Source organism: Nelumbo nucifera, chromosome 1 (assembly GCF_055504915.1).
Source record: "Nelumbo nucifera cultivar China Antique chromosome 1, China Antique-T2T, whole genome shotgun sequence".
Taxonomy (NCBI): domain Eukaryota; kingdom Viridiplantae; phylum Streptophyta; class Magnoliopsida; order Proteales; family Nelumbonaceae; genus Nelumbo; species Nelumbo nucifera.
Window position 1 is genome coordinate 55345116 of NC_142649.1, and position 72089 is coordinate 55417204.

The window sequence follows — 72089 nt, forward strand, 5'->3', positions numbered from 1 at the left end:
CCATAGTGGGCCGTGCTTGGGCGTTCGAAAACTAGTCGTTGGGCCCCCCAACATATTGTTTCATTTTTTTGGGGCGGTTTTACGTAAATACCCCCTAACAGCTATAAACATAAATGCCCTCAACAACTAGTTTAGGGGGGCTTTTTGGGTAAAGTTATAAATAAGTTTACAATAACCAAAATACCCCCACAACAACTAAAATTTAGATAGTTTTTAAGGTATTTTGGGTAATTGAATTATGTTCAATTCCTATAAATAGACCTATCCTCCACCAATCTCATCACATCAATTCAACAATTGTCTTAATCTCTTCTCTCTCTCTCGTATTCATACAATCTCAATTCTCTGCAATCTGAGTAATTCTGATTGATTGATTGTCTGATTCTCCAATTCTCAATTCTCATCTTTATTGAAGTTTCAACAAGAAGAAGGCTTGCTCAACAGGCTCAAGTATCTCAATTTGGGAGGCTTGGATGTTGAAAAGCTTTAACCGTTGAAATCAAGTTAGGATTTTGAACTGATAATCCGGGTAAGTCCAATTAAATTAATTTTTATCTTTTTAGAATTAAAAAAATGGTCGGTTTTTCCCAAAACCGATTCCTCAACATGTTCACTCTTGACGATATTCAATCGCATCATAATAGTGTTAGCACTGATGTTATTGATATTGATGGAAGTGGAATTTTCACCCCTGGTACTGATACTAGGGGAAAGAAAAAGAGGGTCTCTAAGTAGAGTAGCCAAGTTTGGAAAATTTTTAGTAGAGGATATTGAGGGGAAGGGAAAAATAGCAGTTTGCCAAAATAGTAGAAAAGACTTTAGCTATTGTAGCAAGGATGATAAGGGTCATTTGAGCAAACATTTGCTCACACATGAGAATGAAGAACAAGAAGAAGGGAGAGAAACAACACAAACAGAAATTGGGAGGGGGAGTTTTGGTACATTTAAATATTCACAAGAAAAAATGAGACAAGAATTAGCAAAGTATATTGTACATGCAGAATAACCATTTATATTAGCTGAAGATACTAAGCTTGCAAAGTGGTTAAGTAATTCTGTAAATCCACAATATAAAAAAGTTTGTAGGCTTGAGTGGCCACATACTGGCCCAATTATTGCTGCAAGTATTTTAAATACTTTACATGCTTATAGAATAGAAAAAAAAAATTATTTTCTATTAGTTTTGATAACGCCAGCAATAATGATTCTGCAATAAATATTTTAAAATCTCAATTAAAACCACGCTTAAATGATAAATTATTTTCTATTAATTTCTCGTTCTAGCAGTCGCCATGTTCATCTGGTGGCGGAATAACCAGAAGACCCAAACAGTATTGAACATAAACATTAGCAAATGAAATACCCATTAACAATCTCTCTTCAAAACCAAAAACCCACCAAAAATTTTCATTAATAACCAACTTTTGAGCTCATTGGTTTTTTGGCACAGACAAACAAGAGGCCAGTTTATAAGCCTTGGCAATGTGAGATAATTTGTTTGGGTTATGGTTGAGCTGGCCCCGGGTTCCACGTGTCACTTCCGTGGCTGTCTTATCACCTCGGCTATGTTGGCACCACGTCATATGAATAAGTGCGACCAAGACAAGAGAACGTCATACAGACGATGACAACTTCGCTAGGGATTAGGTCTTCTCTCGAAGACCTCGACAGACAACCTCATCCCAACAACCCTGATAGCCTCATCCAACCAGGGCATAGATCTTCGGCTATAAAAGGGTGCCTCCCGCTCAAGGTAGGGGACCCAAGTTTTGACTTCCATACTATTACTCTGCTCGGACCAGCACTGTTCTCTAATTGCTCGGTCCAACTGCCCACTATTCTTGAATGACTTGAGTGTCGAAGTACCTACCTAGGGATAACTCCTCGGGCCTCTGACTACTTTCTTGGTTTCAAATCTTGGAGCGCGGCTTTGTCCTTCCACTTCAGCTCTGCCTAGTTGGCAAGATTATTTGATTGCAACCTCAGTTAAAGAACTACCTCGGATCGAGCAGCATCAAATTGACGCCATCTGTGGGAATTGCACAAAAAGTTATTCCAAATCCTTTCTCCGCGTGACCAAGAAAGATGCTGAGAAACACATCTGAAACTCAGCGATCCCCATCTCGGGGATCCCGCTCTCATCGCAGCCCTCTGCATCGCAAAACTCAGCAACCTCAGCAGCAGACCATGGTCGCCCCCGCCCAATTCCAGGTGATGCAAGAAAAGGTTGACCAGATCTTGGCAATGATGCAAATGCTGGGCTCCACGGAGCAAACTCCTCAAACCGTCCTTCCTCCTGCCCCGATGCTTATTGTAGTCGATCCTCGCCCTAAGGATCTCAAAAAGCGCCAGTTGGACAAGGGGAAGGCACAGCCCGATCAAGAAAAGAAATAGACATCAAGAAGATCGGGCTCCTTGGCTCGGTCCCATGAACGTGACGACTGTAGCAACACCGATCTACGTAGATTCTGGCAAAAGAAAGTCTCGGTGGACCGGTGCAACAACAACCAGTCTCCATTGCCGAATCAAGTTTGATCAAAGATCGTGCAACACCGCCCAAGAAAGAAAGAACCAAGCTTGTGGTCCCAAACAATAGGGATGCAGAGATCAGAGAACTCCGACAATGCCTGACCGAGTTGGAGCACAGCCAAGCTGAAAGAAGTGCAACCCCCCTCTTGTGGTCTGACCAGTAGAGCCGAACAACAAGCCTGCCAAGGAATACAGACCCAGTCGGCTGGTGAGCCCCGTAGTTCGAAAGGTATGACTGGAACACGGACCCTAGTGACTATCTCAAAGCCTTTAAAACCTAGATGATGTTGCACGTTTACTTCGAAGGCATAATGTGCAAAGCCTTTGTAGCCAAGGTTTAAAATTTTGATATACGGGGCGTATCGTATCATATCTTTTAAGGTAAGATACGGGATACACTAGTAAATCGTGTGTTTTGTATCTTTTCTTCCATATCGGTACCATATTGACATGATACGGTACCGTATCGACCATTTTGGTGCCGTATCAGTCGATACACTACCGACACGAGGGCATATCGGCCGATATGACCCCAAAACGATACGGGCAGAAGTTAAATGTTTGAACTGGAGAAAGAAGGCTTCTTTCTCCCGAAAAAAGACTTCTCTCCCTAAAAAAGACTTCTCTCCCTCCTAAACCATGCCAAACCTCTCACATACTTGCCTAGATTGCTAGATCTACAAAAAAAAACAACAAAAGCACATCAAACTTGAAGATTTGGGAAGATTTTTGAAGTTTTGGAAAATATTGCGAAAATAGGTGAGTTTTTTTATTTTTTTCATTTAATCTCTTTGATTTGTTGTTTATTTCTTGTTTGAATGCTTGGAAATAGACCTATTCATGGGCCGGGCTCGGGCTTGACTTTTGCAAAAATTTGAATGGGGCCCGGCCCAAAGCCCGAGCCCAACATAGTGTAAGTCAGGCTTGAAACCCAACCCGTGAACAGGTCTACTTGGAAGTGCTCTAAACTTACCTAATCTACATTTCCCATGTCAAAAATGACATTTTTTGGAGTATATGTATAGATCTATGGATTTTTATGAATAAATATGGAAAAATAAAAATAAAGAAAAAATTTTAAAAAAATGTTTGCTTTTTATTTGAATGTAAGCACTTAATATGTCAGAAACCTATGGATGATCTACCATATTCATGTAATATTTGAAATTTTCTATTTAATATATGTTTTTTTTTTATTTTATTGTAATTTTTGGAAATAAAAATAAATATTAATTAATTATTTTTTATTATGATTTGTCCATAATGACTAAATGTATTGTAGATATATGGTTGATCTATCATATCCATTGATCATTTGGAGTTTTGGCATTTATTCTTTAAATATATGATTTTTTTATTTTTTTGTAATTTTCAGAATTAAAAATAAATATTTATTAATTATTTTTATTATGATTTGTCCATAAACACTGAATATATTCTTAATATATGGATTATATATCATATCCATAGCTTATTTGACATTTACCATTCAAATATGATTTTTGTAATTTTCAAAATTAAAAATAAATATTAATTAATTATTTTTTATTATGATTTGTCCATAAACACTGAATATATTCTTAATATATGGTTGATCTATCATATCCATAGATCATTTGACATTTATCATTCAAATATGGTTTTTAGAATTAAAATTAAATATTAATTAATTATTTTTTCTTATGATTTGTCCATAAACATTGAATATATTCATAATATATGGCTGATCTATCATATACATAGATCATTTGACATTTATTATTGAAATATTATTATTTTTTATTTTTTGTAATTTTCAGAATTAGTAATAAATAATATTTAATTACATTTTGTTATGATATAGCTCTAAGGACTGAATATATTCTTAATATATGGCCGATCTATCATATTCATAGATCATTTGACATTTATTATTCAAATATGATTTTTTTTTAATTTTTGTAATTTTCAGAATTAATAATAAATAATATTTAATTACATTTTGTTATGATAGAGCCCTAAGGACTGAATGTATTCTTAATATGTGGCTGATCTATCAATTTTAGAATTCAAAATGAATATTAATTATTTATCTTTTATTGTGATTTTTTCATAAACACTGAATATATTCTTAATATATGGCTAATCTATCATTTCCATAGATCATTTGGCTTTTTTTATTCAAATTTGAATAATGATTTTGAAATGTGGATCATGAATAAATATGACATTTATATTGAATAAATATGAATATGATTATGAAGTGCTTTCTAATTTACTTTTATGGTTTACGTGAATTATGAAGTGCTTTCTACCGAGTCTTTGATATGTCACCTAAAATGGAAGAAGACCCAGATATTGGATGGAGATATGGTATTAGAGTAAATAATAATAGACTTCATACCAAATGTAATTTTTGTGGGCAGATTATGAAAGGCAGTGGTGTAACCCGTCTTAAACATCACTTGGCTAGAGTATATCCAAACGTTTCTGATTGTCCAAAGTGCCCAATGGAAATTTCCAAGGCAATGAAAGAACATCTCAAAGAACATGAGATGTTGAAGAAACAAAACAAAGAGAAAAAATGTTAGGAAGAACATTGAGGCCCAGAAGGGATGATGAGAATGAGGAAGAAGAAGAAGAAGAAGAAGATGATGATGATGATGAAAGGTCTGAATATGTTAACATTGATGATGATGATGATGCAGAGCAAATGACATTCAATATGGGTAGACATGCATCACGAGCGTCTCAATGGAAAGAAGAACAATTACAAAGATTCCATAGCACTACGCCCCAATTTATAGAATCACAACATCAAGATGGGGGTTCTTCACAACCACAATTATCTAAAAGCAAAAGTGGTATCTTTCGAGCAAAGTGTTGGAAAGAAGCATTTAACATATTTAATCCCTCTAAGTCCAAAAAATCCTTAATAAGTGACACTCTTAATATAGGAGATATGGACAAATTTTAAGAAGTGTTATGACAATGGATCTAGAAATAACGCTAGAAGAGTTATTTCAAAGTTTTTTCTATACAATTATATCCCTGCAAATGCAATAACCTCTTCATATTATAAAATCATGATAAATGAAATTGCAAAAGTAGGAAAAGGTGTACAGGGACCTAAACCTTATGAAATTATGGGGAGGTTCTCAGATGAGGAAGTTGAAGAGTTGAAAAGCCATTTCAAAGCATTTTTCTAAATAGCCGAAAATATATGGGCTTACTATTATGTGTGATGGTTGGACATGACCAAGTAGAATGCCGATCATCAATTTTATGGTGTATTGTAATGGGCAAACAATATTTCATAAATCCATTAATGCATCTAGTGATCGACATAATGTGCAATATTTGTTTAAGTTGATGAATATAGTGGTTGATGAATTTGGTGCAGAAAATGTTGTACAAATTGTGACTGATAATGGAAGTGCTTATAAAGTAGCTCGCAAAATGCTAAAACAAAAAAGAAAGCACTTGTATTGGACACCGTGTGTAGCTCATTGCCTTGATTTAATGTTACAAGACATCGCTAAAGTTTTTATGTGGTGTCTAGAGTCATTGAAAAGGGAAAAACGATTACCAATTTCATTTATAATCACTCAATTGTTCTCAACTTGATGAGGAGTTTCACAAATAATAGAGAGTTAGTATGTCCAGGGCCAACTCGCTTTGCTACTCACTATATTGCTCTTGAAAGTCTGAATTCTCATAAGACAGATGAATGGAAATCACTGTCACAAGTAAGAACAAAAAAGGGAGAAGTTGAGAAAATTATCAATGACAACAACTTTTGGAAAATAGTTCAACAATATACTTTGATGACTAAGCCCCTTATAAAAATGCTTCGAATTGTTGATGGTGAAAAAAGAGCAACAATGGGAATTGTATACGAGACAATGCGTAGAGTGAAGAAGATGATTGAAGAGAAATTTCCAAATTCAAATAAATACATCCTGGACATTATAAACAATATATGGAATGCACAACTCGTTCACCATTTGCATAAAGCAGGTATTTTTTTACTTTATTTAATTATATTATTAATTTCCAATATTTTATATTTTTATGCTAATTGCTAAATGAGTATTTAAGATGTCAATTAACAATATTATTTTTTTCTTAAATTTTAGGATATTATTTAAATCCAGCTTTTCAATATAATCATGATCTTGTTGTGATTGATGATTTATTATCATCTTTGTAAAAAGTCATTACAAGAATGGAGTCAATTGAAACCAGAACTACCCTTACTTTATGAGAGGTAAAAGTGTAATTATGTAAGTTGATAAATTATATAATAATATATTTTGATAATATGATACTAATATCTGTTATTTTCAATTAAGGCAAAAATATTCCGTGAAGCATTAAGTGGCTTTGTAGATCCTATGGCCGTTAAAGCAAGAACAAGAACTGACCTAGGTAAATTAAAATTTTAATATATTCTTGATTTTTCTATTCTTTAATGTTAATTATGAAGTTGTTAACTAATTTATTTTATTTTTAATATTATACATTTTATATTTATATTAAAATGTATATATATATAGTCTTTTCAGCTGAATGGTGGTTGATTTATGGTCAAGATGCCCCGTATCTTCATAAAATAGCAATAAGGGTATTATCACAAACGGCTTCTACTAGTGGTTATGAATGAAATTAGAGTACATTTGGCCTTATTCATACAAAGTAGAGGAATCATCTATCCTATGACACTTCGGAGAATTTAGTATATGTCTACTATAACATGAGATTGAGAGTTAGACACCTTATTATAAATAAAAGACATCAAGAAGGTTATTTCAACCCAATTGATCTTAATGATATATATGATGAAGAAGATCTAGTGATATCTTGGTTAGAACACACTGACAAAGAAACAAGGGTCTTAGATGAACCAGGTAATCCTCTAAGACCCAATCCCTATATTTTAAATCAAATGGGGATAAATGTTGATGATTGGGTCTGAGAATAGACAAGCAATAGTGGGACTGGTAATTGTAATGAGTCTACTGCTGATGATGGTGGTGATGGCGATGTAAGATCTAATTCTAGTTATGAATATGAGAGAAGTGGCTATGATAGAATAGGTGGTCACAATGAAGGTGACGATACTAGTATTTTTGTCAAATATATACCACCTATGAATGATTCAATGCCACCTATCAAGACAAATACCGTCCAAGTCGCAGAGACATGAAATTAATGGATAGTTCCAATTATGGTTCTCATGGTTATGGAAGATCAAATGAATAGAATCACAATTATGGAAGATCCGTGGAAAGTAATAAGATGATGCCTCGATTAAGTAGCATGAGTTTGAGTTCAACTTCTAATTATGGCTACAACTCTTCTCAGTATGGATATGAGTCATATGACATGGGTCGTACAACTATAACCCCTGGAACTACAATGAGTTCTTAGATTTTTTGAGGTTTTGATGAAAGATACGAATCAAATTATCAAACTCAACCTTGTTATCAACAATGTTGCACTAAGGAGCAATTTGAGCATTTCAAACAATATATACAACGCCATATTCTCTAATAGAATGAGTTGGGGCGAATATTGTGCTTTGGTTAAAGATCACCACAATGTAGACATAAGCTATTATGAGCATGCAAGAAACTCCCTATAGTATTGAATTATTGGTTATCATCACATGATTTCAGGTATATAAGTAAATAACTTATCAAATAATTAATTTTTATTATGATTTTAATATTTATTTATTAATTATTTTTGAAATGTATGTTTATATAGGTTATTAACGGACATCATCATTCATGGAGGTATATTTTACACTTTTTTTACTAAATATTTTTTCTTTAATTTTAGACATTAATATTTTGTGTTGAATTATGTTGTATATGTTGAATTGAATTATTAAATATTGATGTGATTATAATTTTAATAAACATTGTTTAGATGTTCACATATGTTGAATTCTTGAGTATGATGTGGTTCCTCATAAATTCTATTAAGATATATTAATTTAGTGTATATATCTTATTAAAGCCTTATATTTAGTATTATTAATGTATTTAAAGGAGTTCGACATCAATTGAACAGGCAGTACCCGATACCACCTGAACACTTCGACAAGCCTCTCGTGCAAAGGGAACCTTAGCCCGACCATTAGGCTTTTGTTATACACATAGAGCTCGCTCAGCCGAGCATCTATAGGCCTCTCACCAACTTTCGAACACCTAACCTCATACTCGTCAGGAATACAATACAAAGATCTGATCTAGGCTATGTCCCCGGAAGTCAGAAAGCACGACGTGGTCCCGAACCAATGACCAGCATGCATAAGAAGGTCAACCTCCCTAGCCGCTGCCTCAGCCTTCTCGACCTCAGCAACCCTCTCAGGACTGATCTCCTTAAAGTCCTCGGCCTTGCCCCCTGGTTGCCAGCCTCACAAAAATCGAGTGCGGCTGCCTCAGTGAAAGACCCTGGCTCAGACCAAGAACGAGAAGAGGAAGTAGAAGAAGAGCGGGAAGACGAGGAAGACATCTTACCAATTTTTGAAGACTACTTCTCATCGAGCTTCTTAAGTGTTTACTTTGCAAATGACAAAGGAGAAATGCTCTCCCCCCCCCCCCCCCCTTTATAAAGCTCCCAACGATCCAAATCAACAATGTAGATCAAATGCCACCCTTTGACAGCTCAGGAAGACGAAACAACGCCACTGACCTTCGCACGCGTGTAACCTCGGGAAGGCGAAACGTTGCTTCCGTCACCATGATGCGAGCGTCAAACCGGCCAGTTCACCCAAAAATAAGTTCAATTCCGAGGCCCTTTGCTTAGATGGCATGCTCAACCAACTTCAAACTTAAGTTCCTTAGCCAAGAACTAAAGGGCTCTTCCACACCACACCGCGACCAAGCACTACACTCCTCGACTTCAGAACTAGGGTAGTGGTGTTTAAGTTATGGTTGATCTGGCCTAAGGTGCCATGTCTCACCTCCGCGGCCACCTTATCACATCAACCACGTCATATGGATAAGCACGACTAAGACAGGAGAACGTCATACAAACGAGGACAACTCCATTGGGGATTAGGTCTTATCCCGAAGACCTCGACGAGCAACCTCATCCCGACAACCCCAAAAGCCTCATCTAATAGGACACAAATCTATGGCTATAAAAAGATACCTCCCACTCAAGGTAGGGGATCCAACTTTTGACTTCCATACTATTACTCTACTCGAACCAGCACCGTTCTCTAACTGCTCGACCCAACCACCCACTATTCTCCACTGACTTGAGTATCGGAGTACCTACCAGGGGATAACTCCTTGGGCCTCTAACTACTTTATTGGTTTTAGATTTTCGAGCACGGCTTCGTCCTTCCACCTCAGCTCCGCCCAGTTTGTGGGATTATCTGACTACGATCTCGGTTCAAGAACTACCTCGGATTGAGTAGCATCACAATTCACGCTGATAGAGATCCAAACAGTTACATACCTCCGTTGTATTTGTCGGAACGGTTGTCCATCGGATTTCTCGGTAGTCTCAGGCAAGGGATGAAGTGGAGTTGTTTGAGTTTCAAAGGGCAGGTCGAGAGGAGTGAGCGACCGAGTATGAGCTGGAAAGAGGGGAATGACACCCGGTTTTAGGTGAAATAGGAGCTAACGGGATGAGCTAATAGCTGTCCTGTTAGCTCTGCACGAGAATGAGGTTTATGCGTGTGAGAGGACACGCGGCCACTTCTAACGCTGTGGGACATTTCTGGGGTGCAAGCTGGTGGGGGGTAGATTCAAACTCGGTTTTGGGTTTCAGAAAAGTACGAACAGGCCCAATGCAGAATTCTGATTTCCACTACAGACCTACAACATTTCAAATTTCAATTACCCCCCACCCTATGCACCAATGCTTGCTCGTGAATTGGCATCAATTCCGAGCCAACATCTACTAATGCTGGGCTGAACCGTCATTCTCCCTTTAAGTTTTGGGTTAATATAACATATATATATATATACATATATTTTTATTATATAAAATAAAATAGGGCTGACTTTTTTCATAAATCTTGAGCCCGAGCCGAATAAAAAGTAGGCTTAGTGTTTTGTGCTCGACTTCAAGCCCGCAGGCCTAAGAGTATGTCCAAGCCCAACCAGGAGAAGGTCAGTTTCTTGGGCTACCCAGCCCATGAACAAGTCTACTTCTACCCTCTCATTAATACTTATATTTAAGGTATTGATAATTCTCATTCTCTTATTGAATCATATATTTAAAGCATTTTTGTTTTTCACTATTGAATTCTAAATTCCAATAAAAAAATTCGCTAAGGCTCGGTTTGGAAGGAGTACAAACACAAATATGTACTATACAAATACATACAAAATACAAGGTTTTGCACTCTACATATTTATATTTGTACTCCTTCCAAATGGAGCATAAGGCTCATTGGAAGGAGTGCAAATGCAAATATGTACAGTACAAATACATACAAAATAATAGAAAATGTAAGGTTTGTGCTCTACAACTTTGTATTTGTACTCCTTCCAAACTGAGCCTAATTATATCTATAGCCCATAATTTTAATATTATAAGGGTCTATACTTTTAAAACTTATGTGAAAAAGAGCACATTTTTTAATATAAACTGTAGGATTAGCATTTCAACCATCATGTCAAATGGGTAAACCCATAATGTCATAATTAAATAAAATTAAAAATTAATAAAAGATATAATAATCTTATAGAAAAAATTATATAAATACAGTATTGACACATGATAGTTGATATGGCATATCAAAACGGGTCCTCTTGAATTTCCCCACATTTTTTTGAGAAAAGTTTCAAGACTCTGAAATGTGGAAATTTGCCCCAATTGGTGATATTCGAATTTTAATTTTTTAAAAAGAGACCCAAGCACGTGTACAAATGTATCCACTCCCCAACTAGAAAGAAAAATATATTTCTAATGGTGTTTAGAAAATAATTCATATTCCATACATGTTTATTGCTATTTTCTACTTGTTTCTAATTATCCTAAATGGGGCAGCTTAATTTTTATTATAGGCGCCTTGCCAACACATAAACCTAATTAAAACATTAGAGATGCAACGGGAAGCATAAAAGGAAGGAGAGCATCGTTCTTCAAAATAGAATAAGACTTGATTTTTTGGGGAAAATAAGAGAAAACAAAAAGATCATTGTATCAATTCACTTAATTTTATTTTTTCTTTTTTGGGCTCGTACAACGGTAATGCTCAACTTTCTTGAAATAATAAAACTACTAAAAATAGTAAAAATTTGTATTTGGACTCCTATCTCTAAAACAACACATTTTATTAAAAGAAGGCTTCCTAATCAAATTTAAGACTCAAAGTATACGATAAATAAATCAAATCAGCCCCCCACCAGATTGCCTCCCACAACGTCTCATAGTATATCTTTACCGTGTATTGGGAACATCTCCTGATGGTATATCAAAAATGATGATGTCATCATTGAGAGATGTTCCCAATACACGATGGGATTGTTCTGTGGGACGTTGTGGGAGGCTGATTTGAACTCTACGATAAAATGACAAAGATATAAAACTTACTATAAAAGGAACGTTTCTAGAAAAACTTATAGTTGGAGGTCAAAACAGTGTCTGCAAACAAATTTCATTTGGTTGAGTTGTTAACCAGTAGTGTTTGTCAAAATGATTGTTTTGAAATACTATATGTCAAAAAGGGAGACATGATCATTTAAAGTTTCAACACATGTTTTATTGGTCTCATTTTTTTTTTCTTTTAGGCTCAGTTCGAAAACAAATATGTACAGTACAAATGATATAAATTCAAGGTCTTGCAATTTGTATTTGTACTCCTTCCAAACTGAGCTTTCTTTGCAATCTTGGGCCAAAGGTTTAAAATATTGACACACCTAATATGGGGTATAACACATCTATCTACTTTAAAAAGCACGAATAGTCTCAAATTATATCTAAAATTTTCTGAGGACAAAATTTATCCCTTCATATTTAAATTTATTGATATAAATTGAGTTCAAATAAGGCACTCGATTATCACCCTCTATTGAACTTCTTTGTGAATGCTATCTGAGGGTAAAAAGGTAATTTATGATTGCTTTTAAATAATTGATTGATAAGTTGTTAGGATACGTGTTGTAACTGAGATTGGATCACTTGTTTCAAATTAATTTAATATATGTATTCTCTCCTCCACTGCTGTCTGTTTCGAATCAATTAAATATACATGTTGTAACTGAGATTGTTCTTTCTTTCTCTTCTCTTCTCATTCTATTCAAATTTGTTACTGGAGTAATCTCATGTCCTCTATCTGTTCGTGTTGTTCCACATTGGACTTAGCTTTTTCCTCCAACTGCGCATGTCTTTGCTACCTTCTAAGTGGAGTTCATCTCCTAGAATGTGGTGCACCTAATTAATAAACATATATTGTGTAATTAAAGGTTTTATGCATGAATTTTATAAATAGCATTTCATAGAGAGGGATTGTTATACAACTTAGAAAGCATTGGAGCAAGAAGAGGTGTGGAGTTTCATTGTTCTCTTCTAATTCTTTTTAATTTTCAATTTCAATGTAATGTGTTGTTAATGGATTTGGAAACTTACCCAATAATTGGTTCATTTGAGAAATGCATGTTTGATCGATTCCATCCACTCTTACATATTTCAAATCCTTCATTTTTCTATCTCTTCTTTCTATTTTCTATTAAGTAAGTAAGTATCCAAATTTAATTAATCAATAAATAAATACCAAAATTCAAATGAAAAACATTAAAATTATATATGAAAATTTGTTAATGAATTTATGTCTGTGTGGTCTGTGTTTGTTTATGAAATGCATTCCTAAACGAGACCATATAATGTGTTCTTATTATTTTAAATCCTTTATTTTCTGTTTCAATTCCATATAAATTGTGTCTAGGTCTGTTTTTGTCTTTATTATATCTAAAATGCCAAAAAAAAAAAATTCTGAAAGTTATATGCAAGAGATAATTTTAGCATATGCATATTTTTTTTTGTTTGATTTAATTTGTTTGTAGAAATAATGGCTGGATCATATGAAGTCAATATTTCATTCAAGAACATGTTGAATGAGTTGAGTACCCGATCGTAAATTCTACCTCCAAGAATAATTATTAAGGATGTAGTTAAAGACTTCGGAGCTACAATTATTATCAGACTTGAAGAAAACAATTGGAACTTTTATGGAAAATTAACACCTAACAAGAAAGAATCAGAACAAGATGCCTCCCTGAAAGCAGTTAAGAAAATAGTTGATTTCTTTAACACTAACATTTTTTATCAACTATGAACAGTTAGAAAGCTATCAATTAAAGTATATACAATTTGAAAATCATGTTGAATAACTAAGGGCTGAAATTTCAAACCTGAAAAGTAGGCTTCTTGAACTTGAAATGGAAATCATTGAGGTGAAAAGGCGATGCGAAGGAAGAAAACTATTTGGTTGGAGGCAATTAGACTTGGAATTTTTGGAGTGTTCACATAAGTTAAAAAGGCAGAGTGTGAATTCAATCAATGTCGTAATGTCTAGTGGTCTTGGTTTTAGTGTTCTAAGGAGTTTTGTATTTGTTTGTTTTTAATGGAGGTGTTTCTAAGACTGCTTTATCTAGTTTTGTAAATAATGGTTTTAGTGCTTCATGCGGTAACTTTATTTAGCTTAATGAAAGTTGAAATTTGGACTGCTTTCATGAATTAGAAGATTTGAAAGCCCTTTTTTTTCCTAAGTATTCTTATTTTTTCCTATAAGAAAAAACCTTCTTAAGGTCCTATTAATGAATATGGTAACAAATGGATCAAAGCTAGACATGAAGATAGCTACACCTTATTCGACCAAAAAGAGAAGCTATTTAACTGAAGAGCACTAAGTAGAATATTATGCATAGCTAAATAGAGAAAAGTGTTAGTATGTATTTCAATTCTTCAACTTGAGTTAGAATGCAAAGGTTCCATGCACTGTTACAACATTGGTTATGTAGCAATTCTTGAAGAAGTCTTGTTGTGAAAAGCAAAGCCATAATGGTAGTCTTGTGCCTGAATCCGTAAGTGTGGAGTTGTTGGACTCAATTAGTGCTTTCTAGACATAGTAGAAAACACCTTAAATTACTACATAGGAATGAAAGGGTCATGGCAGGCCAATGAGATATGTTAGAATGTTGTTGGCATCGATCACATTTCTAGACTAGCTGAGTTGCATCATTTTTCATAAAAGGCCAAAAGTATCCTTATCTAAGTGCATTTTGCGCAAGGGCCCTGCCCCCAGATGGTTGTTGTAGAGGCCTTCATGTATCTCCCTTAGGACATAGTCTTCCTCGTCCAGACGTAGGCATTTGAGGTAGGGCAATGTGAAAGATCTCATGTATAGCTTGTCCTCTAGTAAGGCATACCAAGCCGATTGGCATTTAACTTTTTGAGCTTCATTCTTGTCTTTGGGTAGCTACTCATACTGCAATTAGGTGAGGATTGGATCCATCCAACTGGGAAGCTTAGTCTAGATTGGGAATACCAGCTTCTCCTCAATGATCGGATGAGCTAAATCTTTTACATAAACAGTTTGGCCAAGGTCTAACCTTGAGGAGTTGGAAATCTTGGAAAGGGCATTGGCTCGTGCATTCTCTGAGCGAGGCACTTGGTGCAGAGTGAAGCACTAGAATTTCCCAATGAGTTCTCGAACTTTGCCCAAATACTTGGCCATTATAGGTTTTCTGGCCTCGTACTCCCCATCACCTGGTTAAGAATAGCTGTGAGTTGTTCGATCTATTCAATTCCATGATCTTTGGCCAAGTGGAGGCTAGGAAGTAAAGCTTCATACTCGACTTCATTGTTTGAAGCAAGGAAACCAAATTGAAGAGCATAGTCTATTTTATTGTGGTATGGAGTTAGTAGGATGAGGCCATCTATTCTTCCTCTAGTGTTAGAGGATCCATCTACATGCAAAGTCCAAGTAGGCTGGAATTCTTACTGAACTGGGATATTACTACTACTGAAAGCGCACTCGGCCAGGAAGTCTATTAGTGCATGTGCTTTGATTGTAGGTCTTGGCTGGTAGTTGATGTCAAACTCCGATATCTCTATTACTCACTTTGTCAACCGACCTGAGGTCTTTGGCTTTTATAACATTTGCTTCAGAAGACGGTTAGTCAGGACGATTATGGAGTGAGATTAAAAGTATGGTCTCAACTTTCTAGTCGAGGTTACCAGTGCAAAGGTTGTTTTCTCCACGTTGGGATATTTGGTTTCCGCATCATGGAGGACTTTATTGCCATAGTACATTGGTTTCTATAACCCCTCACCTTCTCAAACCAATATTGAACTGGCAACTTTGTCTCCTACTAACAAGCACAAGTAGAGCTTGTCTCTTGGGTTTGGCCAGCTTAGTAGTTGTGGTGTGGCCAAATATTAGGGGTGTCCACGGTTGGGTTAACCAAACCATGGACAATTATTGCAAACCGAACCGGTGGTACCGGTTTTTCCATTTCTTTAAACCGAAATCAAACTGGTACCACCGGTTTCGGTTTTTTATCAGTTCGGTTCTTCGGTTTTTTGATTTTTTATATTTATAATATATATTATATAAATATGTGTATAATATTATACTATAAATAATAAATGATGCATAATATATTATAAATATTTTAATAGTATATAATATATATAATATATTTATAAGTAGATTATTATAAATATAATATAAGTATATATTTATATATAATGAATATATATTTATATAATATATAGAAAATATGTGACATGTATTAAAAATATATATAAAATATACATATAAATATATATCGGTCGGTTTGGTTAACCGCTTGTTTTTTGTAGGTTAACCAAAAACCAAACTGATCCTTCGGTTTTTCAAAAATTCCAATCCGAAACCAAACCGATTGGTTTGGTTAAATTCATTTTGCAGTTTGGTTTTCTCGGTTCGGTTCGGTTTTTTGGTTTTTCGGTGTTTCATGGACACCCTTACCAAATATGTCTTCAGTTTGCCAAAGATTTTCTGATAGTCTTCTAACCACTAGAAGTCTTTCAATTTCTTGATGACTTGTAAGAAGGGTAAGCATCTATTGGCTGACCAAGACATGAAACGACTTAGGTCTACAATGCGGCCTATGAGTTTTTGGGTCTCCTTGATCGATTACAAGGGTTCCATGTTGAGGATAGCTTGAATTTTGTTAGGATTAGCTTCAATTCATCCCTGAGTGACTATGAAGCCAAGGAATTTGCCTGATGTCACCCTAAAGGCACACTTTGTGGGGTTTAATTTCATCTTGTATTTCCATAGTACTTCAAAGACCTCGTCGAGGTCAGCAATGTGCTAATTACCTTAAGGCTCTTCACCACCATATCATCAATATAAGCATCAAAATTGAAGCCAATCTATTCTTTGAACACCTTGTTTACTTGTCTCTGATAGGTAGCACCGGCATTTTTCAATCCAAATGGCATCACCTTGTAGTAATAGGTGTCATACTTGGTGATGAAAGACGTATTCTCTTCATCGTTGGGGTGCATCTTGATTTGATTCAAGCCGAAGAAGGCATCCATGAAGTTGAGGAGTTTATATCCTAAGGTGGCAACAACAAGGCGATCAGTTCTTGATAAGGGAAAGCTATCTTTCATGCAAGTCTTATTGAGATTTATGAAATCGATACATATGCGCCATTCCCCGTTAGCCTTTCTAACCATAACCATGTTAGATAGCCATTGAGGATATTGTACCTCTCTTATGAAGTCGGAATTTAGTAACTTGTCCACATCCCCTCCAATTGCTTTACAACTTGAGTCCATGCTCTGCTTGTGAGTAATGACCGAAGGCTCAATTCCTAGTATAACAGCGGCAGATCAAGCAAAAACATCAATTTGGCTTTGAGGAATCTTACCAGTTCGGAAAGGATGTCTTGAGGGGGGAGAGGCTAGATGTGTATAGTTTTCTGGGCTTAACCTCATCTAGGGAAATGATAATAAGATCTTCCAAAGGTTGATCTTGATTGGTAGGTTCATTCCTGAAGTCGAGCCCTTCTACTAGTAGGGTTTCTTTGTTTTTGTCTTTTATTGTTGCAACATAGCATTGTCTGGTAGTCTGATGGTTACATCAAACTACCCCGATGCCATGTTTCATGGGGAACTTCATAGCAAGGTGATACGAAGATACCACCGCCTTAAGGAATGGAGGGTCGGTTGGCTGAGGATGGCGTTGTACGACAAGCCTATTTTGACAACCAAGAACTCGGCCATCCGGGCGACGTGTCGATGCTCTCTCCCTACTATAAGTGGAAGGGTGCATGATCTTCCTTTCTGGTTTTAAGGTTGACCCAAAGAAACCAACCAAAGGGACATCGGTGGAATGGAGTCTGATGGAGGGTGATTTGACCCGACCTCCTAACCAGGTGACACGTGGACATGACTCAGTGTAAGTGACAGCTCAGCATGACAGCTTAGCCAAAACTCGGCGTAATGAGCTCGCTGAAACCTCAGCAGAATAGTTCGCTATAAGACAGCTTGCTACAGCTCAAGGCAGCGCGCTACAAAGGAGTTCGCTACAAGGGAGCTCGCTACAAAGGAGCTCGCTATTGAGTAACTCAGAGTCTTCGGGAAACTTCCTACCTGACAAGACCGTGCTTGTCAGACTGCTCCCACGTCTCTTGTCTAACGACGTAGCACCTGCCAGTCCAGAGGACTACACCCACGTCTTATGTCAGGCGGCGTGGTACACACCGGCTTTGCATAACGTCTCTCAACCGACAAGACCGTACTCTGCAATGGATACCTGCCCCAATTGAATCAGCTTGGCGAATAACGGCTGTAGCAGAGGATCAAAGGCGGTTACACCCGATTTCACAGAACATCAGTATATAAAGGTCCCGATTTCCAAGGGACAGGGGACTTCCACAAAATTGATTTCGCGCTATCTACACTCTTAGCTCTCATTGTATTCTCTGCAGTTCTCTCTCAAAGTTCAAACTTAAGCATTGGAGTGTTCCCGCCGGGTGAACTCCCCGGGAATTCTTCATTGTCTTCTCCATCTCAGGTATTGTCCGTTGCCAAATAGGAGTCAAGTCACCGCCAGCTAGGAGTGACAAGGTCGCGCTACATCATTTGAAGTCGTCTGTGGGAACGCTTCAAAAAGCCTTCCACCAAAACTTTGCAAACTTCAGTTCTCATGGCTTCCTCCAGCAACGCAGGTTGCAGTGTAGAAATGAACACCAACGGGGAGCAACTCCAGATCCCAGCAGTGTGTATTGGATAGTTCACCGTCCCCCTCTCATCGGATGGAGTTCCCGTTCTGAACGTGCCTCAAACAATGGCACCCGTGAACGCTCCACTCCCTTTCACGGTTGAAACAACCTTTGCTGAACCCTCCCTTGCTCCTCCGGCGACCGCCCAAAACCAACTTGAAGACCTGGTGCAATGCATGCAAGCTATGCAAGCTCAAATGCAATAGGTCCAGCAATTCCAACTGTATCAGCAGCAAGTGCTGCACCAAGTTTCTTAGCATCACTATCAGCAGCAGTTTCCTCCGCTGCCTCAGACCCAGTAGCCGCTTCCTTCTCGACACCCGGTCGCGCAACAAGTCAGGCCTCACCACCAGAATGAACGTCCTTCTCGCTGGGGAGAGACCTCTCAGACCTAGAATCCTCTCAAGAGTCAAGTCTCATCCCACGGGAGGAAGGAAAGACCGGTTACCCCTGCCTCGCCACGCGCAGTCAGGTCGGGACGGTCCCAACCTACCAGGCCCGCATCGCCGTAGCTTTCCGAGTTCGTGGCCCCGCTTGTGGAGAACCGGTTTGAGGTCTTGGCCGCAGACTCCGGCAAGATCCCTCTATCTGCAGCCATCACCAGCAATCTGTCCCCCTCCCCACGAAAACTATGCCCGACAATACCGAGGCCAGCAGCACCAATGCGAAGCCCACAAAAAAGCAGCAAAGACGTCACCGAGCTTGTCGAACTGCAACGCACAACCTGCCCGAACTCAGGGGTAAGGAAGAGGTAAGCTCGGGTGAAGTAAAAGCCACTCCGCTCCTCTCTGTACCATCCCCTCTATCTCCAGAACTCTTGGTCGTCCCAATGCCCAAGGACTTCAAACTACCTCCCTTGGACAAATATGATGGGTCGTTCGACCCGAATGACCATGTTGACACCTTCCAATCACAGATGCACTTGGCAAGGGCCAGTGGGTCCTACATGTGCGTGGCTTTCTCCACCACTTTCAAAGGAGTGGCCTGTACATGGTACAGGAACCTCGCGCCCGGATCAATAAGAAGTTGGGCGCAATTCGTGCAAGTCTTCACTTCTCACTTCATAACCAGCAAGTGATGCCCTAGGACCTAGGAGAGCCTCCTTAGCATAGTCCAGAGGGAAGGAGAATCTATCCGGAGTTACATCAAGCGGTTCAATGATGCTTGTTTACAGATACCCAACCTGGACCCCGCAGTTCGGCTTACCGCGGCCAAGAGAGGCATCACGCACAAAGAATTCAAGTGGCACGTGGTTGTTAATCGGCCCAAGACGGTAACCGAGTTCCTCAAGCTCGCGGACCAGTTTATTGGGACGGAGGAGGAAATCAACCAGAAGGGTGAGCAGATCCCTAAAAAAAGAAAAAGTGAAGTCGAGTCCTCGACTCAGGGGGACAACAAGAAGAAAAAAGACCTAGCTCAGGGGGCAAGGCCAGGTCAGCCTTTCCGAGCTCCACCAGTAGAGAGGACAGACTACACGCCCCTGAACACGAAGTGGGCCGAGATCCTTATGGCGATCAAGGACGCCCCATATGTGAAGTGACCACCCCGACTAAGAGGGGACCCTAATGTAAGGAATAAGAATTTGTATTGTAGCTTCCATAAAGATCACGGTCACAGTACCGAGATTTGTAAAAATCTCAGCGACGAGATAGAGGAGTTCATTCGTCGCAGATATTTAAGAAATTTTGTACAGAATAATAATAATAAAGCAGGTCGGCAGGGGGAGCAAAGCAGAGATGCTCCCAAATCTAGCAGCAGGCAAGCAGAGCAACCGTAGAGGCAACCTCCGAAAGAGAGACCACTTCGGGGGACTAATCTTGTGATCGTCAGAGGATCGATCATCGCGGGCTGCACCTCGGCTGCAGCTCGGACATCAGCCCGCGAGGTCGAAATGGAAGACCAAAACCCCCTGAAGCGGCCAAGGACGGAAGACCCGATCTTCTTCACGGAGGACAACGTGCACGGGGTCCACTACCCCCACGATGATGCGCTCATCATGAAGATAAGGATCGATGACTTCGAAGTCAAGCGTGTCCTCATCGACTCTGGCAGCTCAGCGGACATTCTCTTCAAGGCGGCATTCAACAAGTTCCAGCTCCAAGAAAGCGACCTCAAGCCTGCAAATACTCCCTTGGAGGGCTTCAGCGGAGAGGAAGTCAGGCCCCTAGGGAGAATCATTGTACCTGTGGAGGTCGGCACCTGGCCTAGCATAGTGAGGCTCAACCATGACTTCTTGGTGGTCACGACTCCCTCCCCGTACAACGCCATAATAGGTCGGCCCATCACCCATGCCCTACGTGTGGTGGTCTCCACCTACTATCTGGCGATGAAATTCCCTACGATCTTCGGAGTTGGGGTGGCGCGAGGTGACCAACTTGAGTCTCACAAGTGCTACATCGCCGCCCTCAAAGGGAAAGCCAAGGTGGCAGACGACCTCAAGCTAGAGTGACCTGCGGAGTAGTGCGAGGAGCGAGCTACACCCATAGAAGAGACTGTCTCCGTCCTGACTTCGACAAAGGACCCAACTCAGACACTCCAAATCAGCGCTTCGATCGAGGAGCCTCTGCGATCCCAACTAGTAAGTTTTTTACTTGAAAATTTAGATGTTTTTGCATGGTCCGCGGCAGAGATGCCCGACATAGACCCTAGCATCATAACTCACAAGCTGAATACTGATCCTGTAGTTAGGCCTGTTAGAGAGAAGAAACGCAACTTAGCTCCAAATCACTAGAGAGTAGTTGACGAGGAGGTTAGGAAGCTTCTCACAGTCGACTTTATCAGGGAAGTCCATTACCCGAGCTGGGTGGCCAACCCCGTTCTAGTAAAAAGGCTAACAGTAAATGGTGCATGTGCGTCGATTATACTGACCTGAACCGAGCTTACCCAAAGGACTGCTTCCCACTCCCCAGGATCGACCGTCTAGTAGAGGCGACCTCAGGGCATGAGTTGCTGAGTTTCTTAGACGCCTGCCTATTCGAGCTACAACCAGATCAGGATGGACCCTACTGACGAAGAAAAGACAACCTTCATCACCGAGCTCGGCCTGTACTGCTACAAGGTCATGCCCGTCGGCCTAAAAAATGTTGGGGCAACATTTCAAAGACTTGCAAATAAATTATTTGAGCCATTAATTGGTAGAAAAGTAGAATGTTATGTAGACAACATGGTCGTCAAGACTCAGTTTTCAAATGATTTAATACAAGACTTGCATTCTGTTTTTGAAATTTTGCGTAAATCTAATATGAAGTTAAACCCGAACAAGTGTGTTTTCGGTGTCACCTCTGGTAAATTCCTAGGTTATATCGTTAACCAATGCAGCATTGAGGCCAACCCGGATAAAATTAAGGTCATCCTAGATATGAGACCACCCTAGAAATTGAAGGAGGTTCATAGGTTGAATGGCCGCATAGCCGTTCTAAGCCGCTTCATGTCCAAATCAGTAGACTACTGCCTTGCCTTTCTTTAAGGCAATTAAAAGCAAAGACTTCGAATGCACCGAAAAATGCCAGCTTACGTTTGACGAGCTCAAAAAGTACCTCGCCAGTATCCCGGTCTTAACCCGACCCAAGGAGGGTGATGTTTTGGAGTTGTACCTCTCTGCAAGTGACGAGGTGGTCAGCTTGGTACTGATAAGAGAGGTAGATAGGGTCCAACAACCTATCTACTATGTTAGCAAAGTGTTGTAGGGAGCAGAGACGAGATATCCAGATATTGAAAAGTTGGCATATGCTCTAGTTATTGCAGCTCCGAAGCTTTGCCCGTATTTCCAAGCTCATATTGTCGTCGTCCTCACCGACAAGCCTCTAAGGCAAATCTTACTTAAGCCTGAGGTCTCTGGTAGGTTGACGAAGTGGGCCATCGAACTCAGTGGGTACAACCTCCAGTACAAGCCGCGAACTACTATCAAGGCCCAAGCCTTAGCCGACTTTGTCACGGAATGCAATTTCAGCACCGAAGTCCCCAGTCCGGATGAGCCCTAGGCCCCCAGGTCGGATGAGCCCGAGGTTCCCAGGCCGGTTGAGCTCGAACATCGTGAGGTAGTACCTAGTGTGGCTTCTTTCCTAGTTAGATCGAACCCGAGCTGAGATGAGGAGCCCTGGATCCTTCACGTAGATGGCTCGTCCAACCAACAGGGCAGCGGAGCTGGAATTGTTCTGTATGGGCCAAGCGAGGTGAAACTGGAGTATGCGCTACACTTTGAGTTCACGACATCCAACAATGAAGCAGAGTACGAGGCGTTACTAGCAGGGCTAGCTCTAGCGAACAAAGTGAAAGCCAAGCACATCGTCATCTGCAACGATTCTTAGCTTGTGGTCAACCAAGTTACAAGTGAATACGAAGCTCGCGAGCCAACCATGATCGCCAACTTAGCTAAAGTAAGAGAGGCTCTGCTCAACTTCCAGTCACACTTCATCAAGCAAATCCCGAGATTAGAGAACGCTGAGGCCGACGCCTTGTACCGGTTAGCCAGCACTAGTGATAATACCATGAAAACCGTGTACATAGAGAACTTGCCTCGGCCTAGCATTCTAAGGGGGCAGAGGAGCTCGCTCCTGTCGCTCAAGCAGAGCCAAGCTGGATTGATCCGCTCGCGAGCTTCCTGCTACACGGGACCCTCCCTGCAGATCATAATGCCGCCAGAAGGGTTTAGCGTCAGGCGGCCAAATACGTCATGATAGACGAACGGCTGTACCGAAGATCTTACACGCTCCCCTACCTACGTTGCTTGTGACCTTCCGAATCTGAGCTCGTGCTCCGCGACACTCATGAGGGCCTGTGCGGTGGACACTTGGGGGCAGGGCTCTCACCCAGAAAGTGCTACGACAAGGATACTACTAGCCAACGATGAAGGCAAATGCGATCGAGCTCGTTAGAAAGTGTGACAAGTGCTAGAAGCACGCCAACATCCACCATCAGCCTTCCGCTGACCTGAAGTATCTCACCATCCCGTGGCCTTTCGCACAGTGGGGGATCGATATACTCGGACCATTCCCGCCAGCGACAGAGCAGAGGAGGTTATTCGTGGTGGCAGTTGATTATTTTACCAAGTGGGTAGAAGCTGAATCTCTCACAACGATCACAACGCGAAATGTGCAAAACTTCTTCTTGAAGAATATAGTGTGTCGTTTCGAACTACACTGAGTACTGATCTCTGACAATGGTAAGAAGTTCGAGGATATCAAATCCAGAACTGGTGCATAGATATGGGAATTCAACAAAATTTCACCTCGGTGGCACATCCTCAAGCAAACGGCCAAGCGGAGGTCATGAACAGAGCCATCCTCCACGGACTGAAGGCACGCCTTGGCCGAGCTAAGGGACTACGGGTAGATGAGCTACCCAGTGTACTATGGGCTTATCGGACCACGGTGAAGACCGCAATAGGAGAGACTCCCTTCAACCTCACTTATGGCACTGAAGCAGTCATCCCAGCCGAGATCGAAGTTCCCACGCTACGTTTGGATGTGTATGATGACAAGGCAAATGAAGATGAGCTACGCACCAACCTCGACCTACTTGACGAGGTATGGGACCTCGCATACATTAAGACCGCGGCTTACCAGCAGAGACTAGCTCGGTACTATAATGCCAGGGTCAAAAAGCGGAACCTCCGCATCAGAGCTTGGTTCTTCGAAAAGTTATGGTGCCTGAGCCTGGTATTGGTAAGCTCGGGCCCAATTGGGAAGGACCCTACCGAGTAAAGAGGGTGCTTGGGGAAGGAACGTATGAGGTCAAAACCCTAAAAGGGAAACAAGTACCTCGGGCATGGAATATTGTCAACTTAAGGCAGTATTACCTGTAACCACCGAGCTGAGTGGACTGTAGTCGCTCCTAGAGCCTAAGGGCCAATACGCCGAGCTAACAAAAGACCTCGGCACTATAAGACCCAGTCGCCTCTTCAGCATAGGCGAACTCCAGAAGGAGGTGGACTATAGTCGCTCCCAGAGCCTAAGGGCCAAAATGCCGAGCTAACGAAGACCTCGGCACTATAAGACCCAGTCGCCTCTATGGCATGGGCGAACTCTAGGAGAGTGGACCATAAGTCACAACCCCAGCTTAAGGGCTAAAACGCCGAGCTAATGAAGACCTCGGCACCGTATAAGACCTAACCGCTTCATCGGCATAGGCTAATTATTAATACCAAAGGCACAGGTAGCTTGGGTGTGAATCCTATGATGCATAGCCCGCCCCGACAAACAAGTTGGACCCGTTAGGGACAACCAACTTCAACTTAAGTAACCCAGGTAAATACAGGTAGGACATATGCTCACTGTGTTGATCACCTCGGTGTACATTATAAAATCACCCCTACTAAGTACGGGGAGATAGCTCGGGGTGACGATAGTTAAGAAACCCCACTTCGGGTGCTTAGCTTTGACAGTTCGAGTGAAATAGTCACTTCGGCAAAAGAGTAAATCGCACAACACTTAGCAGAAAAAAGGAACATTTCATTACTAGTTATAAAAAAGAAATCGGGCCTAACAGCCCGGGAGAGTACATCAGTAAAGTAGAAAGAAAAGAAAGAGAACCAGGCTCAGCCACCCGGGAGCAACCACTTCCAAAAGGTCATTTTTCAGAAGAAGAAAAAGAGAGAGCAACCAGCCTCAAGGCCCCACCTCCTCTACATCCTCGTCACTCTCCTCTAGGGAGTCGGGCTCCTCCTCCTCCACCGCGTCCGCCATCTCTAAAGCCAGGTCCCTCATTGTTACGCCCTCAAGGTTAAGGCCAGAGAACTTCTTCTGGACCAACCACCGGAAAAGTTTGAACCCCGAGTGGTAGGACTTCGAGCCGTATTCGACCTGGAGGTCATGGAACTGCTGGGACTCTTTAAAGTCCTCCACTGCCTTATCCCACTCTGCCTCCACCGCAGCGTCGAGGTTTCGGGTCCACTCATGGAGCGTGGACTCCAAGCTCTAGACCTGCTGGCGAAGAAGTTCCCTCTCCGCCGCCACCCTCGAAGACTCCTCCATGTAACGGGCGCTCTCCTCAGACAGTTGGGAGATCCGTGCTTCTTGGTCCCTGACAAGCAGCTCCTGGGCCTCGCTCCCCTTCTAAGCCTAGAGAAACTCATCCTGGGCCTAGTCGAGCTCGCGTTGGAGGCTCTGCGTGTTCGACCTCTAATTGACAGCATCCTGGGAGTGATTAGCAGTCTGACAGGCCATGGCGTGAATGGCGGAGTTCAGCTGCCAATAAAAAGTCGAGGTAAGAGGGAGAAAAAGAAAAAGGGAAGAAGCAGGCACTTACCACCATGTAGTGAGCCAAAGCCAGCTTGGCGAGCTGCCTATGGTGCATCCCAGCCCAGTCCATGACCTCCTCACAGCTAACCGCCAGCCGACTCTTCTACGCAGCCACAAGGAAATTGGTGATGCTTTCATCCCTCCCCTCGGTAGGGAACCACGGGAAGACGATGGGACCGAACCGCGTGGCCGGAGGGTACTACTCCTGGGGTGGGACAAAGGTGGGACCTCTAGCGGCTCTTCGTCGCCTCCCGCGGCTACTCCCTCGAACGACACAGGTGGGACCTCTAGCGGTGGAACAAAGGCTGGGTCTGTAGCCTCAAAATTGGTGGTCCCAGAGGTGGACGCTTGGTCGGGGCGCGACCTCTTCGCCCTACGCTTCTGGTTGCTTGATAGCAGGCGACGTGCATCTACACCAGGCCGACCTGCATGAGCTTGTCCTCAGCCAAGTAGTCCGAATAGAGAAAGCCGACCCCCGCCCAGGACTACAACATTTCCCGAACCTTTAGGTCCAAGTAAGTGCCCAGATCCTGAATGGCGGCCCTCCAGTGGGTCGGAAAGGGCCGCCCCTCGGGGTTGCGAACTACAAAATAGCCCCGCTTCTAGGCCGGGATCCTATTGGGTAGCTCGTGGAGGAGCTTGAAGCCGGGACGGGGGGAAAAGTAATAAGAACGCCTTTCTGGAGGGCCTCCAGGGGAGGCATTCTTAATTGACAAAATGGTGGCAATGATATCAAGGGAAAGAGGAAGACAGTACTCAAAAAACAAGGAAATAGTCTCCACTAGGTTCCGAACAGAGTTCGGGTGTAGTTGGTCTATGGTGATATTAAAATGGCAAAGAACCTCCACTATCAGAGGGCGTAGCGGGAGTCGGAGACCAGCCACGAGCTGCTCCTCGAAGATCACGATCTCGTCGTGACCATGTTCCTAGGGATAGTTGCTAGACGGGAGACTGTAGATGAGATCCCTGGGGAGGTCATACTGAAAAACTAAGGCCCAAAATCTCTCCATTGAGGATGGGTCGAAGCTATCCCGGGAAGTAGAAGCAGAGTTACCAAAGGCTTCCCGAGTCTCCGAAGACCGTCCTTCAGGGTACCTAGACATTGTTTGGACAGAGTAGAGGACTAACCGGAAAAGTGGACTGAGAAAGCAACGAAGAACGGGGAGAGCTCGAGCAAACAAGGCGAAGGCACGACCTCAAAACCGAGTGCAAGGCAAGTTGGCGTAAAGAAAATGAGGCATGGAGCCCTCCTATTTATAGCCGTTGTGCCCGAAATCTAACGGTCTCGATCAAAGCAGATCCAATGACTTACAATAAATCCGGTCGCACGTCTTCTGAAACTAAAGTAAAGACGGCTGCACATCTTCCCAAATTCAAGGCAGTTTGGGGCATTTTTTGGTGCCCGAAAAATCCAGAAATTGCCTGACACCCGCGCATATACATCATGCGAACAGTCAACCTAGTTTGAATTATGGGTCAGATCCACCTGCCATTTCATGAACTCCCTGCGCTAAAGTGAGACCCTTAGCTTGAGGCGGGGGGGGGGGGGGGCAATTGATGGAGGGTGATTTAACCCGACCTACTAACTGGGTGACACGTGGCCATGACTCAGCGTAAGTGACAACTTAGCATGACAACTTGGCCAAAACTCAGTGTAATGAGCTCGCTGAAACCCTAGTAGAATAGCTTGCCATAAAACAACTCGCTATAGCTCAAGGCAGCTCGCTACAAAGGAGTTCACTACAAGGGATCTCGCTATAAAGGAGCTCATTATTGATTAACTCGGAGTCTTCGGGAAACTTCCTACTCGACAAGACCGTGCTTGTCAGACTGCTCCCATGTCTCTTGTCTAACGGCGCAGCACCTGCTAGTCTAGAGGACTGCGCCCATGTCTCATGTCAGGCGGCGTGGTACACGCCGGCTCTACATAACATCTCTCAACTGACAGGACCGTACTCTGGGATGAATACTTGCCCCAATCGAATTAGACTGGCGAATAATGATTGTAGCAGAGGATCAAAGGCAGTTACACCCAATTTGACAGAACATCAGTATATAAAGGTCCCGATTTCCAAGGGATAGGGGACTTCCACGAAATTGATTTTGCGCTATCTGCACTCTTAGCTCTCATTGTATTCTCTGCAATTCTCTCTCAGAGTTCTAACTTAAGCATCGGAGTGTTCCCGCCGGGCGAACTCCCTAGGAATCCTTCACTGTCTTCTCCATCTCAGGTACTGTCCATTGCCAACTAGGAGCTAGGCCAGTGCCAACTAGAAGTGACTTGATCGCACTACATCAGAGTCGATCTGAGGTCAGTTGCATATTCTCAAAGTTCTCATAGAACAAGGTGTTGGCTGAGGAGTCATTATCTACAAGGATTCTCCTGACCTCATAGTTGGCAATCGTCAAAGAGGGCACCAATGCATCGCCATGAGGTAAAGGAACCCCTCTCAAGTTGTTGTCGAAGAAGGTGATGACATCTTCTAGCTTTTGTTTTTTCGATGACCTGTATTTGACTTGCAATTGTCGAGAATAAGTCTTCTAGGCATAGGTGTTGTCACCTCTCAACGTGGATCCGCTAGAAATTACATTGATGACCCCTGCAAGGGGTCAGTTGGCTTCGGGGTCAGCTAAGGTCGAGGCTGACCCTATTGGGATCTCACCATTGATGTAATCTTTCAAATGTCCCTATCGGATAAGGGATTCTATCTCATTCTTTAGTTTATAGCAATTCTCTTTGCCATGGCCTATGCCATAATGGTACTTGTAGAACTTTTATGGATTACTGCTCTTAGGGTTCTTTTTTAGCTTGGCCAACCATTTCATATACTCCTACTTCATGACCTGCAAGCAAGGTTCTAAATTTTGATACAGGCTGATACATCGGTAGGCCAGGTGTATCGGCCTGTATCGGTGCTTTTTTATGTGTTTTATTTATTTTTTTCAAAACCAGTTCAGAGAGGTCGGTTTAAGTCCTGACTACCCTCTGAACCATGGTCTGACCCAATACACCACCTTTAGGGGCATATCGACTATTAACTAATACGTGATAAAATTTTGAACCTTACCTACAAGTAACTAGAGTCACGAGCGGCTTCTTCCTTTCCCACCCCCAAGTAACTAGAGTCAAAATCAATAACAATTCTAAATCGTGATATAATAGTGATCCACCCAAAAAAACTTCTTAAAACTTCCTTCTATATTCCACCTCTCTGTCCCTAGCCTCTCCTCCTTTTATGTTCGCACCCAAAACGTTTTCTCGGTTTTTATTTTATTCCATTTTCTAGGGATTCCAAGCAACTAATGATGTACAGCATGGACCGTATCACGTTCAACAAGAGCTATAGAGTGAAGATGACCCACTGTTTGTGAAACTCAAAACATTGATCGAATGGGGAGTAAGTTATTTTTACCGTTCAATTAATAGAAACTGATGTTCCCAATTTGCCACTTCACCTGTTTTGCTTAGAAAACCTCTCCCCTTATTTGATTAATTCACGTTGAAAATGGAAGTGGTTAGAGCAAAAATAAATAAATAATAATAATAAAGAACCCGGATGGGATTGTCTATCTCAATTAATTTTCAGATTGGGTGGTTGATCAAGATGGTTTCTAGATAATTGGGATCAAAGTTCATGATTTCCTTGGACATGCTATGATCGGTCTAAATGTCACAGCGTGTCAAGTGATGATGGTATCTAGGTCAACAGGTCGGGTCTTGGGTGGTGTTTTGGGTCTATTACTTAAAATATCAATAATAGAACATGAAATACCTTAATGAAATTAATAAATGATAATTAATAGTAAAATGAATTGAAATACCTTAATGAAATAATATTTACTTACTGTTAATGTATTACTACTTAATGAATTATTGTGAATTAAATATAGCAGTAAATTATTCAAATTTTTTTCACAGAATTTATGAATTGTTGGTAATGGGATGACAAAAGGGAATGATGTGATGTACACATTTCTTTTTAATTTTACGTAATTTTACTAAAAACTTAAATTTTTAGTAATTTAAATTAATTATTAATTGTTGTTATTAATGATAAAAGTAATTTTTTATTAATATAATAAAAATAAATTAAATGATAAAGATTAAATAATCAATAATATTAATAAAAATTTTTTTTACTAATAGAACTTATGAAATTAATTAAACTATATTTTATTATAGTAAAATAAATTAAAAAGTAATATCCATTCAAAATTAATTTGAATTTAATATAAATTCTTGGAACCAACCCCCTCATAAATTGATTATAGGGTCTAGGGATTTACCCTACCTAAATTGGCTTAGAAAACTGGCATTGATTGGCATTGGTGGAGTTGGCCTTGAAACCGAAATTACCTTTAAAATGAATCCCAATATACTTTGAGGATGTAAATATTTGAACCCAAACACTTATGATTACATAGACCATCCATGGCCTCACTTGACCATTGAATCAATTAAGCTGTGTTTGCTTTGAAGGAAAAGGTAGGGAAACTCATACAAGGAAGGTTTCCCTACCATTTCCTTCATTTATTTAATAACCATTTAAAAATAGGTTAGAACTTGGGAAGAATTAACCCGAACCTGACTGAACACAACTTGAGCCCAACGTGGCTGTAGTAAATGAGAGTGGATTAACTGAAGATAAAAACATACACACCCGGCTGAAGTACCTATCACGGTTGAACACGCCAGTGTTCAGTATAGCTGGATCCCAGATGGATCCCACAGTGAGCAGTGGCGTGTTAATTCAGCCGGGTGTGCATGATTTTGCCTCCAGCTCATCCGGACTGCATAGTAAATTAGTATATAAATATAATATGCATGAGAGTATTCAGTGTGCCTGGCCTGGCCCAAATAGTAGAGGGCCTCTTGGGATTTGGGCTTGGCCGGTTACCTGAAACTGCTCTTACAGGCCTATGAAAACTTGGGTAGGGACCAGATCAGCCCATGTTCATTCCTAGTCATACCTTTTCATTGGGTAATATCTAAATTGGGCCATCTACAAATTGCATCCATTCTGGTATCCCAATGTAAAAGCTGCCAAGCTCATCGAATAATGAAAAAAAAAAAGAAAACGAAACAAAAGAAAGTTAAAAAATATAAAATACAAATAAATGTGGGACAATGAATGTTCAGTCCACCCCGAGAATTCTTAACCCCACCGTACAGCCAGGGTAGGTGTCATTTTGGAATTGATGCCAAATTGCCAATACACGGGCAGGTATTGGTGTTTAGGGTGGGGTGTTTGACATTTTGAATTGTTGTAGGTTTGCGATGGAATTTAGAATTCTGCAGTGCGGTGCAGTGTACTCCGAATAAATGCTAACCGAACAAAACCCACTGTTGATTTCACTATCATTAAATTGAAACTCTCAGTAAAGTTGGTATTTGGTCCTTGCAGTGTCTGAATGTTTGTCCCATTGACAAGTATTTGTATTAGGCCATGGCCATTGGCCAGGAATTGGGATAGAATATCTCTCCATGAATAATAAATACAAGTACGGGAGATGTTCCTGATATATGACCAAGACATGCTGTGAGGCGCGTTGTGTGAGGAGCAGATCCGGACTCATTGGCCAGAACACAAAGATCAGAGTAGTGGATTCACTGGTAAAGCTTGAGATTTGACACTAGGAATGCAATTCAAGCCAACCATTCATACAGTAAGATGCATAAGAGGACGAAGGCATGTCAAGATGTCGAGCATTTCTGTCCATGAGTCCGAAATCCAAGATAAATGTCCCTGATTAAATGTAGTTCCTTGACCACATCTCTCATGTCCATCCGTTCCTTTGGTGACTCCATTGAGCAGGAAACTCCCACTCTAAGCACTGAAACCAGACAATCCTGCACTCTATTTCTCATTCTCAGACTATAACTATTGCTACTAGCAGCTTCTATTCCTTCTCCTTCATCTTCTCCCATTTGGAGAAGCATTGGATCTACGACCTCCATCACTCGATTAGGCAAAGACATTTTAGCTATGTGATGAAGATTTGAGCTCTCTAGGAACATTTCATCAGTGGGTCTTTTTCCTATAAACAATTCCAACAAGAGAATTCCATAGCTGTATATGTCACCATGAGTTGAGACCTCTGCTACCAAACCATACTCTGTAAATCAAGAATCTCATGTGAGTATTATGAAGGAAACCAAGTGTGATCAACATTATGAGTATAAAACTATGATAATTTTCTTAAACCAGAGAATTAAATAGGACCACAGAAACAGAGGTTCACATCCATGAAGTAGTCTGTGAATGTCATTAGATGGCTCCAGATGAATAAGAAATAAATATGTGATCATCTAAACAAATATACATACCTGGAGCAGCATATCCAATTGATCCTCTAATGCCAATCGAGCCGGTTTGATTCATAGAGAAGTTGCCAGTGTTTTCTGAAAGAAATCTTGACAAACCAAAATCACCCACATGGGCAGTGAAATTGTCATCAAGAAGGACATTGGTAGGCTTTAAATCACAGTGAATAACTGGCACTTGACAGTGATTATGAAGATAATCTAAAGCAGAAGCCACATCAATTGCGATGCTTAGTCTTTTAGGAAGGTTTAAGATTCTCAATTGATCATGTGCATCATCTACTTCTGGATGCAACCAATTCTCTAAAGCTTTGAAATCATTGCCCTCGAAGTCTATGCTTGAACAAGAAGTTATGATCTTGATGAGATTCCGATGTCGAATATTTCTCAAAGATTCACACTCAGCTATGAAGCTTTTCAAAGCCCCTCTCTGTTGAAGGTTCAATACCTTCACAGCAACCACAGTTTCCTCTTCACCCAAAGTTCCTTTGTAAACAGAACCAAAACTACCCACACCAATCAAATTAGCTGAAGAGAACCCACCGGTTGCTCTGAGTAGCTCTTCATAAGAAACTTTTGCATGGCCATCCTTTATAAAAGATGTAGAAGACAGAGTCTCTTTTGGCTTTTTTGTCCAGTAATGAACTAGTATAGACAACAAGACAGAACATAGAAGAACCACACTGATACTTGTAGCAATTATCAGCTTGGAAGCAAGAGAAATTCCTGGACTCTTTGACTCTTGGAAATGGCATGCCTGCAGATGTAGTTCAGGAATCCCTCCACAAAGCTTATTGTTTCCAATGACTGAAAAAGCACTTCCATTTAGAAAGATTCCTTTAATTGGTATCTCACCCTCAAGATCATTGAAAGACAAATTCAACCTTACTAGAGAGGAAAGTTTTTCTACAAATGCTGGAATCTTGCCTGTAAAATTGTTGCGTGATAAATCCAATTCCTGAATACCTCTTAAAGAACCCAATGAAGAAGGAATAGGTCCTTGAAAAACGTTCCCCTCCAAATAGACATATTCCAAGCTCAAACATTCACCAATTGTGATTGGAATTTCACCTGACAATTTGTTCTCAGAAAGATCTAATATCCCAAGACTTTTCAAGTTACCCACTTCCAAAGGCAGGGGACCAAGCAATTGGTTTTGGGCAAGGTTTAGGCAAATTGATAAAGATGAAAGACCAATAACTTGTTTGGGTACTGTACCAGTAAGATTATTGTAAGAAAGGTCCAAATAAATCAAACTTTGACAGTTACCCATGGATGGAGGTATGCTACAATTGAGATTGTTGAATCCTAGAGCAAGGATGTTCAATAGTGTTAAATTTCCTAAAGAAGATGGTATTTGCCCAGACAAATGATTTCCAGACAAAGACAACTTTTGTAACATTTGAAGCTTCCCAATGGAATTGGGAATACTACCTGTCAATTGGTTGAACTCTATCCCCAATACATTCAAATTTACCAGGTTCCCAATCCCTGTTGGGATTCTTCCTGACATTTGATTATATCCTAATGTTAATGTGACCAGTTGGGTTGACAGATTGGATATAGAAGTAGGAAGCACTCCTCCAAAGTTGTTACCATCCAGACTTAACACTTTCAAACTAGTACAATTAACCAAGGTGGTCACAAAACTCAGATCATTTGCATGGCCACTCCCTAGCTGATTCTCACTCAAGGCCAACCAGGAGAGACCACTTAATCTCCCAAAGTTGAGAGACACTTTCCCAGTAAAATTATTCTGTTTTATGTCAAGAAATTCAAGCTTTGAAAGATTGGACAAGGAAACTGGAACTGTTCCAGTAAATTGGTTTCCTCCGATATTAAGAACTTGAAGATCAGGAAGGGTGAAGCCTATATCCATTGGAAGATTCCCTTGAAGATGATTAGCTACCAAAGAGAAAGTAGAAATGGATGAAAGATTGTACAAAGATGGAGGAACAATACCAGTCAGTTCATTTGCACCCAATGCAAGAAATCTCAATCTTGTTAATCGGCTCAGTGATTCAGGAATACTTCCCTGTAAACTATTTTTTGATAATGAAAGCGTTTCAAGGAATGAAATATTGCCAACAGAAGATGGGATCTCTCCTCTCAAATTGTTGTGATGAAGTCTAAGGTTCTCTAGCAGTGACAAGAAGCCAACTTGGGTCGGAATGTTACCTGTGAGATTGTTGTTATCTAAAGCTAGATATATGAGGCTGGAGCAACGAGAAAGATTGGATGGGATTTCGCCTTGCAATGAATTATTACTGAGATCAAGTATGTTTAGCCTGAAAAAATTGCCAATTTCTTGTGGAATTTCACCATGTAATCTGTTGCCTTGGAGCCTGATCTCGCTGAGGAAGCTGAGATTTCCTATGTCTGGTGGTAAAGAACCCACCAAGCCTTGTGAACGAAGGTCTAGGAGCCTGACCCTTCTTGGGTATTGCCGAGTGCTGCAGGTGACACCTTGCCATTCACAGTAGTGCAGAGAAGAATTCCATGAGCTCATCACGTCAAATGGGTCATGAGTGACACGAGCCTTGAAGGCGAGCAAGGCTGTCCGGTCCCTCTGGCTTTCTCCTGGACCAGTGGTGGTGGTGGTGGTGGCTCTGGCGGTGGCGGAAAATGTTGATTGTCGGACATTGATGGACAAGAAAGAGAGGAGGATAATATGGATGCAAAGCAGCAGGCTCATTGTGTTGCAGAAACAAAGAACCAGATAGCTACCATGTTTGGGCAATGGAGCTGTAGCTGTTTAATTTATTGCACAACTTGGGCACAATCAGTTCTCATGATGCTTCAACCTTCAAGTTTCAGCTTCAATGAAAGACAAAAGGTCAACTTACCCAGAAAGAAGAAAAAGAAACAATTCCATGGTTTTCAGCTCTGTCAAGTCATAGACCACAGACTTGGCTGCATGTGTCAAAACCAGGCCCATATCCAGCACTATCCAAATTAAAAGAAAGAAGAAAGGGATGAGCTTGAGCTGTCCTTTGTGCAATGAACATTGAATCGGACAAAATTCTTTCCTGTCTTTGATACTTAAAGCCCAACTGTGCGAGGAAGTTGCTTCTCGACAATCTTCTTGGATGGCTCATCGAAATGGACTCCAAAAAATATCCTCCACTCTACTGCTCGCCACTAAAAGTTGTGTTGAGTACAGAGTACCGGCCACACCTTGAATTTTTTGTGACGACCCGCTTCATGAATATGGTCTGAATTAATTTAAGAAAAATTCAAAGGCAAAAGTTCACAGTGGTTTGCAGTGGAAATGTAGGGTTTGGGCCACTCTGAATTATTTCAGGGTTTTTTCTCTCTTGTATATTTTGTCTTTGTCTTGTGAGAAGAGGGAGACTTTGGGTGTATATGGGTTTAAGTTTTCTATGAGTGAGGTTATGAGTGCACAACTCTGTATTTCTCTTCATTATTGATTATATAATTGATTTTTTATCCTCATTTGCCCGTGGACGTAGGTTATAAGCCGAACCACGTAAATCTGTATATTTTCTTTGCTTGCTTCTTTTTGTTTTTATTTTTCTTTTCATTTTAGGTGCCATTTGAATATGTTTTTCTTGGGTTTTTCGCAACAGATTCAATTCAAGTTCAATCAATTAATTATTTTAAGTAACTAATAAATATTTTATTTATATAAAATATATAAATACATAAATTATTTATAAATTAAATATTATATAATATTTAAGTATTTTATATATTATAAAAAAGCATTAAATAACCAGCCAAATTCGAATATTCATCAAACTAAATGAGGTCCTATCCAAATTCAATCAATTATTACATTTGAATTATCCAAATTCAATTCGATTATATTGAATCTCAAATTTAAAATCAAATTTTTGAATAATATTAACACCCCTAACGGCATAACTAGTGGCGGATGACTAGGTTTTAACACAAAGTTTGGGGTGAAGGACCCCACCAATATGGTTGGCTCCTTCCTCGGACATAAAGGGCCTAACTTGTTAGAATTGGCCTAGAAGTACAACTGTAGTTGATAAGAACTGAGGAAGATGATACGAATTTAACCCAGCCGTCCTCCATTCGCATTCCCACCAGTTCCCACTTTGCTGACTTGCTGAGTTGCTGCGGCTTTGTTGGTTCTGGGTTGCCTAAATTTTTGGGGTTTTTACCATTCAGTCCACGCCTAGGTGGAGTTATTAATAGACTAGGGGTGGACTGAATCCTGCCCGTGGATTGATGCCAAATTCAGGGGCAGGATGCAGTTTATAGGAGGGCTACTAGTAGACTAGGAGGGGTCTGCAAATTAGACTTTTGAGAGGGATTGCAGTCCAAAAATCCTTAAATTATTTTTTTCTCTAACCAATCCAGACCCAGTCTTACCCTGTCGACATACGCTCAGTTAGATCGGCTTTATGGATGCTCACGGTCTGATTGGCCTTTTTTTTAATCGAATCGGTACTACTGGTTATTGGAAAATCGGCAATTGAAATTAAACTGAAGCCAATCGATTAATTGGTTGACTAGTTCAATTAACCGTCGGTTTTTGATTTTTTTTATAATATATATATTATAAAAATATATATAAATTATAATTTTTATTTGTATTAATTACTAACTATTTTAATTGTTATTAACTATTAAACATTTTAATAATTTTAAGATATTAATTTGCTAATTATTAAATATTTTCTCATTGCTTCATGGACTTTATTACTATTTTCATTATTATTTTAACTTTTAATTATTTATTTTTAATTTATAAGTTTATATGTGTTTTTAAATTTTATTCTTATTTTAATAAATTATTTTTTATTTTTTATAATCTATTCGTATTTTCAATATTATTTTTAAATTAAATAATTTATTTTTTATGAAATAGTGCAAATTGAACTCAAAATTATCAAATAATTTGTTTTAGGGGTAAAATAGTAAAATCAGAGAATTTCAAATCCCGAAGGTTAGATCCAACACAAACAACATTATATATTTAAAGTCTCTACAAAGTAAAAAAACATTATGCCTCTTTTCAGATTTCTGACACTTTTAGTATCTTTTTAACTTTCCAGATTTCGGATTTCAAATTTATCAAACGCCACCTAAATAAATAACCCTATAATCAACCCAACCTCACCTTCATCCATTAAGGAGCTCAAAGTCTCTTTAATAAAACTAGCCTTTTCAATTGTCACAATAGCCCCTTCCACAAATACACAAAAAATAACCACAAACAGGGGCAGAGTTTCATGTTTTGATTGGGTGATGTAGCCCGAGTCTCCACCTATGACTATGATCTAGCCAACTTTATTTCACGTTCTATAAAAGACTAATAATTCCAATTTATTAGATTAGGATAACTTCATCTTACATCGGTAAAAATTCAAATGCTACCCATTTGATTGATGAGAAATTTTCTAAGTGCTTGATTAATGAAGTGTTCATCAGAAAAAAAAAAAAAAAAAAAAAATCTATAATGGAGTTGTTCCTATTTCAGTTTATTTAGCTTGTGAGTATTATCCAATAACAAAGGTTCTATAGAAGAAAAAGTTCCTTCTTTTTATGAAGGATTCTGTGTATTTACATCTATTAGACAGCCTTTGAATAATATGGAATTAAGGTTCATTGTATAAGTTTGGGTAAAGAATAGTCCACCCTGCCCAACTCCCCTGTTAGGTCTTATACAAGAATAATAGTATTTGATTTTGCCTGAAAAAGGGGGGAAAAGAAGCCAGCTCAAATTGTTTTAAAAACTTACAGTACTTGTATGAAATGAAATCATCAGTGGGTCTCTTCCCTGTACACATCATTGTGGGTTGGAACATCTGTCCCCAAACCTTCTCTGTGATTCATATAACTCATATTAATTAGAGATCAAATCAGCCCCCCACAACATCTTACAGCATATTCCTATCGTGTATTGAAAACATCTCTCGATGATAATCTTAGAAATGATGATGTCATCATCAGGAAATGTTTTCAATACAGGGCGGGAATGTGCTGTGGGACATTGTGGGGGGCAATCTTGTGAGGGGCTGATTTGAACTCTATTAATTAGTATTCTCTATCGAAAATTAAGTCTGATCAATCTTGTCTACAAAAGTATAAATGAGATGATTGAAGTTGCATCTTAATCAAGGGATTAAATAAAATTAGGATTCAGAGACAATTATTTTCTTGTCAAGAAATTTATGTTGGCGGTGCATAAAGAAGTTCAAATGATATACTGCTATTATGGTCAAAGTAAATGAATAATAAGATATTTAACCAGTGAAATAGTAAGGTTACCTAGAGTAGAATATCCAATGGATCCTCTTACACCAATCATGGTGGTCTGAAGATTACTAGTGGATTCTGAAAGGAACTTTGTTAACCCAAAATCATGGACATGGGCACTCATCCCACTATCGAGAAGAATACATTGTTTGGCTTTAGATCACAATGAATTACAGGAACTTGACAGTGATTATAAAGATAATCTAAAGCAAAAGACACATCAATGGCAATGCTTTGTCTTTGAAGAAGGTTTAAATTCTTTTGTTGGTCTTATCTGCCATCCACTGTTCGATGCAACCACATAGCTAGCCTCAAACTAAAAGCTTTGAAATCAATACCTTCAAAGTCTATGTTCGAAACAAGAAGTAATGATCTTAACAAGAAATCAATGTCAGATGTATATCAAGGATTCACACTCAGTGTTTTAAAAGGCGTGGGAGACATACGCTTGAAGGTGTACCTCCAGGTGAGGCACCCCCAAAATGCCATGAGGTGAGAGGCGTTGATACCTCTGAGGTGTATGCTTTGAAGGGATGAGAGATCCATCCTATGGACGCCCAAAAGATTGCGGAATAAGGGGCGAATTTCAAAAATTTTTCTCTCCCTTCAACTGGGAATCGTATTCCCCATTTAGAAAATCATATTTTCAATGATCAATTCTGAACCATAAACTGAACCAGATCTGAACCAAAAAGAAGTGGGAATGATTATACCTGATACGGAGAAGTAATATCTCCCAACGAAGGTGTTCACGCCCAATGAAGGATCCAAAGACTGCTCCCACTGAAGATGGCGCAGTGCAGGTGGAGCAGAATCAGCAGTGTTCTTCTCCAAGAACTCTATCCTTCGCAAGAATCAGCAAGATGGCACGTGAGCACAGCTTCCTTTCAATCCTTTCTCAAAGGACTGATGTCAAGATCCAATCTTGACTTCTCCCACAAGTGGAGATCGAACTGGAAAGCGGGGCGGCAAGAACAGGGAGGCGGCAAGAGAGCATTTGCAGGGAGCAAAATTCTCTCTTTCTAGATTTCAGCACCAAAGAAACCTAATGATCTGTGTGTGTATTGTGTCTCTAAAGGCTGCCGCCCCCTTCTTCTTTTATAGTCTTAAAGGGATCAGCTCCTAATCAGATTAGGAGTTGCTAATCCAAATCATATTTGGTTTATAAGTCCCTTTAAGTGATAAGGGATAATCCTTATCTTATCTGGAGATCAGATCAGCCATCTCCTAATCTGATTAGGAGGTTTCCAGATCTAAATCTTATTTAGATCATGGACTCTCTAAGTGGATAGGGTCTAAGCCCAATCCTATTAGCTGATCCACTTCAGATTTCGCCCCTTTATTAACTAAATAAGCAGCCCAGTTCGAAATGGGCTTTAGGCCCATTAAGCTTATGTGCTCACTTAACCCTCTTAACTGCTGCCCAGTTGGGCTTCCTTGTATGGCGTGGGACCCAAGCATTGATCTACACATCAGCCACATGGGTTCGGCCCAGCCTTTGCTACAAGGCCTGGCCGAATACACTGTTAAAGACAGTGCACCCCCTGAAACCCATCAAATGGGCTCTACGGGCCCAACACTTACCCTAAGAGGTCCCTGGGCCAAGCCACCTTGTAACACCCAGGGACTGTGGGCAAATGCAAGATTAGCCCATCAGGTATTAACCTCAATGGTCTTACACTTAACATCTCAACCCATAATGATCATACACTGCCCGACAAGAGAGGACCTCTCCCTCGGCTGCAAGGAACAGTGTTGCACTCTTCACTTATATGGATCCCGGGAATTAAAACCTTCTTGCAAACAATTTAGAAACCATACATATATACTTTTATATCTTATATAAAATATATTTTGCAAAACAAATCTCAACGGTTGAAATCGGCTGCCGGCAGTCTTGGTTTCCATCAGTGAGAGTGCATCCCCGATCATTACCTTTGTCCGACAAAGGGGCTGATCTTGTCACTATGATCACCCACTCAGATGAATTCTCGGACTGTCCCAACATACCCAGGTTTTGACCCCCGCTTAGGATCTCACTGATTGGTACATCAAAGACAGCCCAATCCGACACCTAGTGTAGTATCATAATCGAGTCTAGGGGTCGGGTGTAACTTTCCAGTTTTGCCCATCAATCTCCAAGGTCCAGGGCAATACTGGAAATCTGGTCCAGTTCAAAGATTCAATTAATCCTACACTGTATGTGCCTAGGGTCTCACCCTGGTAGCTGAGACAGGCCACCCCAACCGACTTGGTGGCACCACAGTGTCAGCCTTGTCAGGATAGGTCTCCCCAGACCGACCCACTGGCTGTGAACATTCTAAACTAACACGAGTCTCATTAATGTCCAGTTTAAGGGTATTACACAGAAACATACCAAGGGAACATGAATCAAATATGTATCTTTATTCATTTACTATAAACTCATAAAGTACATCATTCTGATTGAAGCTAAGGGCATACAAAACTGTCTAACATGCTTCAGGTGCAACTGTGCAAGAGGTGCGTACACCTCATGCGCCTCATGCACATTTCATATAAAAAGACAGGAAATAAAAAAAAAAAAGGAAAGGAAAGGAAAAGAAAAGAAAGAAAAGGGAAAGAAAAGGAAAAAAAAGATAAAAAGAAAGAAAAGAGAAAGGAAGGGAAGGGAAGAAAAGATAGAGGAAAAAAAGTGGGTCAAGGGCTTTGCCCCCTTTCAACTAGTGCTATGCACCTTCATTCTTCTTAATATAAAATATTTTTATTAAAAAAAATGAGATCCTCCTTCCTCTTCTTCTTTCTCCTATTCCTCCTCGTCCACCTCTCAAGGAGGCTTACGCCTTTTACACTCTACACTACCTCTCATGCCTCTAGGTAGTGGAACGCTTCGCGTCAGGCCTTTGTGTTTTAAAACATTGTTCACACTCAGCCATAAAGTTCTTGGATACCCCTCCCCCCTTTGTTGAATGTTGAGTATCTTTTCGGCAATAATTTTTTCCTCACCCAAAAATTCCTTTTGGCTCAGTTTGGAAAGAGTACAAAATGCAAATACGTAGACTGCAAAACCTTATATTGCATTATTTTGTATGTATTTGCACAGTACATATTTGCATTTGTACTCTTTCCAAATTCAGCCTAAAGGGGCTAATTACGATTTGAACAAGAAAACATGCGGTACCAACATTTTCTATGTCTATAAATAAAATTATGATTGTTGGAGATCGGCTTCCATCAAGGCAAGTCCATGCCCACACCGTTCCAACAGCCTTTTACAATCTTGCATTGGGAATATCTCCCCATGAAATAAAGCACATAAGCAGGGAGATATTCTTGATGCAAGGCTGTAAAGGCTGCTCGAACGGGCTTTGCCCTGATCGAAGCCGAACTCTGATTGTTCGAATTGTAAGAACCAAAACAATTCCCATATCTTTCTTTAGGCTGTGTTTGGTTGCAGTGCAAATAAATTTATACTAATGCAAAACTATGATAGTGCAAATGATTTGGGTGCAAATTTTTATTTATTTTCGTTTCAAATTTTACCTTATTTTATTTGATTGCATTAAAAATAAATAAGACCTGAAACAAAATAAAGTAAAATCCAAAACAAAATTAAACTAGAATTTGCATTCTTTTCATTTACACTCCCATGCATTTATACTAGTACAAATAAAATTGCACTGCAACCAAACACAGCCTTAAAGTTTACGCTATTTCCATCACTCCATAAATATCAATATGGGGAGTAACTTAAAAAAAAAAAAAATGTAGATGATATTAGAGAGTGGAAGCCAAATGGGCCAATGAAAATCATCCATAGGAAGAAAAATAATTTTAAGATGTAGAAAGTAGAAAGGGGAATATATTTCTATAGAAAACATAAAAATCGTATATGGAAGATGCCCTCTCATTACACATCAATACACATTGGGCATGCAATAGTTTATAGGGATTTTTAGACTGCACTCCACCTCAGAATTCTTATTTATATTACGCTATTAGAATCCAATGTATGCATGCACATTTACCGCAGCTTCTGTGTCTATACAAAATTACGGTTGTTGGAGTCGTAAAAGCCAAGAATTATTAAATTTGAACACAACTAATATATCTATAAAAAATTATCATTTGAAACAAAAAGAAAACAATAATAAACTAAAATAACAGCTTTTGAGTGATAGGGGCGGAGTCAGGGGATGCAGGGAGCTAGAGGTGTAAAGTGGACCGTGTTGAGCTGGTATGGCATTGCCTGTGGGTGGCCCACATTAAAGGTGGGCCATGCCATGCTGGCCCACGGGCCATCACGAGCCGTGCCGCACTTTCCGGTGGAAATTTTGGGGTTCGACCCAGCACGGCCCATGGCCCAGGCCTAGGCGGGCCCGTGCCATGCCATGTTGCGGGCCTAGGTTAGGCCGGGCGGTAGGCCGTGCCGTATGCTTGGGCCGTGCTGGGCTAGGCCATAGGGTGGGCCTTGGGCCTGGGCCGAACCGGGCTAGACTCATTGAATGGATGATGGTCATATCAGGATTGGGATTCAGGACAAGAGTCACATTATACGAATAATAAATTAATAACAAATTTACGATTACCCAAAGAATAAATAAATAAAAGTATAAGACAATTCAAATAGGAATTTATGAATTTTATTTCATTTAAATTTGAATTAATAATGATACAAATTACAAAGCATACAATTATACAAATATTGAAATTATGAAGTATACAATGGTTGGATACTTCATACTTGGATGAATGAATATGAAAATGGAATAAATTAATAAAATATAAAAAATACAATATAGAATTATAGACTATATAGTTACAAATTGAAAATACAAAATTACATCAATAGCAAATAAATTAAATAAAATTAAAACAAAATTTACAATAATTTGACAAAATAAAAAATTATGGGTTATTTGTTAAAATTTACAATTTAAACAAAATTTACATATACATTATGATGAAAGCATTCACACACACTTTCATCATCTGATTCAGGTGAAAAATGAAATATCCGTTGTATGTAGTACTGTAGTAGTAGTATCATGCCCTCCTTTGTCTTGTAATTGTAAAGTTGTAATCTATATTCTGCGTCATGATTCATGACGACATCTAGCCAACTCTAGTACAATGGTAGTGTCTTAGTGTGGTACTTGCAAGTCCTGCACTAAAACAACTAAACAAGACTTTGGTGGAACTGTAGCCTGCAGACACCGGAGGGGTTAGTAGATCACGGATCACGTGCCATGGCGGGTTTGGTGGCGAAAAATGTTCTCCGAGACTCTGACTTCTCCCAATATTTTTAAAATTTATTTTCCATTATTTCAAAAATTCATTTAAATTGTGGGTTATTTCTTCTTTCTTCTCATGTGTGAGAAAATGGCTGGTCAAATGGCTAGTACCACCCTTACTATAATAGCTAAAGTATTTTCTACATTTTTGGCAAACTACTCTTTTCCCCTTCCCCTCAACATCATATATAAATATTCTCCAAATCGGGCTACTAAATGTGGGGTTTTGGGAAGAACTGGCCATTTTTTTTTTCAAATTCTAAAAAAATAAAATTAATTTAATTGGACTTACCCCAGAATCCCAGATTGGCAGTTCAGAATCCCAACTTGATTCCAATGGTTAAAGCCTTTCAACATGACAACGTCCAAGGCTCCAAGGCTCCCAAATTGTTAGCTTGGAGAATTAGACAATCATCCAATCAGACTATGAGACTATCAGAGTTCACTCAAATTGCAGAAAATGTATGACAGACTGAAAGAGACTGAGAGTCTGAGAGACTGAAGAAATTAAGAGAATAACTTAATAGGAGAATTGTTGAATGATGATTGTTGAATTGGTGTGATGAAAATGGTGGAGGATAGGGCTACATAGGAATTGAACATAATTCAATTGCCCAAAATACCCAAAAAACTAACTGTTATTTAGTTGTTGGGGGGGTATTTTGGCCATTGTAAAGTTATTTATAATTTTACCCAAAAAGCCCCCTAAACTAGTTGTTATATAGCTGTTAGGGGGGCATTTTTGTCATTTTCTTAACCTCCAATAAGTAAAAGAGCAAAATACACAAATACCCCCCTAATATGGTTGTTTGTAATTGTTGGGAGGTATTTCTGTAACCCCCCCCCAAAAAAAAAAAGCTGAAACTTGTCGTTGGGCCCCTTTGGGGGCGGGGACAATGGCTATATACGACATATCCTATAGAGGAATAAAGTGGACCGTGCTGGGTGCCCCAATGGCTATATTTCGGGCAGGCCGAGTGTGGGCTGTGCCGTGCCGGCCTGTGGCGGGCCGTGCTGCTGCCTGTATTGCGGGTGGCATGGCACGTCGTGCCGCCCCATAGGCCTCAAACCCCCGGCCCAACATGGCACGTACCTCTGTGCTAGGCCTAGCACGACCCGTGGGCCTTTTTGTCGGGCCAGGCTGTGGGCGGTTTGGCCCGAATTACACCTCTACAGGGAGCCATGGCCCGCAAATCCTCACTTATCCATCTATATTTTCCCCTCCCCCCAATAGTTCATTCAAATTTACCGCCCCATTCCCCAAATTCACTTAGGTTTTGGCCTCCACTTAAAAAAAAATTCCAAATTCCACCCCTACTGAGTGGATTGACCACCAACTAGGGTGGATTTGAGCCGAGCTGAGCTGAATACTTGGCTATTCAAGCTCGATTCGAGTTAAAGACTTGAGCTCGAGCTCGACTCGGTTCAAAGCTTGCAAGTTCGAGCTTGAGCTCGATTGCAAGCCAATTCTTTTCTAAAAAATAAAAATAGTTTTTATTTTATATACAAAAAATTAAGAATTATAAAAATTATTTACTATTATACATAAAAATAAAATATTATTATATATTATAAAAATTATTTATTATATATATTTATATGTATATGTATGTATGTATGTATATATAATAAAAAATTATTTATTTATTATACTAGGCTCGCAAGCCTCACAAGCCAAGCTTCACTGCGCTCGAGCTCAGCTCAATTAGCAAATCGAACTTGTATATTAGGCTCGAGCTTGACTAGAAGCTCGATTTAAACCAAGTCAAGCCAAGCTTTTCACGAGTTGAGCTCAAATAACTCGTGAGAAGCTTGGCTCGTGGCCAATCACCAACTATTGGAATAATTGTTGGAACCGTTCTACTAAAATAATAAGACATACTTGAGAGATGGTCAACTACCATGGAAGTTTCTTTGTGTTGTTGAGCAAAGGAAGAACAAAGAAAGACACTGAAGATATTGTGGACGAAAATGGAAGGGGACAAGGGTTTATTCGAGCAAGAATGTTTTTTTGTGCAACTATACACAAGTGCCCCAAGGGTTTATTCGAGCAAGAATTTTTTTTTTGTGCAACTATACATAAGTGCCCCTCCTTTCACATGTAAAAGGTGCACAGGTGTTCATAACTTAAGGTTGTGTTTGATTGAGGTGTAAATGTGAATCAACGTAAAACTCAACAGTCAGTTCGCATTTACATCCGTTTGTTTTCGGTGTAAAAGTGGACAGGTGTAAAACTCTACATCTTGTCCACTTTTATAGTTGTTTGTTTTCCATGTAAAAGTTACACCGAAAATCGATGTAATCATATTTTTTGCTGGCATTTATATCGGTAATCGATGTAAATGATAAACCGATAAAATCGATGTACTTTTACATCCATTCTCACTTAAAAAACTCCCAATGATTCAACAAGCGATGGACTTTTACACGATGGACTTTTCCATCAACTGACTTTTAAATAGTGGATTTTTCCACTGCATTCAAACGTAGCCTAAAAGAAGACGTTGCGAGAATCCAGATTCTTACATGCAAAAATTTTTTATTTGTAAGAAATGGGTTAATGCTTTAGATACACATTATGTTAGAGCAACAACTAACTATTAATCATCAGTTGGGGGCATTGGAGCTCTAGATCGATGTTCTAATATGTAGGATATAAAGAAGAAAACTTGTCATGTTCAGTGAGAAAGGACTCATGTTTGAGCGAAGTCAAAAGTTTCATTTTCGGTTTGGACTTTGGACTTTGAAGCATGGCCTGAGCAGCGATTTTTTTTACAAACATATGCAAATTTCGACCAAGTTTAAAATTTGCTCCCAATCAGATTAAATTTCGACCAATTTTAAAATTTGCGCCCAAATCAGATTTTCACTGTAAGCAAACAGATCCTAAAACTTTCTCTGTGTCCAAAAGCATTGTTGAAATCATAAGTTATGAATCATCTGGCTCTTCATCCAGACCCCTGTTCATTTCAATTATGGAATTATGGGTCCATATTACCCTTTAACATTGGACACATTACTTTTGAGGCTCAGACCAATGCAGGCTTCCAAAATCACAAGCAATCCCAAAAAGCAAGGCATCCATTAATTAGAAAAACAAGACTAAGTATTGAGATGGTGATAGAAGTTGATGTAGATTATGGTGACTGTCATAGAGACGTAAGATCTGACTTATGGGTGCCAACCTGACACTATTAATCATACTCCTTTGTTGCGGTTGGGACCGGCCGTATAAGATAAACTTGCATTGGTGGGGTTACTTATTATCTAAATATAAGGAATCATTTGGCGTTTTCAAAATGCCTTTCCGTCGGTCCAGGGAAAGCTTGAAAGATAAAAAAAAATGGTATTCTACCGAAATACCCAAAGACAATATATAGAAAAACTTGGTGGTGTAAGCCAGGTGGGTTTATGGTCAATCTAGGCCCAGTTCTAAAATTTGGGTTTAAGGCCTGAGGTTAAGTTCGACATTTTCAATCGGAGCCTAGCTCATACTGTAATTTGATGTATTTGGGTCGGATTGGGTTTGGGTTGATCAATCAATTCACTCTAAAATTATAGCAAGACGGTCCACATCTGTATGCCTCTCCTTGCTTCATTACCTCCACCTTGCATTATCTTTGACTCTCTCTCCTCTCCCCTTCCCATCATTCCCATTAAGCTATGTCACCATTCCCAAACCAACTACCTAAACATATTTCTATAATCTCTCTCCTAATATATCTTCTCTAAGTCATTAGGAATGTATCTTGTTACTCCAAGGTTCAAAATATTGATACGCCTGATACGCTAGTATGGGCGTATCAGGCGAATCGGTACTCCTTTTGGTGTTTTTTTTTTTTTGCCAACTGGTTCAAGGGAGCCGGTTTAGGTCTTCGTCACACCCTGAACCGATCAGACCACCGATACACCCATTGTAGGGGCGTATCATGGGGTGCCGGAACGATACATATCAGCCGATATGGGCTGATACGTGTTGATACTTTGAACCTTGTGTTACTCCACTCCCCAATCAATTCCTAAAATCCCCCCCCCCCAATCTATATTCACTCTCTCTCATTTAAAATATTCATATTAATTAATAAATAGTTAAATACTATTAATATTTAACCCAACCCATATTCAATGAGTATTAAATAGTGTTATTACCAAAAGTTAATAAATGTGATTAGTAAATTACCAAAAATTAAATATTCTTATTAGTATGGTTAGTACATTACCAAAAAAATAATAAATACTATTATTAATTAACTCATCATGACTTTATAAAATATTTTGGATAAGTATTGTTATATTCATATTAATTAACAACATTTTATAGAAATTAAAAACTATTTAACTAATTTCTATAAAATTGACAATTATATTTTTAACAATTATCAAAAAGTATAAACTTTTAGTTATTTCTATTATTATAGTTAATAACCGAATGCATATGGGGGAATAAAATATTATAATGTTGGAAAATGAAATTATTAATTAATTTATATTGGAAAATAAAAGAAAATCAGTGTAATTTTGTTAGTAAACTACTTAATAAAAATATACAATATTTTCAATAATTCCCCTTAATCACACAAATGTAACAAATTTTTCAAAATTTTTCATAGAACTACATTTTTCATAAAATAACATTTTGGAAATTAAAAGATATAATATTGTACTTTTGGAAAATTTTTGAAAGTTTATTTAAAATATATTAAATAATTATTGGAATATTTTGGAAATTTTAGGAAATTTTTTTACATTTAATAGATTTTGGAAAACTATTAAAAATTTATGTAGTTTTCATTGTAAATTATTGAAAATTATTAAAGATAAATGAGTATGGGAAATAGAAAACAGTAATTTGAATCAATAATTACATAAACTATTAAGATAAATTAGTATAATATTGGAAAAAGGAAATTATTGATTAGTTAATATTGGAAAATATAAGATAAATTAGTATAATCCTGTAAGTAAATCATTTAAAAAATAAAATTATTTAATAACAATTTAAAAATAAATTTAAAGACAATTTAATGTATTTGTAGAAATTTAGAATGTGGTTGATATTGAGTATATTCTTTTGATTATTTTTGTCATCAAATTGAATATTGGGTTGATGGGGAGTGGGTGCCTTGACTTAAACCCTCCCAGCACTAGGGATGGGGTGGGGAAAATTTGAGAATTCTCCATCCTTGATGAGGGAGTAGGTACCTTGCCCTGAACTCGCCCAACACTGAGGATGAGGTGGGGAAATTGATGATTCCTTGTCTCTAACGGGGAGTGGGGGCCTTGCCTTGAACCTGCCTGACACTGGGGACAGAGCGGGGACGGGGATGGGGTAACCGGCCCCGTTGCCATTCCTATATAATTGTTAGTTATTAGTAAATTTGATAAAAATATTAGCCTTTGTAATTATGTATATATGTACGTATGTATGTATGTATGCAAATATGTATACCTATATTTATATATATTTATAAATATGTATGCAAAACTTACTTATATATACAAATATATGTATGAATGTATATAGTTGGGCCGGGTTTGAGCTACCTAACAGTTAGGCCCCGGCCTGGCCCAAAAAATTAAAAAAAGAGAAAAAAAAAACAATTTCTTGAGCCAGAGCCCAGCCCGAAGACCAAAAATCCAAATCCAATCCATATAAAATTTCAAGCTGGGCCCGCTCAAATTGCATCCCTAGAAGGAATAAAAAACGCAAAAAATTAAGAAGCTCCAAATAAAACTTTTGTTCTTTTCAGATACTCAGCTGTTTTGAACAGCCCGATAAACCACAACGCAAAGTCGCTAACCAAAGAGTCTTGGCGATTAAAGAAAAGACCCAAAACCACAGTACATCTTCTCATCTACTGGACCGTTAAAAGATGTTAGAAAATCTTGTCAAACACCAACTAAATTGTTAACGAGTCACATCAAGAATCAGTAGTCACATTATGATCTTGACTGCTTACAAGGAATCCTTGCAGTGCTTTGGCCATAGTCAAAGCCATCAATTAGTTATAGAATCCAGAGAAACACGACGCTTAGAGCCGTATAAAGTAAAGTCCAAATGGCAAAATGATTAGTGCACAACATGGGACCGATTCAGTGATAATCACTCGTCGATCCTCTCTGTACATGTTGACTTGGAGAGCTTGGGGGCACAACGTTAGAACCTTCTATGCATTTTTATATGGCCACAATTGCACTATCAAAACATAGGGCCATAGGGCCAATGCAGGCTGGCTTAGGCTGAAGCCTGAAGGAGAAACTAAACAAAAAAGGGTTTCTGGTTTCAAAATTAGACCAATCACAAAATGTACATACTCTTAAAGACCCCCCCACCCAATCCTCACTTAACTCTAATAGGTTCTGATCAATGTAACCAGACCCACTGACACGGTTTAATTGATGGATCGACCGCAATTTTATTTACTCTAATACCATAAATCTATGGTAGTGGCCGGTGGGTCAAGATGTTAGTGTCATCTGACACATAAGTGGGATCTTGTACACTAATCTAGCATTGGAGATGCAAATTGGGTGGGACCAATCTAAGTCTATAGTTATCCTACTTACAATTTTACATGCATTGAGTTTGGATTTTGGTCCTCAGGCTAGGTTGAGCCCAAAAGCTGAGAATTTGACTATTAAAACTTAAAAGAGTGTCCAAGGTTTGAAAAGTAAGGAAGGAGAGGCCAAAAGATCAATTGATAAATGGAATTGCCCCAACAATTGTTGTAGCACAAACTAAAAAACAAGCATTAGTAGAAATGGGATTGCACTTAAAATGGGCCATGTTGGCCAAATGGAGTTCTTAAAGAAATATTTGGAGATAGTTTGAGTCCAATGAAAATTCATGAGCCCTCTTCAAAACTCAACACACATACTAAGCCCAAATACAATGTTTTAAAAAAGGACCCAGAACTGGAATCGTTCTGGCCACCAATTTTCGAGTTGACAGTTTGATCATCCAGTTTGAATGAATAGATTATTTTGACAAAAAAAAATTAAAATAATTAAATTAAAAAAATTATCAGAAAACATTAAATGGGTTGAGGGTTCAACCACCCGAATCAACGGATCATTGACCAATTCAACAATTTTTGGCTGAGGACCGGGTTTGGGGTCAAATAGAACCAGTTGCCTAGACGGTTTCCGATCTGAATGGTCTACCGTCCAAGTCAATGGCAGTTCAAAAACCATGCCCAGATACAAAGCGAAGGAATTAGCTTGTGCTAATAGAGCTTTGGACTTTGAGAAAGGTACAAGAAGTCAAACCATAGATGGTTTGCTCGAAGGACAACCAAGGTTAAAAAAAGATGATTTTCTCTCTTCATACATAAGGCATTGTTAATTTATTCTATTAAAAAGTGCAGCCTCTCTTCTGATTTAAATTACAATGTTAGAAAAAGGGATAGGAAATGGAATTTTATGATCAAAAGGAAGAGGCAAGTGGTCATTCCTGAAACCTGGAAAAAAATAGAAGACTATCAAATAGCAATATTATAATATGATCTTCAATTGAGTCTTTAAGGCTTCGTTTGGTTTGTGGGATGGGAAGGCAAAATATGGAATGTTCTAGAATATTCCTTCTTTCCCATATTTGTTTTGTGGGATGTCATGAAATGGGATGGGAAAAATGTGGAATTATAGATTCCAATTCTTGGGATGCAGAGTTCCACCATTTTGGTAGGAAAAGTGACTAATAGAAAAGTGAGTGTACTGATTGAATGAGAGAGAGAGAGAGAGAGAGATGGAGAGATGTGGAGAGAGTTAGAAAGATATTGAGACAGGGAGAGAAATAGGTAAGGAGATGGGGGTGAGAAAGAAAGTATGTAGAACATACCTTGTATTTTTGGATTAGTTGATTGACAAAAAGGAATTGAATGTGAATAGCATGTGTGTTTCTGAAGGGATGAGATATCCATTGTATGGACGCCCGAATCTTGTGGAATAGAATGGGCGAATTTTAAAAATTTCTCTCCATCCTTCTGGGAATCGTATTCCCTATTTTAGAAAAATCATATTTTTCAATGATCAATCTTGAACCATGAATCGAACCTGATCTGAACAAAAGCAGTAGGAGAGAGATATACATGATACGGAGAAATAGTATCTCCCAATGGAGGTGTTCACGCCCAAGGAAGGAATTGAATGTGAATAGCATGTGTGTTTCTGAAGGGATGAGATATCCATTGTATGGACGCCCGAATCTTGTGGAATATAATGGGCGAATTTCAAAAATTTCTCTCCATCCTACTGGGAATCGTATTCCCTATTTTAGAAAAATCATATTTTTTAATGATCAATCTTGAACCATGAACCGAACCTGATCTGAACAAAAACAGTAGGAGAGGGATATACATGATACGGAGAAATAGTATCTCCCAATGGAGGTGTTCACGCCCAAGGAAGGAATTGAATGTGAATAGCATGTGTGTTTCTGAAGGGATGAGATATCCATTGTATGGACGCCCGAATATTGTGGAATAGAATGGGTGAATTTCAAAAATTTCTCTCCATCCTACTAGGAATCGTATTCCCTATTTTAGAAAAATCATATTTTTCAATGATCAATCTTGAACCATGAACCGAACCTGATCTGAACAAAAGCAGTAGGAGAGGGATATACATGATACGGAGAAATAGTATCTCCCAATGGAGGTGTTCATGCCCAAGGAAGGAATTGAATGTGAATAGCATGTGTGTTTCTGAAGGGATGAGATATCCATTGTATGGACGCCCGAATCTTGTGGAATAGAATGGGCGAATTTCAAAACTTTCTCTCCATCCTATTGGGAATCGTATTCCCTATTTTAGAAAAATCATATTTTTCAATGATCAATCTTGAACCATGAACCGAACCTGATCTGAACAAAAGCAGTAGGAGAGGGATATACATGATACGGAGAAATAGTATCTCCCAATGGAGGAGTTCACGCCCAAGGAAGGAACCAAAGACTGCTCCCACTGAAGATGGCGTGGTGCAGGATAGAGCAGAATCAGCAGCGTTCTTCAAAAGAACCAGATCCTTCGCAAGAATCAGTTGGATGGCACGTGAGCACTACTTCCAATCAGCCCTTTCACAAAGGACTGATATCAAGATCTGATCTTGATCACTCCCACTGATAATAGGAGATCGAATTGGCAGATATGGTGGCGACAGGAAGGAAGCGGCAAGAAAGAATTTAGCGCAGTGATGCTGAACTCTCTCTTCTGTGATTTCAGCTCTGAAAAAGATGTGAATATGAATGTCTTCTAAAGGCTGCCGCCCCCTCCTCCTTTTATAAGCTTAAAGGGATCAACTCCTAATCCCATTATGAGTTATTGATCCAAATCATATTTGGATCAGAATTCCCTTTAAGTGATAAGGGTAAACCCTTATCTTATCGCAAATTAGGTCAGCTCCCTCCTAATCCTATTAGGAGGTTTCCAGATCTAAATCACATTCAGATCTAGACTCTCTAAGTGGATAGTGTTAAGGCCTAAAACTATCTGCTAATCTAATCTCAGAATTTGCCCCTCATTTAATTGATCAAATCAGTTCAGTTCGAAATGGGCTTTAGGCCCAATAAGGTTATGTGCTCACTTAGCCTTCCAAACTGTTGCCCAGTTGGGCTTCCTTGTATGGCGTGGGACCCAAACATTGATCTACACATCAGCTACATGGGTTCAGCCCAACCTTTGTTACAAGGCCTGGCCGAATACACTGTTATGGACAATGCATCCCCTGAAACCCATCACATGGGCTCTATGGGCCCAACACTTACCCTAAGTGATCCCTGGGCCAAACCACCTTGTAACATCCAAGGACTGTGGGCAGATGCAAGATTAGCCCATCAGGTGTTACCCTCAATGGCCATACACTTAACCTCTCAGCCCATAATGATCAAACACTGCCCGACAAGAGAGGACCTCTCCCTCGGCTGCAAGGAACAATGCTACACTCTCTACTCACATGGTTCCCAGGAATTAAAACCTTTTGCAAACATTTAGAAACCATAATATATATACTTTTATATCTCATATAAAATATATTTTGCAAAACAAATCTCAACGATTGAAATCGGCTGCAAGCAGTCTTGGTTTCCATCAGAGAGTGCATCCCCAATCATTACCTTTGTCTGACAAAGGGGCTGATCCTATCACTATGATCACCCACTCAGATGAATTCTCAAACTGTCCCAACATACCCAGGTTTTGACCCCCGCTAAGGATCTCACTGATTGGCATATCAAAGACAGCCCAATCCAACACCTAATGCAGTATCATAATCAAGTCTAGGGGTCAGGTGTAACTTTTCAGCTTTGCCCATCAATCTCCAAGGTCCGGGGCAATACTGGAAATCTGGTCCGGTTCATAGATTCAATTAATACTACACTGCATGTACATCGGGTCTCACCCTGGTGGTAGAGACAGGCCACCCCAACCGACTTGGTGGCACATCAGTGTCAACCTTAGCAGGATAGGTCTCCCCAGACCGAACCACTAGCTGTGAACATTATAAACTAACACAAGTCTCGTAAGTGTCCGGTTTAAGAGTATTACAAAGAAACAAACCATAGGAACATGAATCAAATATGTACTTTATTCATTTACAATAAATGTCATAAGTACATCAAACTGATTGGAGCTAAGGGCATACAAAACTGTTTAACAGTTTCAACCGTCTCTTGGATCTTCTTATGAAAATTTTTAAAAACTGTGTCAATTACCAAATTTATTTGATGATGACAAAATGGTGACTAGTGTAGCTAATACTACATCATCTGATGATGCACTCACTATAAATGCAAACTGGACACCTATGCAAAAAAATGTTTTCATAGATTTACTTGTACAACAAGTCCAGTGTGGGGGGATGGTGGTAGGCTGTTTGAAACCAGCTGCTTGGAAAAAAGTAAGGCAGAATTTTTTCACACAAGTTGGGATAGAGTTCAATATGAAATCATTTAGTAACAAGATACAAGATCTAAAGAGTAGGTATACAGAGTTTAAAAAGCCAAGGTTTGGGCAAACCAAATTTGGTTGGGATGAAGATAAGCATGTGGTTGTAGACTCACCGAAGACATGGGATAACTATTTATCGGTATTTTATATACTTATGTGTTTTTTAATTTAATTTTTCTATTCAAGACATTACATATAAATTGATTGGTGTCTCATTGTCTTCATTTTAGGCTAACTCCAAAGAAAAAATGTTTCGTAATGTGGATTGCCCAGAGTGTAACAACCTAGAGGTCATATTTGAGGGAACTACACCTACTAGAAGGTTTTCAGCATCATTGGCATGAGGCATAGAGTCCCCCCACCCCGAGATGAGGGGAACATCTCATCTAACCCACATGTTGATGAGATCCATCAAACACTAGTAGGAATTGATGAATCAAACAATGTTGACACTGACTAAGTTTCGGCTACAACCACAAAGCAAACTCCACGTAGGAAGAGACCTTTACAGTTCTGTGAAGCAATTGCTTATCAAAATACATCAACTGATAAGAGGCTTGATAGGCTAGTGGAGGCAATAAATGGATTGAAAACGAGGCCAAAGAGTCAAACATCCATGTCTTGTGTGTTGGCAAAGCTAAATATCATTGAAGGGTTGGACCAAGGTTTAAAATTTTAATATGATGCGCCTGATATGGGGCGTATTGTATCGTATCTTTGAAAATCTGATATAGAATATGCATGGAAATTGGATGTTTTGTTTGTTTTCATGCATATCGGACCCGTATTGGGGGCGTATAGGGGGTGTATCGAGGCGTATTGACAAAAAATATATGACAAAAAACTAAAAAAAATAAAGGGGGAAAGCAAGCTTCTTTTCCCTGAAATAAGTCTTCTTTCACCCCCAAATGACTCTAAAACTCCAAACTTCATTCCTAGAGTGCTAGATTTGCAAAAGTTTGCGAGAAGCAAGTGTGAATCTTTAATTTTTTTAAAGATTTTTCAAATTTAGAAAAAATATGGAAAATTAGGTAAATTTTTTCAATCTTTCATAATATCTTGTGATTTTTTTCTTGAATGTTTAAATTTATGTTGATCTACATTTCTTACATTCAAAATCATAATTTTTTTTTTGTTATCAATAGATTTATGGGAATTTCATGAATATATTTCTAGAAAATATAAATTTACAAAAAATTTGAAAATGTAATTTTTTCCCTACCTATAAAGGCTAAATATGTTTTAGATCTATGGATTTATCTATCACATCCATAGAGAAATTGAAATTTCCTCTTTAATATATTTTTTTATTTTTCATATGTTTAGAATTAAAAATAATTAGTAATAATTAATTATATTTTATCATTTGATCACAACAATTGAATGTATTATAATTCTATGGATGATTTATCATATCCACAGACCAATTGAAATTTCTTCTTTAATAATTATTTTTTTATTTGGGAAATCTATGATGCAGAAAAGATATGGTATGGAAAGAGTTATGACCAATCAAAACCCACTCATGAATTTTGATAAATAATACTTAATTGGCTACCATGTTTAAGATTCTAGTTGACTAGTCAGACGTTTTTCAGATATCATATCTTTTCCATATCATTGTCAAACCCTTTTTTATTTTTATATTTTTAGAATTAAAAAATAATTAATTAATTAATTTTATTTTCTCATTTGATCACAATGATAGAATATATTATAATTCTATGGATGATCTATCATATCCACAAAGTAATTGAAATTTCTTCTTTAATAACTATTTTTTGAATATATTATATAATATTTATTTATTTTTTATAATTTTTGAAAATGAATAATAAACAATAAATAATTATTAATTATATTTTCATATAGAAGTTGTGCCAATGTATCTTTTATGGTTGTACAGGAGAGTTGGGTTTTTCTCATCCCATAAAACATTAAAACTTAAGAATTATAATTAAGCATAGGATTTTTAGTGAAATTATAATTAGCTATAATATATTACTTCATAAAATCATTAAAATATATTAATTTAATGTATATACACCTCATTGAGGTCTTATATTTAGTATTGTTGATGTATTCTTATGATTTATTAAAGTATTTATAGTATTTCCAAGCGTATCTATGTGTATCTTAATTTTTCTCTGATACGTATGCATATCCAAGGCGTATCCCGATACGTCTCTTAAGATTGTCTTTCTAATACACTTGGCATTTTCGATACTTTGAACCTTGAGCTGGACCATAATGATTATGTAAGGCTATATGAAGTTTTCCAGAACCCAAATGCAAGAGAGTGGTTTCTTAACATGCCTCCAAACCTCAGGCTCCATTTGATTTGCAGGACAGGGATGGGAAAAGATGAATATTCCTAAATGATTCCTTTTTCCCATGTTTGATTGTTGGGATACAGTGGTTTGGGATGAGAAAAGTGTGAAACGTGGGATCCCAAAAACAAGTGAGCGGGATCCCACCAAAATAGCGTGAGACGCATCTGAGAAAGATTATCAGGCTTTGCCAGACTTGGAACTCGAGAGTCTCTTCTCCCTTCAGCCCAACATCCCAACGGTCGTATCTTCAACGACTTTTCCGGTGATCTCGAGCAAACGTGAGACTATATCTGTAATCCTCTTGCAACAACAAGCCATTTTCACTATTTTTTTAATATATTTTGATGCATATGAAGGTATTCCCCATTGTTGCAGGCAGTCTCTGCAATGACCGAACCTCCTGTCATCTTCCTCACTAGTTCCGGAAAGGAGAAACTTCATTCTCATTGTGTAGTCGAGACTTGCATTTTTTTTTTCTTTTTCTTGTGTTATTATTCTTTTTGGATAAGTATCTTTGAGCATAGGAACAACTAAAGCTGATCCCAAAACAGCAAGAGACTTGCCACCATTTTCACCTCTCGAAGAGAACAAGACGACTCTGACACCCAAATCAACCTTAGATCCACTAGCCCCAAAGAAAACCCATTTCCTAGAACCATCAATAGCGTCAGAGAATTCCCTCTTAGCCGTGACCCAGAAACAAAATTTTTCAATATGCCAAGTGAGTAGTTGTTCTTATCCTCCACAGTCATTCCCAAGAGGGAAACTCCAACCCCAACATCAACCTTCCTCTTAGGATACTCAGAACTAGGCAACCCAAGTCTAAGCTCAGTCTCATTGAGGTTAAGTACATTTTTCTTATCCTCCTCTTCGATACAAACAATGGATTCTTATCTAACCTGTTTTCTAACATGTATTCTTATTCTAACATGTTTTCTTTTCTTTAGAAATGAGTCAATTGTATTCTGAAATGTGTATTGGGGTTTTCTTTTAATTTAGTTTTCTATAGAAAGAGGTATTTACATTGTTTCTTATAGAAGTTATTTCATGAATTTGTTTAGGCATTAGAAATTGATTTTTTTTACTTTTGCTTTCTTAGAGTTTTACATATGTTTTCATGTGGTCTATAAATATTGATTACTCTCAATCAACAAAATTGATTATTGGAAACTATTGATACTATTGCTCCATTTTTTATTCAATTTTGTAATGTTAGAATTTTTTCCTTTTCTGTAGTTGTTGTGACTATTATCTAGTCATCTATCTCTTTGTTATTTGTATTTCCTTTTTATTCTATACTTTCACTTTGTGAGAATATCGGACTTACCCCAAAACCACCAATCCCATTTTGGGACCACCAAAGCATCAAAATCCAGAGGCAAAAATGAATAGAGGTTAGCTTCTCTAGCATAAATAACCTTGTTCATTTGCATAGATCCAGTAATTAAAACAAATCTGAAATAAATGTCAAAAAATAATAACACATAAATTCAAATATCATGATCAATTGAACAGTCATTTAATGGAATATTTAGGAGTAATAAGGTTACCCCATCTAAACATTAAGCAGTTAAGGAGCTAACAACTACTTCAGTGTTTATACATTGATTAAAAGATAACCCATTGAACTATTAAGTATAAGCAAATAAATCATCACCAAACAATCTCTTGGGATCATGACATACTGCTTCAGTATCACAAAGTGTACATTTGTGTATGTATAGCTAGAATTGTTGTATTTTTGGCATTATAATATATCTGAGGTTTGATATACAGATTAAATATGTTTGTCAAAGTTTGTGATCATGGTTAGCTTTCTGTTTTGATAGTTTTGATCATGGTGAATATGATATTTGGTGTTTTTTTAATACTTCTAAACTAATGTTCTGAAACAAGGCTGATCTGATTGACTGGATTCAACCAGGTTCACTTGGTAGAGACACTTTAGCTTAAGTTATGTTCAGTTTTGTACCACAGGCATAATAGTCAAATGCTTGTATATGTTCTATTTTATATAGATCCATCCCAACTTACATGGCGCAGACTAGCAAATTAGACACTCTACACATAACCTCTATTTGTAATGATTGACTAGGAGAGGGTAACCAACTTTTTCTTCTCATAGGATTACATTCAGACTTTCTCTTCTTCTGCTGCACACACTTCAAGACCACCATATCCTGAATTCAAAATACTTCTAAAACACAATGCTTCTCTTTATGAATGTTCAACTCCAATATTTGAAAACAAAATAGCAAAAAAAAAGTTGTTGCCTTGTAGTATTATACATTAACCATAGATTTACAAAGGCTAACTAGGTTGGGTGGATCTACTGAAATGGTGGGAAAAGAAAAAGACATGAGGTGGTAAGAGAAGAATAACCACCTCTTGATAATTATATGGTCTATTTTACAAGTATTTGACTTTCAAAGGAACTTTAAGAATTGAATTCATACATAATCACCTCTTGCTATTTTTGAGAGCTAATGATGGTTTAATCACCTCTTTATATGTTTGCTATGTTTCTTGTGTTACAGGAAGACTTGTCGCTGTAGGGCAATGGAGGTTGCAAACTTGTAGTAGAAATCTACGTTAAACCTGCAACAAAGTCATGGACTATGTGTTGACCTCTTGAATTCAAATTTTCTCATTTGGGCTTAGCTGTTATTTCAATTCTTCTATGTTTATATATGCTGCCTTATGTAGGAAAGCTTAGTTTGGCATGAGTATTTCTATATAGTTTCTGGTGCATGTATGAAGATTAAGGTTGATAAGTTGTCTGTAATTTCCTTCCAGAACTTCAAGTTAAATACCATGTGAACTGTATGGACCACCTTGCATTTGTTGGATGTTTTTAGACTTGTAAAATGATGAACCACCCTACAGTCATCCAATAATCTAGGAAGCTAAATATCATGTGAATAGTATGGACATGGATGCATATCTTTTAGGTAAGAAATTGAAATTACATTTGCAAATTTATCTACCATAAATTTGGCACATAGGAAGGTCAGGTCTATGTAGTTACTTGGTAGCATCATGAAATGTGCTTGCAAAATAGTTAATTAAGCTAATAAGAAGTTTACAACTGGAAGACAAACTTCTCTCATTTGTACTTACCCTTTATCCTTTTTTTTTCTCTCAAAAGATTTTGTACTCTTTTCAACAAACTTCTCTCACTTGTACTTAGCCTTTATCATTTTGTTTAAGTAATGCCCAAGAGCTTTATTTATGACATACCCATGTAACAATGTACTCATGCTAACTGAGACCTTAACCCTAAACTAAAGACACTAATCAGAGAGAGAGAGAGAGAGAGAGAGAACCAAAGCAACAAGAGCTCATTGGCTTATTAGAGTGAAGCCCAACATGTCGGACCCAACTTCTAAAAAAGCTTAATAAGGCCAAGTCACTCTAAGTTAATTACTTATAGTCAATTTGGCATATGGCAAAGATGATTATGTAAATAGAGAGAGAAAGAGTTCTACAAGCATGTGAATCTTAAAACAAGAAGGCAAACTAGAGAGAAAAACACAGAAGGTTGCAAAAATGTCCACCTCTAATTATTTTCCCACAAAATAAACATGGGAAAATGAGAAGTCATCAGCATGAGAAGTCATTTGACATCAGGATCCAAATTTGTTAGGTATCTTATAGTCATTCATTATTTATATGTCAGATCAAAATGGTTGACAACTCAACTAGGACAGTAGTGTTGCAAGCAACTTTAACTGCTGCAATTGATGATGAAGAACAACGAATGATGAAAAATGTCTTCATTATGGAAGAACTGGAGAAAGAATAAGAGATGTTGATCCCTATGAAACCCTACCATGATGACATACTGGTTGGGTCAAATTATTTAAAGAATTTCATCTATAGTGGTGGCACTAGATGTTTGAATATGTTCAAATTGACACCACCAGTGTTTCTTAGATTAGTAGTTTCATTGAGATAGAGAGAGTTAGTGAAAGATAGTCGATGAACAGATTGGAATTCTTTTACAAGTGATATGGCACAATAAATCAAACCAAGATACTACAAACCTCTTTTAACATTCTAGTGAAACAACTTTACAACACTTTAACACTGCTTTGAAGGCCATCTGTGAGTTTGGCAAAGAAATTGTGTAGCCCGATGAGATGACAATTGTTCCACCACAGATTCTCAATAATCCAAAGTATTATCCGTGGTTTGAGGTAACTCATTTAAAGTGTGGAATGTTTTATTCCTCAATATACCATAATAATAAAACTTCATATAGATTTATTTTTTCCTTTGTGCAAAAATGTGTCGATGCTATAGATGGTACATATGTCCATGCATGTGTTCCAGCTAATGAGCAAGTGCCATTTAGGGGACGAAAGCCAATCACCACCCATAATATGTGTGCATGTTCAATTGACATGTTCACTTTAGTTGAAGCAGGATGGGAAGGTGTTGCACATGATTCGAGGATATTTTTAGAGACAGTCCAAAACCCAAAGAATATGTTTCCTTTGCCACCGGAAGGTCAACAAAACTATCAAATCATTCCAATATATTAGATTCATCAATAAACTAATAGATACAATTGCAATTTCATGTAGGAAAGTATTATGTTGTTGATTCGGGTCACACAAATATGTCTGGATTTCTATCTCCATATAGTTCAAAAATGTACCACTTGAGAGACTTTCAAGGGAGAGGTGGTCGTCCAAAGAATGCCGAAGAGTACTTTAATTATGTGCATTCTTCACTAAGGGATGTCATAGAATGGTGTTTTGGATTTCTAAAAGCACGTTTCCCAATTCTGAAGATGATGCCTCCCTACCCAATTCAAAAGCAAATCAGGATTGTGTTTGCTTGTTGTGTCTTACACAATTTCATCTGGATGTTGCAGATACAGGATGTGTATTGGAATGGATTCTTACAAGAGGATGTTCCCATTGAAGGAAAGGGAAGGACGCTCCAAGGTGTAGCACAAACTCCAATTGAAATAGGTTCACAGGCCACTAGATGGATGGAACAAGTCAAAGATGAAATCATGTTTAAGATGGCTGATCACTACAACCTACGTGATAATCATAACCGACCAAGAAATAATAGGAGGAGATAATCTACATAGCAAGTGTGTGTTTTGATTGGATTCTTGAACTATTTGTTTTCTCTATATTTATGAAAGATGGTTTTATAAATGCCCTACTAGTGAGGTACGGAACCAGCACAAAAAATATTTGTGATTAATATTACTTAATATGAAAAATGAATAATGCAATTGTTTTTTGTTATTCTTGTATTTCAGCTGCATGAATACGACTTCATGTGGGTAGATAATTATACACCAGATGAACCTCAAGTGCACATCATTGAACAACACAACACTACTCATGGCAATGCGGACTATAAGAAGTAACATTTTGTTGCACTTGGAGCTTGTGCATGTTGTTGCGGAATGATGTGTTTCATCAATTTGATGATGCTTTTAATTATTATTTTGTTAGTATGGTAATAATTTGTAAGGATACTTAATTTGTTTTGCAAATTGTAGTGGACATGTTTATGTAGGTACATACGTCTAGAAATACAATATCATATTGGTAGTTGGACCAATTAAAGTATGTATAACAAATACAAATTCATATGAGCAAGCCCCACAAACTTGACTTGTGGACCCCACATAAATGACATGTGGGCCCCACCCATGCCAAAGCCATATAGTAACCATGTGGTGTTATTTGTAACCAATGCAAGATAGTGGTAAGTGTGTATGGGGCCCACACATGGTAAATGTAGGTCGGACCCACAAGACCCGGGTGCAATGTCATTTGGGCCAACGTGACCCAACTAGATTGGGCCAAGTGTCAGATATGCACCAAGTAGCCCACATCAGTAATGTGCATATCTAAGCATTATCAAACAGTCTTTGGGCTATTGCGATCTTCCAACAGCTATATGAATAATCACCCATACCAAATGGTCTTCGGGCTACTCAGGTCTTAATGCAAAAGTTCTATGCATCTTTTGACTGTTAGAGATACGAGAAGATATTCCCAAAAAGACTTATCAAACGACCCCTAAATCTTCCCCCAACCAAATGGTAAAAGACAAAAACGCAAGCTATTAGGCTTCTAAATAACCAACAACCCACACGGAAAGGCAAACAGGGCCTTCTGTCCTAGCATCTACCATCATCTTTCAAAAAAAGGAATTATATGTAAATACAAAAGTGGTTACTGATGTGATATTGTACTATAATGGCCCATATGGGGATTCAAGCATCAATCACTACCAAAAGGATTATAGGTGGTAATTGCTATTATCATAGTAATTATAAATTGCTTAAGAAACAATTTAAGGCCCAATAGATATTCCCCACATTACATGCATGATAATTGATGATGGCAGATTTGGCCCTCCAGTGAAATTGTGACACGTGGCACCTCGTGACAACTAGGCAACACCCAAGCAACAACTTATCAAGTTGGTGTCCCACCCGGGCACCGGCCTGGCCAGCTTGGCGCGGCCTGCACGCTGCCTGGCGCGTGACCTGCACGAGGACTGGCGCGGCCTGCATGCGACCTGGCCGACCTAGCCGACCTGGATCAGCCTGGCACACGACCCGACCTGGCAACCCATAAGATGTGCCCACCGATAAACTCAGCATGCATACCCCACAATCCGTGGAGGCCGGCCCACGTTCCAAAAGTTTGTCAACGTGCATGGCGATTACCTCCAAGGAGCTCGCCAAGGAGCTCGGCAACTCACCAAGGAGCTCGCCAGCTCTCCAAGGAGCTCGCCAGCTCTCCAAGGAGCTCGCCAAGGAGCTCGCTAGCTCACCAAGGAGCTAGGCAGCTCTCCAAGGAGCTCGCCAACTCTCCAAGGAGCTTGTCACCAAGTAGCCACCAGGGAGCTCGTCACCATAGGCAGCTCGCCACTTGCAGGGTAGCTCGGAACAGAAGAGCAGTTCGGCATATCGCAGGAAGATCTCCTGCCTGACAACCATACCTAACAGATCTGGTGGCAGCGCCCACATCTCTTGCCAACCGGCGTTGTGCGTGCCATCTCTAAAAAGCATGGCACGCCTGATGAGTCCATACCCTGCAGCAACAGCCTGCACCTGTCACCTCAGTCCTGGTAGTAATGGCTTGGGCAGTGGTGGTTACGCCTGATGTGACTGGGCACCACTATATAAGGACTCCGACCCCCAAAGCCAAGAGGGAGAGGGAATGGAAAAATGGAGGTAATCCCTGCTCTCTAGCTCTCTCATTTCTCTCCAAGCTCTCGGCAATCAGAATGCTAACTTAGGCATCGGAGAGTCCCCACCGGGTAAATACCCTCGGGTCCTCTGATTCAGTTCTCGCAGGTTCCTCAGCTCCCGCCGCCTACAAAGAGGAGGAAAGGATGGAGTTCTCGCAGGTCCCTCGGCTCCCACCGCCTACAAAGGAGAGGAGATCACCTCATGCAGAGGGTAGTCGGGTTGCGCTACACCAGGGAGCTCCACCACCCTCTGAGTTACAGGCCGCCTAGGAGCAGGTCAAATGACGAGTCCACCAAGGTAGCTCACCATTAGGGAGCTTGGCATAGCTCCCCACTAGGGAGCTCGTCACCAAGTAGCTCTCCACTAGGGAATTCATCACCAGGTAGCTCTCCACCAGGGAGCTCGTCACCAAGTAGCTCACCACTAGGGAGCTTGTCACCAAGTAGCTCTCCATCAGGGAGCTTGTCACCAAGTAGCTCTCCACCAGAGAGCTCGTCACCAGGTAGCTCGCCACCAGGGAGTTCACCACCAAGTAGCTCATCACCAGGCAGTTCGCCACCAGGGAGCTCCATCATCCTCTGAGTCATAGGCCACCTGGGGGCAGGTCAAATGACGAAATACTTAGCCAAAAAAAAAATTGATACATCACAAAAATTGGTACGTGACCAGAAACGATTACATTAATAATTAATATAGAAATTTGTTAGTATTCATGCACTCTCTTCCTTGTAACATGATTGCATCATTTTTTTTTCTTTTGATAATTATAATTGCATCATAATCTTCGCATAATAGATCTTATAAACCAACATTTAACTTGTATAATTTTCTTCGACCATTGGTTAGTGTGAGGGTACAATCTCAGGCTAACAAGCATGAAAACAGGGCTCCAATCTATGATGAACCATGTACATGCTGAAAATGCTGGATGTTAGGTCTGTCTGTATTCAATCCATCCCTCTAAAGTTTAAGTTTCTGTATCCTAACACTTTAAAACAAGACACATACAAACTGACATCTCTAAAGGTCAAAGGTGGATGTTACTGACATGTAACAAATTGAAAACACGACAAAGAAAAGACAAGGAAATTATGTCCATGATGTAGTAGTTAGAAATTTCAGTTGCTGTTTAGCTGCTGTTACGAGGTCTTCACTTATGACATGCTGTGATTCAAGCCACTCTAGTTCTTATTCCTTCTCCATTTCTTAGAAGAGGAATAATTACCAGGTGACAATACAGAATATCACTCTCCTGGGATATGAATTCATTGAGCAATTTTAGAAATATCAGTATAATTGATAATCTCGTTTAATATCAAGATTTTCAAAACCGGGCTGAACAGGGACTGTTTTGGGGACCAGTTTCCAGGTTGAATGATTTGATCATTCGATTTGAATGGATGGCCTGTTTTGTCTTAAAAAATAAAAAATAGCCAAAAACCGTTGTTTAGTTAACAGTTTGACTGTCCAGGTCAGCGGGTTGCTGACCAAATTAACGGTTTTTGGCCAAAAAATGATTTTAGGGTGAAACAGAACCAATTACCTAACTAATTCCCGATTTTTCCGATCTAACCATCTGGTCTAATCCGGTTTTGAAAACCATATTTATTATCATCATTTCTTTTCAACCCAATCTAATTAAGATAGGATAACAATAGCAATAGAGAAAAGAAGATATTCTAATTCAATAAGAATTAGATCTTTCTCACGGTCAATCTACAAATTACAAAGATGACATTATATATTATTATGCAAAATTTAGATGGAATAAATAGTGACATCAGAGAAAATCAAGTCAATCAACAATACAACATCGAAGTAAGACCAAGGCTTTATATAATTAAATCAAGAACAGAAAATCGATAATAGGTAACTGAACCTCAAAATACTAACATAGGGCCTATTAGTTTGCATTAAATTCTGAAATCTGAATGCTTGTGAAACTGTAATAATTATTTTAAAGGTGTATTGGAGTTGACGAACTTTTCTTGGTTCTGAAGTTTAAGGAAGTTCTGAAATCTGAATTCAAAATTTTGAATTATGAACAGTATCAAATGACCATTTTAACCTTGAATATGAAAAGTTTGTTTAACTATAAAACAAATTAATTAAATGAATATAAAATAAATGACAAAAGTGAAATTGATAAAATTATCAAAAGAATGAATAATTATTTATTAATTAAAATAAGTAACTAATTATTAAGATATATTTAGTACATAATATTTTATTAGTTATTCAGTAAAAATTAAATAAGTAAATAACAAATATTCAATAATTGAGAATATAATAAAATAATCATTCATATAATAAAGATATTTATTTTAATTTATAATATTTTCTAAATTAGTTATTTTAATAGTTAATTAGTAAACAAATAAAAAATAAATAATTTCAATAATTGATTACTTAGTTTTAAAATTTTTGTGAATTGTTTATTAATTAAAAATTAATATAATCATCTTAGTTATTAAAATAATTAATATTTTTAATATATTATTTAAATAATTATCTAATTATTAAATTTATGATTGAATATTAATATTTTTTAATAATTATTAATTTGTTTAATTAATTAAGTAATAAGTAATGATTGAAATGGCTATTGTAATTATTAAAAAATAACTATTTGAAATTATAAAACTGTTTTTACATATTAAAATAATTAATTCATTTAATAATACATCATTAAACTAAATTAAATATAATTATTACAAATTATTATTATTATCATAGTCCACATGGGTCACCCGAAATGGGTACCCTTGTGACTTGTGTGGAAGATGGGTGTATTGTAAAAAATAGAAATCAAATACAATAAGAGGGATAAAACTGGAATTAAATATAGTTCAGTATGAACTATTTACGAACAACAACTTTCGGGAAATAACAGGAAACAACGGCCAACAACGTACGTAAAAGGAGTATCAAGAAATAACAAAAAAAAAAAAAAAGAAAATTCTACGGAAAGAGCCGAAGACTCACGGTGAATGCTTCACCGTCGGCTAAGGCCAGAAACTCCCGTTTATGATCAATTCACAGCTTCAGCCCACATACAAAGCTGTGTTTTACGATGGAAACGCTGGTGGATAGAAGTTCCCCGGCCCAAACCCAACATGCATAATCCCCCAACCTGAAACCAGATGAAAAAGTAAGGGTTTTACCAAGAACCGAGCCGAAGGAATAAAACACATCAGAGAGCAACACCGTCAAATACTGCGAGGAACCCAAATTGGCACTGTAGCAGTAGAATACAGCAATGACGCCAACCCAAACCCAAAGACACGATCAATTGAAACGTAAAAAGTAAGAGAAAGAGGAATAAATACGGGGAAAATGAGAGGGAAAAACATGCAAAGAACAAAACCTGGGGAGAGCTTAGAATCTCAGCATTGGAGAAAAAAATGTCTCTACTCTCTACACAGAGAAACAACAGAGGTCCGAGAAAAAGAGTGGGGAGTTTGGTGGTTTCTTTTGATTCTCACCGTCCGATTATATTGAGCAAAGAGAGATAAAAATTTTACAGGGAGAAATTTGGAAGGGCAGCATTTGTTTGAGGTGGAAAATCGAACCGGGGTAAACTTTACAGTCCGGTTTGATTTTACATGTATTTGGAGAGAATGTAATTTTACATGGTAAATCAATGTAAAATTCCACTTTCATTTCTTTTTACATCGATAGTCAGTCAATGTAAATTATACATTGAAATTATCGATGTAAAACTCATCGATACTCTGCTGGCTCTCTCACACGTCTCTCTCCTCCATTTTCTGTCTAAGTACTCCGTTGGCTCTCTTGCCGGTGCCCCTACTTTTCTGTCAAACATCCGGTAATCTCACTCATCTCTCTCTCTTTCTTTCGTTCAGATCTCCCTTTCATTGATCTATTTTCTTTATTGCATGTCCAAAGGTCCATTCATACAGATCTCAAAAATCCAAATCCAACAATATCAAGATCATCCAAATCCAACATCATTTACACCTTCATCTTAAGACTCGAAATCGAAATTGATTCCGATTATCCAATTAAAATCATTTTGATCTTGAATCCCATTTCACGTCAAATTAAAAATCCAGAGATGATTTTCAAAGTCAATAAAACTATTAGTTAGTGAAACTGTTGGGGTCATGCAAAGACCTATGGTATGACGTCCAAGGTTGTTACAGAAGAGGATACAGAAAAACCTACAGGCTACAACAATTTTCCTATGCATTGAGTCACGTTTATGGCTAGGTTCGGGACTTCATCTCCCAACCATGATTATTGCCTAGGGCCTGTGCACCATTACAATCATGTTTCTATGATTATATTCATATCAGCTTGATTAGTTTAACAACATATGCTTTTTTATTTGAATTGATTGAGCTAGACGTGTCTAATAATCTTTTGATTATATTTATTGTCACTATGAAAAGGTTTGATGGAGGAAGTTTTTACAAAGAACTCCATTGATAATCAGTGAAATCGACGACAAGAAGAAGGGAGAACGCAAGAAGATATCAATTATTCCACTGTTCAACCCGTAGCAGCGTTGTTCGACTGAGAGCACAAGAGTCAATTGACCGAGAAATTGATGGCATACCAACATTGTACGACTTAGGAGAGCTTCGTACTACCATTACTCATTTGTGAATTCTCCATGGAGATGTAAGTTGATCGATTGAGAGAAGGAAGAACTTGTTTCCACCGATTGGGGAAGCTCTGTACCAGCATCGGTAGTTACATTACTTCAACAAGGTAATGCTCTAACCCTTTTGGTCATTTTTCATTATCTAACACTTGCATTTTAGGTTGATGTGTTATTATATTCTGTTTTGATTTTCTTCATTCTTTGCTATTGTTTCCAATTCATTCTTTATCCTCAGTCTCTGTCTCCCCGATGGATCCAATTCTTATCTCTAGATTTTCGTCTCTCAGCCACAAACTCTGCTTGTTTTGGTATTCACCCAGAAGCTGATGATATATGATAGCAAGGTTTAGATTGGGGACAACTTAGGATGTTTCTCATGCAAGTCGACTACAAATCTCTCACAGGCCAACCATCTCAGCCTGCTCCATTGGCTTGGATTTGTCAGGTTCCCACCAAGGTTATTTTTTTCCTTTGGTCAGCAGCCTTGGATAGAATCCTAACCATCGACAACCTAGTGGTCAGGGGCATGCAGCCTAAGAACTCTTGTTGTTTGTGTGGCAATTTTCAGGAATCAGTATCTCATCTACTCATTCGTTGTGCTTTCTCTTAACAGGTTTGGCTTCACTTTTTGACCCTGTTTGGGAGATCATGGGTGGCACCCCCTAATGTGCCATCTCTATTGGCCTCTTGGAAGCAGCCCAGTTTATCGATTAAAGGGAAAATTATCTGAGGTGTCCCGAAACAGGATCACAGTCAGAAGATATTGCCAACTAGTGAAGTTGAGGTGCAAGGATGAAATTGCGCAACAAGATCTGAAACCAAGAGTAAGGTCAAAGGACCAAGGAGTTATTCCCTGGGTAGTCAAGAACGACGGATGGTCGGCCCAAGCAATTGAGAGAAACGTACTGGTCCGAGCAAGGGAAGAATAACAGTACGGGTGCTAGAGAGTCAAAAGCCCTTTACCTTGAGCAGAGGTTACCTACTTATAGCCGAAGATCTGTGTCCGATTGGGATGAGACTTCCGGGGTTGTTGGGATGATATTGTCCGCCAAGGTCTTCGGGATAAGGTCTAATCCCTAGCGGAGCTGTCCTCTTTATCCATACGGGTTCTCCTTTCTTAACCGCACTTATCCATTTTACATGATACCAACGTGGCCGAAGAGATAAAATAGCAGCAAAGGTGACACTAACACCCAAGACCAGCTCAACCATAACCCAAACAGTATGTATAAAAACATTTTTGAAGAGAAAGAGTTGCACTTTAATTAAAGTTGCCTAGATTGATTTGTCTTTTTCTTTTTTTTCCTATTTCCCATTTTCGGTTAGATGAAACTAGTCTGATTTCTTTCATTCATAGCTCAATTTTATCTCGCACGTAGTGATTTGCTTCATTTTCTACTCACTCAATTTATTTGCATTAAAATTATTAGGATCTCATACCATTATTAGTTTTGCACTTTATTTGCCAACCTTAATTTAAGTTCTTCCACAAAACATTTATTTAAAAAAGAGAAAAATCTTTTTTTTTTTTTCTGTCATGCATAACCCAATAAGCTTGCACCATACAAGTAAGAAGGAAGTTGTTGGTTTTCTCTTTTCATTTCATCATTTTCCAACCTCAGACCATTAGCATTAGCTTAGTCATCAACTATTTGCATTTTCACTTAGTAACATCACCAAGGTTGTCCATTCTCTTCGGGTTTTCAAGGTAGGAGTTGAATATGCATCTAAACATTTCTGCATAGGGTCAATCAGTGCATTTCATCACCCATTGGACCACATCATTCTTGTTACAAATAGCTCCTTCCCTATAGTCCCATACTAATAAACTTATAAGTCTATTCAAGTCTCATAATCATAGTTCAGTTTTCCATGTAATTTTTTATGTGTGCATGTTGCATCCATTTACCTTAATCAATACATCCTAGAGTGCAAGAGTAGAGGGTCCCATTCTGTTAGTAGTGTTATGCCATGGTCATTCTTAGGTATGTCTTATCTTGCTCAAAAATTCTTGGTTATCAACACTTTCATCAATTTAGAACTCCTTTTACTTATCTCATCTCATCACTAAATTCTCATGGTCTTTGCAAGTGTAACATCTTCATCGTTTATCAAGAGTGATAGATATTTTTTTGTTTAACTTAATGGGTAGAAACTGTTATTTATTTTATGGGTAATTTCCTTAAACTACCCTACTATTTGTGAAATTGACTACCTGTATCCTTATTACTTACAGTACTTTTACTGTTTTTAAAAATTGACATCCCTGTCGGAGATGTGTGGTTTGAACGAAGAAATGAGGGAGATGGAGAGAAGGAGGAACAACCCGGGGGAGAGACGTCGGCGCGTGGCCTGAACGATGAAAAGAGGGAGACGGCATGTGGCATCCAGATGCTCTTCATTCTTCTGTTCTCTTCGAGTCTGACGAAAGGGAGATGTCATCAATATCAATTGACCCAGATGACCCAGTTGCTCTTCCGTTTTCTTCAGGGGTGACCAGCTTGCCGAAAGGTGTTATCTTGACCCATAAGAGCTTGATCTCAAGAGTGGTTGATTTTGATGAGCCTTTTTAAAAATTCTGGTTTTGATGCACTCCTTCGCTCCCTATATATTCAAACTCTAGTTTTGATGAACTTTTGTTGAACTCGTGGAATCTTCTCGACTGGCTGGTCTACCCTCCGTTATTATTTGTGAGGTGTTAATTGGTACAAGGGGAAAGCTGTGAACACAAGGTTTTCTCGCCATCATCACTTCGTTTCCCTGTGTCGTGACCAACTTTTTGATCGGAGTCTAGCCTTCTACATGTCAATGCAGTTCAAATGGATTCAGATTGAGAATCCTTCCATCGTCCTCACTCTTGAGCGACTTCTTAATCGAAGTTTGGATGTCTATCACCTGCTCTTTATGAAAATCAAGAAGAGATTTCTTGCTCAACACTCAAGAGAGAAAGGACTGATTGTCTTGATCAAAGAACAAAGGAGGAGTCACATGAGTGAATAGCTCAAAGAACCGTAGACAATATGTGTGGCTCTTGTGCTGACACATTGGACTTAGGTCAGATATTAACCCCATAGGACTTCTGTGTGGTAAGGA

The 72089-nt window shown here is 38.7% G+C and overlaps 1 protein-coding gene across 1 annotated transcript; it reads right to left on the reverse strand.

Moving 5' to 3' along the window:
* Positions 1 to 31364: 31364 nt before the first annotated feature.
* Positions 31365 to 35589, reverse strand: LOC104586019 (uncharacterized). Its single transcript, XM_010243112.3, has 2 exons — positions 32331 to 35589; positions 31365 to 32119 (listed from the first exon to the last, which is right to left on the reverse strand). The coding sequence occupies exons 1-2, from the start codon at positions 35020 to 35022 to the stop codon at positions 31698 to 31700; spliced, it is 3114 nt and encodes a 1037-aa protein (XP_010241414.2). The 5' UTR covers positions 35023 to 35589; the 3' UTR covers positions 31365 to 31697.
* Between the last annotated feature and the right edge of the window lie 36500 nt (positions 35590 to 72089).

Bases quoted from the DNA above. Each gene is read 5' to 3' on its own strand.
- LOC104586019 (XM_010243112.3), bottom strand. From the start codon at position 35,022: ATGAGCCTGCTGCTTTGCATCCATATTATCCTCCTCTCTTTCTTGTCC. The intron at 32,120-32,330 runs GTATGTATATTT...CTTGATTTACAG, and splicing joins AATTGGATATGCTGCTCCAG to AGTATGGTTTGGTAGCAGAG.